The sequence below is a fragment of the Ochlerotatus camptorhynchus genome, unplaced genomic scaffold (assembly GCF_037179485.1).
Source record: "Ochlerotatus camptorhynchus isolate MF236.1 unplaced genomic scaffold, CSIRO-AGI_Acam_v1.1 ptg000293l, whole genome shotgun sequence".
NCBI classification, from domain to species: Eukaryota; Metazoa; Arthropoda; class Insecta; order Diptera; family Culicidae; genus Ochlerotatus; species Ochlerotatus camptorhynchus.
Window position 1 is genome coordinate 103,722 of NW_027040782.1, and position 70,919 is coordinate 174,640.

The 70,919-nt window shown below is 43.7% G+C and overlaps 6 protein-coding genes across 6 annotated transcripts; 3 read left to right on the top strand and 3 right to left on the bottom strand.

Moving 5' to 3' along the window:
• Nucleotides 1–452: 452 nt before the first annotated feature.
• LOC135706865 (uncharacterized) lies at nucleotides 453–2,610 on the top strand. Its single transcript, XM_065228537.1, has 3 exons — nucleotides 453–2,081; nucleotides 2,181–2,460; nucleotides 2,513–2,610. Exons 1-3 carry the CDS (start codon nucleotides 453–455, stop codon nucleotides 2,608–2,610), a joined length of 2,007 nt encoding a protein of 668 aa, XP_065084609.1.
• A 1,912-nt stretch (nucleotides 2,611–4,522) lies between these two features.
• LOC135706881 (5-hydroxyisourate hydrolase) lies at nucleotides 4,523–5,050 on the top strand. Its single transcript, XM_065228560.1, has 2 exons — nucleotides 4,523–4,853; nucleotides 4,920–5,050. The coding sequence occupies exons 1-2, from the start codon at nucleotides 4,593–4,595 to the stop codon at nucleotides 5,007–5,009; spliced, it is 351 nt and encodes a 116-aa protein (XP_065084632.1). The 5' UTR covers nucleotides 4,523–4,592; the 3' UTR covers nucleotides 5,010–5,050.
• An 8-nt stretch (nucleotides 5,051–5,058) lies between these two features.
• On the bottom strand, nucleotides 5,059–6,250 carry LOC135706880 (prostaglandin reductase 1-like). Its single transcript, XM_065228559.1, has 2 exons — nucleotides 6,035–6,250; nucleotides 5,059–5,960 (listed from the first exon to the last, which is right to left on the bottom strand). Exons 1-2 carry the CDS (start codon nucleotides 6,138–6,140, stop codon nucleotides 5,074–5,076), a joined length of 993 nt encoding a protein of 330 aa, XP_065084631.1. The 5' UTR covers nucleotides 6,141–6,250; the 3' UTR covers nucleotides 5,059–5,073.
• A 19,120-nt stretch (nucleotides 6,251–25,370) lies between these two features.
• LOC135706876 (uncharacterized) lies at nucleotides 25,371–51,224 on the top strand. Its single transcript, XM_065228555.1, has 5 exons — nucleotides 25,371–26,536; nucleotides 48,733–48,991; nucleotides 49,053–49,157; nucleotides 49,216–49,665; nucleotides 49,726–51,224. Exons 2-5 carry the CDS (start codon nucleotides 48,871–48,873, stop codon nucleotides 50,010–50,012), a joined length of 963 nt encoding a protein of 320 aa, XP_065084627.1. The 5' UTR covers nucleotides 25,371–26,536; nucleotides 48,733–48,870; the 3' UTR covers nucleotides 50,013–51,224.
• A 9,492-nt stretch (nucleotides 51,225–60,716) lies between these two features.
• On the bottom strand, nucleotides 60,717–63,910 carry LOC135706869 (acetyl-CoA carboxylase-like). Its single transcript, XM_065228543.1, has 4 exons — nucleotides 63,627–63,910; nucleotides 63,393–63,555; nucleotides 61,211–63,330; nucleotides 60,717–61,148 (listed from the first exon to the last, which is right to left on the bottom strand). The coding sequence occupies exons 1-4, from the start codon at nucleotides 63,847–63,849 to the stop codon at nucleotides 60,835–60,837; spliced, it is 2,820 nt and encodes a 939-aa protein (XP_065084615.1). The 5' UTR covers nucleotides 63,850–63,910; the 3' UTR covers nucleotides 60,717–60,834.
• A 2,878-nt stretch (nucleotides 63,911–66,788) lies between these two features.
• LOC135706883 (glutathione S-transferase theta-1-like) lies at nucleotides 66,789–67,879 on the bottom strand. The gene is made up of 3 exons (XM_065228563.1): nucleotides 67,675–67,879; nucleotides 67,096–67,521; nucleotides 66,789–67,040 (listed from the first exon to the last, which is right to left on the bottom strand). Exons 1-3 carry the CDS (start codon nucleotides 67,796–67,798, stop codon nucleotides 66,907–66,909), a joined length of 684 nt encoding a protein of 227 aa, XP_065084635.1. The 5' UTR covers nucleotides 67,799–67,879; the 3' UTR covers nucleotides 66,789–66,906.
• Nucleotides 67,880–70,919: the final 3,040 nt, after the last annotated feature.

Genomic DNA, 70,919 nt, shown 5'->3' on the forward strand with positions numbered 1-70,919 from the left:
GCGATAACCATCGACACGGAAAACCACGCGGAGCGAATTCTTGGCCTTCTTTGGTTACCTGAACAGGATCTTCTTGCTTTCGCCACTGATGTGCAGCTTGATAACATTACTCCAACGAAGCGGAACATTTTGCGATGTGTCATGAGTCTTTTTGATTCTCAAGGTATCACGTTACGATCCAGGGACGAATGATTATCCAAGACACGTGGCGCAGCCAAACCAAATGGGACGAAGAGGTGACTGAAACAATTCAAACACGCTGACGTAGGTGGATCACGCTTTTCAAAAGGGTAGGCCAAATCCGACTTCCCAGAGCCTACTTTCCAGGATTCCCTGCCGATGATGTAGGTTCGGTGGAGCTACACGTTTTCACGGATGCGAGTGAGGAGGCATACGCAACCACCGCTTTCTTCAGAGCTGTCATACATGACAAGGTGTACTGCACATTAGTGATGGCTAAAGCGAAAGTGGCACCACTGAAGGCGGTATCGGTACCTCGTCTGGAGCTTATGGGTGCGCTATTGGGAGCAAGGTTGGCAAAGGCAGTTGGAGAGTATCACACGTTTCCTATCCGACGTCGTATCTTCTGGACAGATTCAGAGGCAACGTTGGCTTGGATCCAGTCACCACATCACCGGTACCGACAATTCGTGGCCTTCAGAGTGGGAGAGATCCTGGACAAGACGGAAGCAGCAGAGTGGAGATGGATTCCTACGCAACAAAACGTGGCTGACGAAGCTACTAAGTGGGGAAGAGATCCTAGCACCAACGTCCAGTCCCGTTGGTTCAAAGGCCCAGATTTCTTGTATCTACCGGAGTCAGAATGGCCGAAGAGGATGTCTACAAAACAACTTGAGACCGACATAGAGTTGCGGCCCTGCCTGGTACATCATGAGCGAGTCGTCGAGGACGTCATCAGCTGGACGAACTTCTCCAAATGGGAACGCTTGCTAAGAGCGATCGCGTATGCTCACCGTTTCGTATCAAACTGCCGCCGAAAATCCAAGAAGCAGCTGCCAATCACCGGTTGTTTGTCGAAGGAAGAACTACAGAAAGCGGAGAACAGTCTCTGGATTGTAGCACAGGCGACATCGTATCCGGACGAAATAGCGGTGTTGAAGCTGAGACAGGGGAACCAAAAAAAGCATATCGAGAAAACAAGCCCGATTTACAAACTGTCTCCTTTCTTGGACCATCTGGGCGTAATGCGGGTTGATAGTCGCATCGGAGCGGTCCCTTATGTCACGCATGACTTCAAGTTCCCTATTATCCTTCCACGCAACCATCGGTTGACCACGCTGCTTGTCGATTGGTATCACCGCAAGTATCTACACGCCAACCAGGAGACAGTTCACAACGAAGTTCGCCAGCGTTTTCATGTTTCCAGCCTGCGTGCAGTAGTTCGTCGAGTAGCGAAAGAATGTCAAGCGTGCAAAATCACCAAGGCGGCGCCAACTACACCAAGGATGGCTCCTCTACCAGCTGCTCGGCTTGCGGCCACAGTTCGTCCATTCTCCTATGTTGGGTTGGATTATTTCGGTCCCATACAAGTCAGAGTCGGCCGCAGCTGCGCCAAACGGTGGGTTGCTTTATTTACGTGTATGACGGTGAGAGCAGTCCACCTGGAAGTCGTCCACTCGTTATCTACGGAGTCATGTAAGATGGCACGCCGGGGATCACCTGTCGAAATTCACTCCGATAATGGAACCAACTTTCTGGGAGCCAGCCGTGAACTACGAGAGGAGATTGAAGCCATAGGGAAACAACTACAAGAGACGTTCACGAGCTCGGCTACCAAGTGGATTTTCAATCCACCATCCGCTCCCCATTTTGGTGGTGCTTGGGAACGTCTTGTAAGATCGGTCAAGATTGCAATGGGATCTTTATGTAGTGATAGGAATCCGGACGATGAAACGCTGCTAACCGTGGTCACGGAAGCAGAAGCAATTGTGAACTCCAGACCACTCACATTCATCCCGCTGGAGAACTCCAACCAGGAAGCACTAACACCGAACCCCTTCATCTTGCTGAGTTCGAACGGTGTATTGCAACCTCCAAGAGCACTGGATGAACCTACGAAGGTAACCCGTACGAACTGCACCATGACTAGACAACTCGTGGACCAGTTCTGAAGGCGATGGGTCATAGAATACCTTCCATCGATCGCCAAACGAACCAAGTGGTTCAGTGAAGCGGAAGCGGTAAACGTGAACGATCTGGTGATAATAGTAAACGAGAACCAGCGCAACGGATGGACCAGGGGACGTGTCCTATCGGTTATAAAGGGAAGCGATGGACGTATACGCCAAGCGTTGGTACAAACTACGGGTGGAGTGTTCCGGCGTCCAGTCTCAAAGCTGGCAGTGCTGAAGGTGCAATCTGATGGTAACGTTGATTTGGTAGCGAAAACGGAAGTGCGTTACGAGTCGGGGGATGTTGCCAATTCTAGCAGCACTGAAAGTAAGGCCTCCTGCGATGCCCCCAATCGGAGTCCGCCTGTGTCCACGATCAGTAAACGTCAGCGTGATCATAAACGTCAAGCGACAGCAATATGAACAAAAGGTACAGGAAAAAGGGAACAATCCAGCCATACCGAAGAAGGAAGATTGAAATGTGGTTATTTCGTTATACTTCTAGTATAGATTTTTAAGTTTATTCCGAACTGATTATTTCACCCATGGAGGGACCAATGGAGGGACCAATCTAGACACTAGACCTAGATAAATCTGGTCATTCGTATACGTAAGTTTAAAATTGTTAAAGATTTACTTAATTTACCTAACTTATTTGTAATTTAGGGTTAGAATAATCTTGAGTCTTTGACTCTTCTTGGATATCACTGAGGTTGAGTGCACTTTCGGATAGGTTACACTGCTGTAATCTGATTGTAAGTTCGTAAATTGTTATAATTAGCTATAATTAAATTTGATTTAAATAACTACTAGATCGACACTAAACCGCGCACATACAGAGCAGAATTTGTTGGATTTGTGCCAATATAAGGTAGACCAAATTGTAAGTGGGATGAATTCTATTTTACTTTCTCTAATTAATGAAATATATTATCTAGCTTCAAGAATCACGGCACAACGGAATCCAGTGCGTTTCTTTGAGGAGGTCCGAACCCAAAAAATCCAACAATGGGCATAGTTCATTTTAGTAAACAAACTAACACTTCCTCATTGTGTGTCACATTTGTATTAAGCGCCTAGGGTGGTGCCCATCTGGGCAAAAAATCTAAGTGTGTAACTATCGGACTTTCGAAATTACAGATCTCAAAATTCTATGTCTGAATTATCGTCATTGTTCTGAAATTCTTCTCGGGAAGAAACTCTTGAAGTTAAACAATCCAAAGAATTACATTTAATTCAGACTTTCTCTAGAACAATTTTAGCACCGACAAAAAGACATAATGCTGGGAACATTATTGATTGTAAAACATCGTCCATAAAACAATGGGCCTTATTATGGGTCTCACTACACGGTGATAAGCAAGTGATACTCAGAATAAGAGCCGTGACCGTACAAATCAAATGGGAATCACTTAACCGTGACGACAAATGACAAGCTTTCACCGTGAAGTAACATCCATATTAAGCCCCAATATCGCCATCTGTTGACCACACTGTGGAGGGCACTGCGCTCAAAAGATGATAGTTTTGTAGACTAGGCGCGCCTCCAGTGGCTACACTACCAACTACCAACAGCATATGAAGAGTTATGTCTGTTTGTGGGTGATTTTAGGATTCTCTCTACCAGGGAATTTACCCATCACACTGTACAATTTTCCCCATAGAGTTCTACGCCGATTTATGGGCGGACAGAGTATTCACCAATCCGGATTACCTAATCTCCGAATTCGACGGAATAAAGGACCTAACATGACCTATTACAAACTGTATCGTTATTTATTGATAGAACGTTTTACAATGAGCACCACACACACCACACTTGCAAACATATGATCAATACTCAAAAGTATTGATAATCATATTGATGCAAATATTGACGCAAAATAAAAAAAAAAGTATGATTTCCCCTTCTGTTCTGTTTTGTTCTGTTGACTACCGCAGCAGATGGGGCCTGTTTCTCAGCATCTTTCGTCAAGGTGGTTGGGATTTGAATCGGAATATTCTAACGGATACAACAATGTTAGTGAGGAGCGAACCTGCATTTATGACTCCCCGATAATATTGTTGAAAATATTGACTTGAAAGTATTGATGGAAATATTGACGAAACTTCTGTCGTGTGGGGTGCACTTAAGTACTAAAGTGCTTTAGTTGGGTTGGGTGTACACATACTCTAGTCAACTCGATTTGAATGCTTCTGTGTGTTAGTAATCTTCTGCCCAGTATGCCTCACAGCTTGAGAGCGTAAAAATAGAGAGAATTCAACTACCAAACGATCCTGCTGAAGATCATTCCAGCATCCAGCTCTTGCAAGTGCACCAACACTCTCAAATAAACTTATCATTAATTCTACACTACGGTTGTCGCTTAGCACCAGCAAATCGTCACTTTCTTATCTCCGCCGTGGTCAAACACTTTTTTTCGGAACCTGAAGGCATTTCAACGATAGATTTCGTTCGAAATGGGTCTCTCGACGCACATTCTGGACACCAGCCGGGGCAAACCGGCAGTAAATGTGAAAATCACTCTGTACCGTGGAACTGCGGGTGTACCGGAAAGCTGGGAAAAGACCACCGAAGGCTTGACCGACAGCGATGGACGATTCAAGGGATTCTTCGTGGACAATCCGGCCGCCTTCACCAATGGGCTGTACAAGCTGCGCTTTCAGGTTGGACAGTACTACGAACAACTGAACACCGACACGTTGTATCCGTTTGTTGAGGTGAGATAATTTTTAAGGATAATTGCTTATTGGAATCGCTACTAATCGTTTTTTTTTTTATTGTAGATCGTTTTCGACATCAAAGATGCCAGCCAGCACTATCACATTCCCCTACTGTTGAACCCATTCGGATATTCTACTTACAGAGGTTCGTAATTTATTTGTTTGACATTTATTTGGCAATAAGAATACTTTCATCCTCGACATTGGTCTTTCATTTTTAAACTTTGACAACCGCCTTACCGGTATTCTCCCCAGTCAGCATTCCAATGAACGCCTTTGGCATATTTTCGAATCCTTCGGTCACCGTTTCCCGATACTTAAGCTTTCCCTCCTTGATCCACTTCAGATTCTGCTGGATGGCTTCCAACATTCGGTCGTTCCAGCGGAACACCATGAACCCCTCCTGGCGCAGCTGTTTCCATACGTAGTCCCGTTGCGGATCCTGAACCTGTGCCGCATCGCAGTTGTAGTCCGAGATGGTTCCACAAACGGAAATCCTTCCAAACAGATTCATCTGTCCACGAACAATTTCCGCAGTTTTTCCACCCACATTATCGAAGTAGCAATCAATCCCCTTCGGAGCGGCCTTCTTCAGTTCGGCTTCCAAATCGGCCGTTTTGTAGTTAATTGCATGGTCGAACCCAATGCTTTTGATCCACTCGCACTTGGCGGCCGTTCCGGCGATTCCAATCACCTTACATCCTTTGATTTTCGCGATCTGACCCACCAAGGATCCAACGGCACCGGCCGCTCCGCTGACCACCACTGTTTCCCCTTCCTTTGGTTTGCAAATTTCCAAAAATCCAAAATACGCCGTCTGACCTGGCATACCGAGCGCTCCTATCCCCAGAGATAAAGGCTCGCCAGCAAAGTCAGGCAGTGGGTATGGCTTCCACTCAGGGGCAACCTCATCCGGATTGCAGATGCTGTGGGTACGCCAACCGAACGCTCCAACGACGTACGATCCCGTCGGGAATTTACCGTTCTTACTGTCCAGCACTTTGGCTACCTGTCCACCAATCATAACCGTACCCTCCGGATGTTCGGTCATGAACGGCCGCATATATGGGTCCACACTGAGGAAAATGGCTTCGGCGAGGAATTCTTAAAATTATAAAAAAAATATATATATAACAACATACCGCTGACGATCGTCTATTGAACGTTATTGCATTTACCATTATCTTTCAACTCGCCGAGTGTTTCCTCTTCGAGTCGAAAATTCTCCGCCGTTGGCAAACCGGAGAAGGCTTTGGCGTAGATCCATTTCTTAGCAACGACCATTTTTACCGAACACTTGGCACTTGACTTGGTTACTGATGTACTTGTTTGATGTTCTCTGAAGTTTTTAACTTTAAATGGACATAAAATGCGTGAACATTATCCACTAATATATTCTAATTTACTTTTTACCAGATCACTACCAAACTCAGGGAGCCGTTTGAATGAAGACAATAAAGCTGGGTTTAGATAGGGCAAGTCAAATGATCAACTCAGTTGAATGCAATTGTCTTGAAAAGTTGAGCCTGGTTCAACTTTTTTCAATTCAAGTGAGTTGATCAAGTCAGTTGAATGGCATGGTTTACACGTTCAATTCGCGTTCAATTCAGTTGAATTCAACTGACTTGATCAATTGGCTTGCCCTATCTAAACCCAGCTTAAAAGGGGAAATACAAATAAAAACCAACCGGCTGTTAGCTGTATGTGTGGTTGTGTACACTCTGGCGAAATTTGGATTTATATTTGCTGAGATAACTATTGCAATCATCAAAAAAAAAGGCTCAAAACGTTTATCAAATTTGAATTTCACAAGCAACCTGTGAATAAGGTTTATGAAGAGTTTCCACAAATCATCGATAGTTTCTTGGCTAGTTTACATTGGCGTAGCCAGAGGGGGGCATGGTTTCACTCTGCGACACTTCTTGCCTAATGTTCTGCGTGGGATCGGCGAGGTTTCGGAGAACGAAAGCAAGAATTTGTTACTTGAGTGAGGAAAAAATGCTGCTGACGTGTTCACCTATTCCTTCGTAATGTTCCTAAGAAGCCCGAGGTCTTTAAAGTGCTGATTACCTTATTTGATCCGCTAGGACTTGTTTCGTTTTTCCTCGTTCATGGCGCTGACTCAGGATATTTGGGCCAGAGGTCCCAACGATCTGTACGATCACTATATCTGGTCAGCGCTCCAGGAAAACATTGATGGCTTGGAGATTCACACGTTCTGCGTCGCCAGCAAAGCAGCGTTCTCATGTGCCGCTTAAGCTGGGTTTAGATAGGGCAAGTCAAATGATCAACTCAGTTGAATTCAATTGGCTTGCAAAGTTGAGCCTGGTTCAACTTTTTTCAATTCAAGTGAGTTGATCAAGTCAGTTGAATGGCATGGTTTACACGTTCAATTCGCGTTCAAGTCAGTTGAATTCAACTGACTTGATCAATTGACTTGCCCTGTTTAAACCCAGCTTTACTGTCACGCAGAAATAGACGGTGTTATGATCGCAGGGATTGGCCGAAGCCCGAGTGAAATGAAACAGCGTCTTACTCCTGCTAATTCACAACAAAGAATGACGTTTATTCTTTTTCTCTTGACAGTGGTAGGGTTGGCAGTATGATAGACTGGTAATAGGTAGTACATAAAAGGTATGGCGATTATCATAACACTTCTTCCCCCCTGGGAGAAAAACCTGCCTGCTAACATACACAACACAAGGGTTAGTAGATTAGTCACAACACATTACAGGTCCAGTCTACGTGGAGGTCGTCGCTCACGAATAGATCTACGAACAGTATCGCAAGCAGTTTTTACCATTGTTCTAGACTTTACACTCCGCTTGATACTTGAATCTGTACCTGCTCCCGTATCCCTAACCGTAGTGCTGTCAGGCGTTCTTTGTCCTGTAGATACAGTGGCGCGAATGTCCTGGTCAGAATCATCAGAAATGTCTAGTGTCGGATCTGTAGCGTCGAGTTCTACTTTCGGTTGAACCACGTTTTGACCTGCTGGCGAAGGTATTATCACTTCACGATGTCTTGGAGTATCAGCTGGAATCTGAAGCTCTGGTCACAGACAAACAGACGTAACTCTTCATTGTGTATCTTCGTTCATGCATTTAACGGTTGATTTGAATATTATCAGTTCCGCGAACTACTCGCCGCAGCGCTGGCATCGGATCACTTTGACGTTTCTATATATTCTATAGAAATTTTATGCAATATTGTTTACGAGTTAGCGAGCAAGCTTGTTTTCCGCGAGAAGCCAGATAGATGTCGTTACTGAGGTTATATGTTTTGAGATACTATGTTTTCAAGAAAAAGTTTTTCAAAGAGTTACGTCTGTTTGTCTGTGCTCTGGTTGAGTCTGCTGAATCACGGGTCCTGGATTCAGTTGGTCGATATGACGTTTCCACATCCTACCATCATCCAGTTCGATCATATCAGTGCTAACATTTGAAAACGGCGCAAAAGCCATTTGTAAACAAATGGTTTGTGGGCCCTTTACTCGCTACCCGAAGAACGCCCACGCAAACCAACAGCATCGTCAGGAAGGGGAAAATTTTCCCTACCCGATGTTGCTGTTGTGTCGCGTGAGTGTACTTCAAGTAGTGAGTAAAGGGCCCACAAACCATTTGTTTACAAATGGCTTTTGGGCCGTTTTCAAATGTTAGCACTGATATAGTGAAGTTTTCCAATCTTTTCCACAACCACTCCAAACCTCCATTTCTCCGAACTCGATAGAAAATCCCGAGCCGCTACTCTATCATTCACCATGAACGAACGCACCGCTTTCTCCTCTCCTCGCGAAGAACTCTGCCGGTTTACTTTTGGAATCATAAGATCAATCCTCGACTTGATCTGTCGTCCAAACACCAACATAGATGGACTTTTTCCTGTAGAAGGATGCACAGTTCTCCGATATGCCATAAGTATCTTTTGTAGCTCGACCTGGATCTCGGAACGTAGACACTTCAATGCCTTGATTTTGTCTTTAAACGTCTGGACATAACGATCCGCCTGGTCATTAGTGGCGGGATGGTATGGTGCTCCCATCTTATGTACGATTCCGTTCTTCTTTAGAAACTTTTGGAAGTTGTCCGATGTGAACTGCGTGCCTCGATCGGTCACCAAGACCGACGGCAATCCGAAGGTAGCAAAAAACTCCCTCATTCTCTCGATGGTCGTCTCCGTAGTTAGATCCGGAATAATCTTCACTTCTGGCCACTTACTGTGTGCGTCAACTATGATCAAGAAGTTCAACCCCATGAATGGTCCAGCGAAGTCTGCATGGATTCTTTGAAAAGGTTCAGAAGGTCGTTCCCAGCAGTGCCACCTTGTTAAGATTTGCGCTAACGCGAGCACAATCCGTACAGTCCCGGGCTAGGTACTCAATATCACTGTCGATATTCTCCCACCAGCAGTACGACCTCGCAAGTGATTTCATACGGGAAATTCCGAAATGACCAGAATGCAACTCTTTCAACACACGGCTACGCAACGGAGATGGTACATACACCCGTATTCCTCGCATCAAGCATGCACCTTGCATACTGAACTCGTTCTGGTCGATACCGAATCTGAAACGACCATCAACGGGTCTTCCTGAATCAGCTCCTTGACATTCCGGTCCTTGATGGTGTACTCTCCGAGCTCCTTCACGTCTACTGGCAGCGTTTAAATCTGATTGATCTGCACAATGTCTACTTCCTCCACTTGGTTTCGAGTACTGCGATCGGTAACCGGTAAACGTGACATCCCGTCAGCATTTTGTTTGGCGAAAAGATCTGAACAACAGGCTTGTTGTCAGTTACCAAGATAAACTTTCGTCCAAAGAGGTATTGGTAGAACTTTCTCACACCGAAAATAATCGCGTAGGCCTCCTTGTCTACCTGGGTGTAGTTTTGTTGGGTAGTATTCAATGTCTGTGAAGCGTACTGGATCGATCGCTCGCTGCCATCTGGAAATATGTGACTTAACACTGCTCCAACGCCGTATGGCGATGCGTCTGTTGCTAATACCAGCGGTAAATTCACTTCGTAATGCACCAGCACGCGATCCGATTGCATTTCGGCTTTAACCCATAGGAACGCTTGTTCGCAAGAATCGGTCCATTCAAATGGTACCTTGTCCTTAAGTAGATTATTTATTGGGTAAAGCTTCGTACTCAGGTTCTTCATGAACCTACCGTAGTAATTCACAAGCCCTATGAACGCACGAACCTGTTCACGGTTCTGCGGACGTGGCATCTTCTGTAAGGCATCCACCTTTTGCTGCATCTTATGTATGCCATGGCGATCAATGGTGTAACCACAATATTCGATACTGTCGGCAAAGAACTCACATTTCGCTACATTCACACGCATGTTGTGTTCGTGGAATCTCTTCAAGACCTCTCGCAAACGACACAGGTGAACTTCGTCGTTCGGCCCAGTAATCTTGACGTCTTCCAAGCAAACCGATACGCCTGGTATTCCACGTAGGATTTGCGAAATTTCCCTCTGGAAGATGGCAGGTGCAGAGGCAACACCGTACATCAACTTTGTCGGTTGATACAGGCCCATGTGGGTGTTAAATGTCAGCATCGGCTGATCCTCCAATCGTACCATCATTTGTAGGTAAGCTTGGGCTAGATCCAGCTTAGTAAATTTTTCTCCACCAGCCATGTTCGAAAACATCTCGTTAATTGTAGGCAACGGATATTCATCGACCAGCAAACACTTATTGACCGTGAGTTTATAGTCTCCACACAAGCGAACTTTGTTGGCAGACTTCATGACCGGTACGACAGGTGTTGCCCAAGGGGTAAGACAGCTTTACTCTGAGTTGCATTTTTGCAGCGAGTAACTCGTGAGTAACTCAATGTACCTCAAAATTTAATCGACGTGCATCGTTCCCTCTTGGTTTACTCCGTTTATCCCTTCACATATTAGGCGTCAGTCTTGCTTGTAAACAATATATAATTGTTCAGACCGGCTATTGAAAAGATGTGAATTCCAGAATTTGTTTAGAAAACGGCTCCACCGAGAAGAACGAAAAATTGTTGCGGGAAATCACCGGCATATAACTGAAGAACGAAACATGCTCCGAATATAATAAATAATAGTTAAAAGAAAAACAAATAAAACAACATAACAATTCTATCCTTCTGAATGAAATATCTTATTTAAAGTAGTTATGTTAATCTTCAACAAACACTTCCGTCGACGGCTGCAGAAGAATCCAGGTGGTGTATCGCAGAAAGCGAACCACTTTACGATCATTCTGTGGGAGATGACGACAACCAGTAAACGCAGCATGCCATGATAATTTTGAATTTGTTCCATGTTACCATAGTAACCTCTATATAAGCTCGGTAATAAAGAACATTCACTCTCATTCGCTGCCAGACTGTTGAGCAGTTCAGTCGATTTGAATTCTCTCTAGTTTCGTTCGTTCGTTCGCAAGTCGAATTAGCTCCGCGTTGTATAGTGACGCTCTCGCTGACCCAGCCATGGGTAAGAAATCGCGCGGTAACGCGAGTGCCGGCTTACCGGGAAAACAGACTCTCCCAGGAGACGGCGCGACCACCGAGCCAGCTCAGAAGAAGCAGAAGAAAACCCCATTGCCCGTCCCGACAGGCGTTGCGGACCCGCAGCCGGGGCCTCCCGGAACTAAACGACCCAGACCTGAAGACATCAGCGCCACCGCATCGGCAGCAAAAAAGCTGCTGAGCAACAATCCGTTCTCCGCCCTGCAGAACGGAGCCCAGCCGCAGTCGGACCCTGAGACGGTGCCGAAAAAAGTTAAGTTGCCACCCTTCTATGTGAAGGGCTTCCCTCCCGGGCTATGGGAGCAGCTGGATTTCTACATTAAGCAGGGCCTTCGCTGCACCATTCAACGGTGCACGGAAGGCTACAAACTGATGGTCTCGGCCGAAAATCACTACAACGCAGTCCAGGCCCTCTTGGACAGGATGAAGCTGGAGTACTTCTCCCACGACGTCGAGGCCACCAAGCCGCTGAAAGTGGTGCTGCGCGGGCTCCACGACATGGACACCACCACCTTAATGGACGAGATTAAGGCGAACGGCCTCAAGCCGGTCGAAATCCACAAGATGACCCGCAGCAAGGCCATCAAGTATCGTGACCAGCTCTACTTGGTCCATCTGCAGAAGAACTCCACAACCGTGAAGGATCTCCATACGACACGCACACTGTTCCACATCGTAGTGAAGTGGGAGCGGTATAAGCCAACCCACCGTGGCGTCACTCAGTGCTCGAACTGCCTATTGTTCGGGCACGGCACCAGGAACTGCCGCATGGCCAGCCGCTGCATCAAATGCGGCAAAAACCACAAGATCGACGACTGCGACAGCATCGAGGAAGCCGCTCCCACATGCGCCAACTGCGGTGCTGCCCACAAGGCCACGAGTAAGGCCTGTCCGAAGCGGGCCGAATACGCCGAGATCCGGAAGAAGGCCTCGTCCAACAACCAGCCCGGTCGCAAGAAGGTCCCGGAAAACAACGCGCAGAACTTTCCTCCGTTATCACCGGTCCAACCACGGCCAATTCCAGTGTTGGCGCCGCTCCCGCTCAACCAACAGTTGGCTGCTGCCCAGTAGGCTGCCGCTGCAGTACCCAGTCAAGCCTCCGGCCCATCGACGAATCCCCCTGCTCCGGGATTGGCCGGTACAACCGGTGAAGCTACAGACGATTCTCCGCTGTCAACGGATGAGATCGTCACACTGTTGGCCCAGGCCATCATCATCAAGCGCACCTGCGCAACAAGAACACAACAGCTCCAAGCTATCATCTCCTTCGTCGCTAATTATGGACCGTGAACCCATAAAGATCGCCAACTGGAACGCTCGCTCCGTAGGGGCGAAAAACATTGAGCTTGCAGACTTCCTCCGCAAGCACGACATCGACGTGGGCCTTCTCACCGAGACCCACCTCAAGACCGGTGACAGCTTCTGGCTGCCCGACCACAGCATTGTCCGGCTTGATCGCACCAGCTCCAGGGGGGGCGGTGTCGCGGTCATCATCAAGAAAGGCATCAAGTACTGCACCCTACCCCACTACCGCACTTCCATCATCGAGGCCGTCGGCGTTGAGGTGGAAACATCGACCGGAAACGTCCGGTTCATCGTTGTCTACTGCCCCCGGCAATGTACCGTTAGCAATGGTACAGCACAGCAGTTCAAGAACGACCTTGCCATCATAACCCGCACCAATGCCCGCTTCATAATCGGAGGGGACCTGAACGCCCGGCACGAGGCCTGGCGGAACTACCAGCAGAACCAAAACGGCCGCCTGCTATTCGACCATTCCCAGCATGGTCTCTATTCCGTCTGGTTTCCGGACGAACCAACCTTCACATCACCGGCGGGCAACCCATCGACGCTGGACCTGTTCTTGGCAAACACCAGATTAGCCAAGCCGGTTGCCGTCAACGACCTGAGTTCGGACCACCAACCGGTGCTGACCGAGCTGGGCTACAACGTGGCCTCTGCACCGTGCCAGCGGAAGGACTACCATCGAGTCAACTGGGTCCAGTTTCGACGCGTGGTCGACCGCCACATCGACGACAACCCACCACTCGACACAGTGGAGGACATCGACCGGGCTCTGGAGGGTCTCCATCAAGCCATATCCGTGGCTGACGAAGAGTGCGTTCGACGAGTTCCTGTGAGGGGTAAGTTTCAAGCAATTGATTCCCACACCAAACTCTTGATTCGGCTCAGAAATGTTCGTAGACGCCAGTTTCAGCGGACTGGGGATCTGCAGCGTAAATACGAAATGGTCGATCTGAATCGGCAGATCGCTTCCAGAATGGTCTCAATCCGGAACGAGAGTTTCGGGCGGCTCGTTCAGAACCTGGACGACCGTTCCAGACCATTCTGGAAGGTTGCCAAGGTGCTGAAGTCTCACCCCAAGCCCATTCCACCACTTAGAGTCAATGACGAACGGCTTATCACCAACGAAGAGAAGGCCAATGCAATTGGGGAGCACATTGCCCAATCGCATTTGCTTGGCTCTACAATCCCAAGTCCACTCGAGAACCAGGTTGTGCAGTGCGTCCAGACGTTAGATACCTCCCCTTGTGCCGTCCCTCCAGAAGAACGGATTACAGAGGAACAAATTTGCTCAGCGCTGAAATATAGTAAAAACATGAAGGCTCCCGGGTTTGACGGAATATTCAACCTAGCGTTGAAAAATCTCAGCCCGAGGGTCCACTCGCTGCTGGCTGCCATCCTCAACAGATGCTTGGAGCTGCACTACTTTCCAAGCATCTGGAAGGTGGCAAAAATCATCCCGATCCGCAAACCTGGGAAAGACCCTTCACTACCGTCAAGCTACAGACCGATTAGCCTGCTCTCAGCGCTGAGCAAGCTGTTCGAAAAATTGATCCTCAGCCGACTAAACAAGTTTGTGGAGGAACATGACATTCTTCTTCCGGAACAGTTCGGGTTCCGCAAGGGGCATTCCACCAATCATCAGCTAGTGCGGGTGATGAATAACATCCGAAGTAATAAAGCTGTATCCAAGTCCACAGCCATGGCCTTGTTAGACGTCGAAAAGGCGTTTGACAATGTCTGGCACGACGGACTTATATACAAGCTTTGTAACTCCAACTTTCCACCATACCTTGTGAAAATCACCCGTAACTATCTCCAGCAAAGGTCGTTCAGGGTGTCGTTGAATAGTTCCCTTTCGGGACAATTTCCGATCCCAGCAGGTGTTCCGCAAGGGAGTCTGCTGGGACCACTGCTTTACAGCATCTACACGTCGGACATCCCTCCTCTAGGAGACGGTTGCGTGTTCTTTCTGTTCGCAGATGACACCGCAATAGCCGTTAAGGGTAGGATGCCTCGTGAAATAACGAACAAGCTCCAACGATGCCTTGACACCTTTACTGATTATGCCACCACGTGGAAAATCAAAATCAACGCCTCGAAAACCCAAGCGATCATGTTCCTTCACAGACAATCGCCAAAACTTAAACCGTCTCCCTCCTGTACCGTAATAATGGATGGTACAAGGGTCGAGTGGTCTGCTGATGTTACTTATCTCGGGATGTTGTTCGATGAGAAGCTCCTGTTCCGCTCGCACATAGAGAAAACCCTAGTTAAGTGCTCCGCCTTGGTTAGGTGTTTGTATCCGCTCATTTGCCGCAGATCCCGCCTCTCAAGGCAAAACAAACTGGCTGTTTACAAACAGATCATAGCCCCCGCGATCTTATATGCCGCCCCGGTGTGGGAATCGTGCGCTCAGACCCACAGGAACAAAATCCAGGTTGCACAGAATAGAGTGTTGAGGATGATCCTAGATCGTCCATTCGACACAAGAATAGCAGACCTCCATCAAGAGGCAGAAATTCCCAAAGTAGATTCCAAAATTGATGATATGACAACTAAATTTATTCAAAAATGCAATCTTTCTGAACATGCTTTAATAAGCAATTTGTACATAGTAGGTTAAGTGTATATAGTAGAGTAGGTTAGTTTTAAGCTGTAAATAGTAGTATTAAGTAGTTTCTCTTCAAATTCTAAAAACAAAACAAACCAATCCCACCAAGGTGGTCGACCGTGTACTAAGTCTAGGACTAATCCTGTAAAACAAATTTTAAATTTTGCCCATACCTAAAGATGAAGAAAGCAATTAAATCACTTAGTAAAAATTTATATGGTAATCGTCCAAGTTAAACTAAAATAAAGATCATTTAAACAACAAAAAAAAAACAACATTCACTCTCTTATAGTTTTGTACATCGTAGGATACACAAGTGTTTTATTCCCACGATCTATGGCCATTCCAATAGGTTATGGGCCTTTCGGAAGTTTAATTAGAGAAAAATAAGTGGTTTTTTCGTTTCGGTTACTGTCGCGAGTGAAGTACCGGGAAAAAACAGAAATTAATTTTGTTCGAGTACGCGCTGCAATTGGATTTGCCGGTCACCGACGAAATGGACAAGTTCGGCATCGAGAGGCTCGGTAGCGAGAACTACGAGAGTTGGAGTTTCCAGCTGAAAAGTCTGCTGATGCGCGAAGAGCTGTGGAAATTCGTTACCACCGACGCGCCAGCACCTCGTACCGAGGCATGGGCAAACGGGGACGCCAAGACGCAAGGAACGATTTCACTGTTCGTCGGAATCACGCAGCAGTCGCTGATCCGTAAGTGTACCGCAGCCAAGCAGATTTGGGAGACACTCAGGGACCATCACCAGAAAACCTCCCTGACATCGAAAGTTTCGATTTTGAAACGGATCTGCAACCTCACCTACTCGGATAGTGAAGACATGGAGCGCCATTTGCACGAGATGGAGGATTTGTTCCAACGATTGACCAATGCGGGGCTGGAATTGGGAGCCACACTGACGGTTGTGCTCATTGTTCGAAGCCTGCCAGCGTCATTCGAAACGCTGACGACCGCGTTGGAGAGTCGTCCCGAAGAAGAATTGACAATGGACATCGTGAAGCGAAAGTTGCTGGATGAAGCCCTAAAACGAAGCGAGAGATCCGGTCGAGGTGAGTCGATATTGCGTGTCGACGCTAGTTCCAAGATAATCGTGTGTCACCAGTGCCAGAAACCAGGGCACATGAAAAAAGATTGCCGTTCGACCAGCAAGAAAAATGAAACGAAGCAGAAGGATGTTGCTAGGCAACCGAAACCCAAAGCGCGTGTTTCCATGGAGAACGACGCGGTGTCACCATTCGCGTTTGCAGCAAATTCAAGGCCTACTGTGAATCGTTCGACGAAGAATTGGATCATCGACTCGGGTGCATCGAGTCACATGTGTAGTGACGAAGCTTTTTTCAAAGAACTAAAGTCAATCTTGGGAATGTCCGTCACGCTCGCCGATGGTCGCGTGGCCGACGTCGCTGGAAAAGGATCCGGCAATCTTTTCTGCAAAGACAATGAAGGTAAGAAACAAGAAATAATCTTATCAGATGTGTTGCTCGTTGCAGAATTCGATACAAATCTCGTTTCTGTGGGACAGTTGACCGACAAGGGTGCGTTGGTAAAATTCGACGCAAGAAAATGCGTCATCGAGCACAACAACCGAATAGCAGCTGTTGCTGCCAAGTGTGGTGGCCTGTACCAACTAAATGTGTGCTATCACGACCTGAAAACCGCCGCGATAAAACACACGAAAAACTGCTTTCATGACTGGCACCGCAAGTTTGGGCACCGTGACATTGAAGCAATACAACCGGCGTTTGCATACGCGATTGTGGCATCAGCGTAACGTGCGAATGCTGCTTGGAAGGGAAAATGGCAAGGTTACCGTTTCCGAAACAATCTGGTCCGCAGTCAACGAAGGTGCTTGACTTGATTCACAACGACATCTGTGGCCCGATGAACACCGTAACACCAGGAGGAGCTCGTTATTTCATGGTGATGATAGACGATTACAGTCGATTCACTGTGATTTTCATCTTGAAGCACAAGTTCGAAGCCGCCGAAAAGATCCAAGCTTACGTAGAAATGGTACATACACGTTTCGGCAGGTATCCAACCGCAATCAGGTCCGACCAAGGAGGGGAGTATACATCCAAACACCTCGGACGATTCTATTTTTCGAAAGGAATTTCACCCCAGTTCACGACCGCCTACACGCCACAGCAAAACGGCGTTGCAGAGCGGAAAAATAGAAGCTTGGTGGAAATGGGACGCTGTATGCTACTGGACGGAGACATGGGATACCGTTTCTGGGCTGAGGCGGTCACCACCGCTACTTACCTGCAAAACCTGCTGCCAACCAGATCAACCGACAAGACACCGCACGAGGCGTGGTATGGCAAGAAACCGAATCTCAACCATCTGAGAGTATTCGGCAGCCAAGCTTACGTACACATTCCGTCGCAGAAAAGACCCAAACTGGAGCCGAAAGCTGTGAAGATGACGTTGGTGGGATACTCTGATCACCACAAGGCATATCGTTTCATCGATACCACGAATGACAAGGTGGTGTATAGCAGAGACGCACGTTTTCTGGAGGGAGAAAAAGCACACAAGCACTCGAACAAGCCAATCGATGTTATCGAGATCGAGTCACCGCTTCAGCATGATATCCAACCGGAACTCGAGCAAGACGATGACGAACAGGATGACGTTTCCGATACGAACTCGGAATACGAATCCGGTGAAGAATCATTGGGTGAAACTTCATATGAGCCAGTTACTCCGGCACGCAGATCGGAACGCACCACGAAAGGAGTACCACCTCTACGGTACCGGGAAACGAGTAGTCTGGTGAAAAATCTTCCACCTGACCCTAGAACGTTCGAAGAAGCTATCAACAGTCCCGAAAGCGCACTGTGGAAGGCAGCTATTGAGGAGGAGCTGCAATCGCTCCGTGCAAACCGCACATGGGAGCTGACGGACCTCCCTCGAGACCGAAAACTAATCGGTTCTAAATGGATTTTCAAGCGCAAGCAGGACGAAAAAGGTGACGTTGTGCGCTAAAAATCTTCGTCGACGCTGATTGGGCCGGTGACTCGAGTGACCGGAAATCAACGTCTGGTGTCTTGTTCCGTTTCGCTGGTGGATCTGTAAGCTGGAGTTCCAAAAAGCAAACTTGCGTCACGCTCAGCAGCACCGAAGCAGAGTACGTTGCGCTAGCCGAGTGTTGTCAAGAGTTTCGTTGGGTCCGGAGAATTCTTAACGACTTCGACGTGAAGCTGTCATCGTCAGTGTTGTGTGGTGTGGTTGTGTTCGAGGATAACCAAGGGGTGATCAAACAATCAAATTCATCAACCATTGGCCGCCGTTCGAAACACATCGAGACGAAATTCCATTTCGTTCGAGAGCTGCAACAGAATGGAGAGATCGATATTCGTTACTATTCGACTGATGCGATGGTTGCGGATATGATGACGAAGCCGTTGCAATCCGTTAAACTCAAGGGTTTCCGTGAAGCTGCTGGTGTACTTCCGTCGAAGAGGAGTGTGGGAGATGACGACAACCAGTAAACGCAGCATGCCATGATAATTTTGAATTTGTTCCATGTTACCATAGTAACCTCTATATAAGCTCGGTAATAAAGAACATTCACTTCCGAGCCCGGCCCGAGTGCGGCAAAAGTGAAGCTACCTCCATTGGTGGTTAAAAATGCCCATCTTAATGAGCTCATCGCAGATCTAGCGACGCTGGGCGTTAAAGCCGAATACAAGTTGGGCAGAGTCGGCACCAAGGTGGTGCTCCGTACCAAAGCGGAGTATGACTTGGTCGTCGCCCACCTGAGGACTTCCAAGGTGGAATTCTTCACCCACGACATTCCCGGTGAGAAGCCATTCAAGGTCGTCATTAGGGGCCTACCAAACTTTGACCCGAAGTTTATCGAAGTTGAAATCAGAGACCGGTACAAGAGGAACACAGGTTTGGAATCCTGCTTAAGGTGCAAGGCAGCTTGAATCCCTTCAATTGTACCTATTGATTCGTCGAAGACTGTGGGAAACTCTTCGATCAACCCTTTAACCGCTACAGGTGGCGATGTACGCAAAGTAATTTTGTCCACGGAACTAACAGAACCACCCAGAATGTCGTTCCAGTCCAACTGTAGCTCTCGCATCCATTCGCGTCCCATCAATGGATGTCGCTTAGTATCGACCACGAACAAACGCAACTTGTTTGTCTGGCCTTTGTACGCAAATTTTGGCTCCACAACACCGAGAACCCCAATTTTGTTACCGCAGTAACTCCGCAGTTCAATGTCTGTCGGTTGTAATTTCAAGTCGGTCAAGTATTTTGCCTTGTCAGCACTACTGATCAGAAATACCGGAGATCCACTGTCCACCTCAAACTGAACCAATGATCCACCTACCCTAACCTTAAGGAAAATCTTTGACAAATCTTTGGAATCGTTATCAATCTTACATACATCAACAACATACACCTGATCTTCATCAGAATGCTCCGATTCCGAAACGTCACTATCCGCCAATAGATTTGCCGAATATTTCTTTGACATGTTCTTGCTCTTATTAAATTTCTGCTTATTTGCAGCATTGGAACTGAGACACACCCGCTTTAGATGACCCACCTTCTTACAATGGCCGCAAACTTTAGTTTTATGTTCACACTTATCTGCCAAGTGTGTCTCACTTCCGCAACGAAAACACTTGTTAATATGGTTAGTTACCTTTCTAGCAGCGGATCCTGCTGAAGCCGTCTCGGCTGAGACTACTTGTGGTCCGTCAGGTTAACATCGTGCATCCGTCGATTCAGCACTTCTGCCCCTTCACCGGATGCTTCCATGGTGAGCGCGATCTGCTTCGCCTTGTCGAATGTCAACTCCTTCTCCTCGATCAGCCTCGTACGAATACGCTGGTTCCTCAAGCCGAACACCAGCTGATTGCGCAATCCTTTTTGCAAATATTCACCAAATCCACAATGCTTTGCCTCTCACTGCAGCGTGTGTCTTCCAAAGATGGACGTCAATGTCTTGACGGTCTTGTCGAAATCGACTTCCTTCGACTTCTTCGAAAGTATGTAGCTCAGGTATTTCTTGTGAGCCACAGTATTGAGGTTGCGCAGTAGGAGTCGGGCCTTAGCTGGTCCATCCAGACTTCAAGTATCTTCAGCGAAGGAATTTAGGAATTTGGCTAACATTGGGGGCAGTTGGTGAGATCTTTTCATTACACTATATTATATAAACCATTAATTATATCACATATTATTGTTACATTCACCCTTACATAACTCGGAGCGTTTGGTACGGTATGTCCACACATCCTTCCACCCATGTAGATTGATCTCATATAATAATCTTTGCGGCACATGCAACGCAGCAGGCCTGGCCGTTTTGATGTTTGTGTCTTATCAAAGATATAATGCAAACATCAATGTTGACAAGAAAAATTATTAGGCGTTATCTAACCTAATCATTTTCCAGGATGCTTTCTCGTACTGGCTGCGTTTGTATTGGATTAGATTAGATTAGAACCAGGCTTCGAAGTTAACTCCACCGTCCGCAGCGTAGCAAAATTCTGTGATTCTGCTTGACAACGACTCGATCAGGAACTCACTTTGGTTCTGGCGGTGTGGTTCAACCGGATGCTGTTGGCTTGGCTGCAGATCACCGTCCCCACTTCCGTCGTTTTGAACTGCTTGAGGTGCTTGTTCCACTGCGTTCTGGAAAACTGTAAGTGCTTCGAGAAAACGGCCTTGGTTCTCCAGGACCCGTAAAAGATTGGCTTCGAATTCCGGAGACATCTCTTCTTGCGTAGCTTCTTAAAAATTCTCGTCGCCAATATTTCTCGATTACTTTTTCGAAGGGACGTATCAGCTTTTGTAAACAATGCATTTGATCGTCAGTTTAGAAAATTTCCCCTATCTCATGGCGGTGTTGGGCGAGCTACCAGTTACGACAGGTCGACGATTAGGCTACAAAATGGTGAGTTGATAACCTGGAAGGAGCGGAATACCTAGCCCTGGTCCTCACAAGTTCCTACTTCACGCCTCCTCGAGTCATATGATAACAAAAGACTACCAGCTGAAACATGGACACAGCTGGGTGGCGTAGCCTGGGCAATGTTGCCAGTCCGGTGTGAAGTGAAGAGGTGCGACGCGAACACTGGCGTGGTAACCATGGTGATAGAGGAAATGCTTCACCAAACCTGAGCGTCTATTCACCATGGAGGTGCGGCTCAAAACGGCGTCTGTTCTCCATGTTAGGAGCGGCTGATCACCGTCCTAGTGCCAGCGTGGGACTCTAAACAGAGCTGTGTACGATGGTCCCCCGGCGAGATAGGGGGTTGGGGCAGGCCCAACAAGCCACCCTGAAAAAAAAACAAAGTTGCAAATACCGAAGAAAGAAATACGGATCGGAACAATCGGCACAGACCTACGCAACGAAATAAGGACTACGATTGGAAACTCGGAACATGGAACTGAAAATCGCTCGGCTTCCCGGGTTGCGATAGGTTAATCTATGACGAACTTCAACCACGCAACTTCGAAGTCGTAGCACTGCAGGAACTTTGCTGGACGGGACAAAAGGTATGGAAAAGCGGACATCGACCGGCTGCTTTCTACCAGAGCTGTGGCACCACCAACGAGCTGGAAACCGGCTTTGTAGTGCTGGGTAAGATGCACCAACGCGTGATTGGTTGGCATCCGATCAACGCGAGGATGTGCAAGTTGAGGATTAAGGGCCGTTTCTTCAACTACAGTATCATCAACGTGCACTGCCCACACGAAGGGAGACCCGACGACGAGAAAGAAGCGTTCTATGCGCAGCTGGAGCAGGTGTACGACGGCTGTTCGAAACGGGACGTCAAAATCGTCATCGGCGACATGAATGCTCAGGTAGGACGGGAGGCAATGTATAGACCGGGTATTGGGCCAAACAGCCTGCATGTCGTATCGAATGACAACGGCCAACGATGCGTGAACTTTGCAGCCTCTCGGGGTATGGTAGTTCGAAGTACCTTTTTTCCCCGCAAGGATATCTACAAAGCCACCTGGAGATCACCTGACCAACACACAGAAAACCAAATCGATGCATCGACGAAATCGACGGGAAATTCTTCTCCGACATTATCAACGTCCGCACGTACCGCAGTGCGAACATAGATTCGGACCACTACCTAGTTGCAGTATGCATGCGCTCAAAACTCTCGACGGTGCATAACACACGTCGAAGTCGAACGCTGCGACCCAACATTGAGCAACTACGGCTGGGGGGACATCCGCTCCGCCATAGGTAGTACTGCTGCAGCGGCACTAGGTACTGCAATCCCGGACCGAAGAAATGACTGGTTTGACGGCGAATGCAAACTGTTAGTAGAGGAGAAGAATGCAGCACGGGCGAGAATGCTGCAACACCGCACGAGATTGAATGTGGAGCGATACAGACAAGCGCGGAACAGACAAAACTCGGTTTTCCGAAGGAAGAAGCGTCAGCAGGAAGACCGAGATCGCGAGGCGATGGAAAATCTGTACCGCGTAAACGACACACGGAAGTTCTACGAGAAGCTAAATAGTTCGCGCAAAGGCTACGTGCCGCAAGCCGATATGTGCAAGGACTTGGACGGTAACCTTCTCACGAACGAGTGTGAGGTGATTGAGAGGTGGAATCAGTACTATGACGAGCACCTCAACGGTGAAGCAGCAGAAAACGAAAGTGGCACGGCAACAGACCTTGGAGCACGCGCAGAAGACGACAGGCTACCGGCCCCTGATCTTCAAGAAGTTGAGGAGGAGATCGGTCGGCTGAAGAACAACAAAGCAACTGGTGTAGATCAACTACCAAGTGAACTATTAAAATACGGTGGTGAAGCACTGGCTAGAGCGCTGCACTGGATAATTGCCAAGATTTGGGATGAGGAGATATTACCGGAGGAGTGGATGGAAGGTGTCGTATGCCCAATCTACAAAAAGGGCGACAAGTTGGATTGCTGCAACTACCGCGCGATCACACTGCTGAGCGCCGCCAACAAGGTACTCTACCAAATTCTATGCCGCCGTCTGTCACCATATGCAAGAGAGTTCGTGGGGCAATACCAGGTGGGATTCATGGGTGCCCGCGCTACCACGGACCAAATTTTCGCGATCCGGCAGGTTCTGCAGAAATGCCGCGAATACAACGTGCCCACACATCATTTGTTCATCGATTTCAAATCCGCATACGACACAATCGATCGAGATCAGCTATGGCAGATTATGCACGAGTACGGATTTCCGGATAAACTGACGCGATTGGTCAAAGCGACGATGGATCGAGTGATGTGCGTTGTTCGAGTATCGGGGACACTCTCGAGTCCCTTTGAATCTCGAAAGGGGTTACGGCAGGGTGATGGACTTTCGTGTCTGCTGTTCAACATCGCGTTAGAAGGTGTGATCAGAAGAGCTGGGATAGACACGAGTGGCACGATATTCAGGAAGTCCATCCAGCTCCTTGGTTTCACCGATGACATTGACTTATGGCACGGAACTTTGAGATGATGGCGGAAACGTACATCAGACTGAAGGCTGAAGCTAGACGGATTGGACTTGCCATCAACGCATCAAAGACAAAATACATGAAAGCAAGAGGTTCTAGGGAAGACAATGTTAGCCTCCCACCCCGAGTTCAGATTGACGGTGACGAAATCGAGGTGGTCGATGAGTTCGTGTATTTGGGCTCACTGGTGACCGCCGAAAATGATACCAGCAGAGACATTCAAAGACGCATAAAATAATAATAAACGAATAAAATTCGCCGCCGCACGAAGTTGACTGTCTACAAGACGCTGATTAGACCGGTGGTCCTTTATGGCCACGAGACCTGGACTATGCTCGTGGAGGACCAACGCGCCCTTGGTGTTTTCGAACGGAAGGTGTTGCGTACCATCTACGGTGGAGTGCAGATGGATGACGGAACGTGGAGGAGGCGAATGAACCACGAATTGCACCAGCTGCTGGGAGAACCATCCATCGTCCACATTGCAAAAATTGGGCGACTACGGTGGGCTGGGCACGTCGTGAGAATGCCGCACGACGACCCAGTGAAAATGGTTCTAGAAAGCGACCCAACAGGAACAAGAAGAAGAGGCGCGCAGCGGGCAAGGTGGATCGACCAAGTAGAAGGTGACCTGCGGACCCTTCGCATACTACGAGGCTGGCGAACTGTGGCCATGGATCAAGTAGAGTGGAGACGACTTCTTTGGACAGCAGAGGGCAACAAGGCCTTAGCCTGATTTGTAAGGTAAGCAGGTCGACGATTAAATGCATTGTATACGTCCCTTCGAAAAAGTAATCGATATATACAGAGCCAACATTTCAAAGGGGCGTAATTGCTTTTGTAAACATTGGCTTTAGACGTCGATTTCTCGCAAATGAAAACCCACCCCTTCAATTTACAAATGCTAGCTGATACAGGAAACATTCCTCTGCGTGCTGGTGTCATTCATTTTCATGAGTGAGATTTCATTCGCGAGAAATCGACGACTAAAGCCATTGTTTACAAATGCAATTACACCCCTTTGAAATGTTGGCACTGATTTGTTGCGTATGCAATTAAATCACGAATTAAATAAATATTCAACCGGTTGTTTTGGTGGTTAGTATAGGAATGATTTATAAACTCTGACAGTGAAAAATTACAACTTTGTCATGACTTGCTAACGTAGAAATTAACGAGGACTAAAATTTAAAATTTGATCATCTTGTGAAATATTTCCAAATCTATTAAAATTATGATACGTACCTAATTACAGCTTAACCAGTGAACGCTCAACCAAATACCATGGCAACGGAAACACGAACCAAAGTGCAACCTGATGAACAAAAATGCACAACACCACAATCCGAATGAACTCACACACTTCGACTATGACGGACCACTACATACAAGGCATCCAATACAACAAGAGTACGTTGTGCTTGGAGAAAACCATACACGACGACGACCGCGAATAGCGGTAGTGCTAGTAGTGATAGTATTTTAACTACTTATCCGAAACCGGTCGCGACCACCGTTCGGTTCCACGGAAGCGCTGATGTTATGAATGATTCAGTTGCCTTTTTCCATTCGGTGTAGGAGCCACGGCAGTCAGTCAGTACACCACCAGGTAGTAGGCACTCTCGTTTCCGCGATTCTCCCGGAGTTTCCTCAGATCATCATAGTAGGCACATTGAGGCAGAATAGAGCGCGGAGCCGTTTTCGGTTCCAATTCAGTTCCAGATTCGCTCTCCCGTGACGTCGTCGTTCGTCACCGTCGCATACTTCGTCGCGCGCGCGTTTGAATATTGCTCTCATACGCCTCAGTTGCCTCGCGCGCGTCGTCGTCGTCGATCCCATGTGGAGTAGCTTAACTGTGGTATACCTCAGTAAATATAAAAAAAACCGTGTCGTGTGTTTTGTAATTTGCATATTTTGCTCAATCGAGGAGGAATCCGTTCCCGTTGCCTCCCCTCCGATACCCCGCGTATGTGTGCTTGATGTGTGACGAAAGGGGCAGCTTGCTATAGTTACGAGTTGAGGTAAACAAGTTAGGTTCCTTTATTTTAGACGCGAAGAACGAAGAAATGGATGGAGCACCTTCCAGACAACTAGGTTCTTTCATTTGATGAGAAAAAAAAATCTGCAGTGTATTTATTTTTTGGCGAGCGAATCTCAAACAGAGCGACCACCAATTAGTGTCTCCCATCATTTCGTTTGACAAGATTGTACCGAAATGTAAATTTTATGAGTGAATGACCAGTAAAACGACCCCGCAAAGAGTAGCGGGAAATTGTGCTAAAGAAGTGCGACGAAAACAACGACGAAAATGAGCAGCATTGTAACAGCAGTAGCCTGTATGGCACCACGGTGGCTGATGTGATGATACTTGTGCGTGCGTGACCGCAACCAACAAGAAATATCGCGAAAGCAAAGTTGGTTATGATGATAATGGAATGTGTTGTGTTTACGAAAAAAAAACGCGAAATTTCTCGCTACTAGCGCAACGGTTCTAATTTTGGGTTTTCAAAATTCGATTAGTGTGTATCAGGAGTCACGCAAGGTGGGTCTTCGTGAAGGGCAAGTCAATAACTGAATACCGCATTCTAGTTTAGAGCGGCGTGCGAATGCAATCAGCAGAGTTTTTGCATCCAATCAACCAACATCAACACGAATCGAGTCTGTTGCAGTCACATGAATGACAGGAAATAGATCTCTCCACGGTTCGCGAACGAGCATCGTCAGTTTGTGGGAAGAAGCGCAAATTCCGCACCCACATATATAAAGTAAGTATCTATAATTATTTGCCATCCAATTTAGTTAGAGATGCACAATACCTCACACACCCTCCCACCGAAGCGAGGAAAATAACTAGGTTACTAGATCGAAAGGAAGAAGATTGCAGAAACGTTCGGCAACAGCATGCCACGTGAACTGACGACGATAATTAATCGTTCTATTCGAAACTATCGTCTCTGGCTTGTACCTTTTACACAAAGGCGCCCATCCAGCGAGCTCCCTAAATTAACCAACTCCCTCACTCCCGTAGTTCCCGCAGTCCCTAGTGGCCCTATTTTCGGTCCGGTTTCTTTGTGAACTTGGGCTCGAGACCCACCTTGCCCTGCCCTGCCTTGCCTGTCATCGTCGTTTTCGTGACGGCTGTGATGTGTGCCCGTCCATCAGCACACAGTAGACACGCTTTTGCTTTTGCTTTTGTAACCTATGCTTTAAGGTAAATGATGGGCAAACTTTCGCTGGTCGAAGCAGTCGTGAACTAGTATTTTAGTGAGAGTAGTTCTCTGTTTTCCTGCCCGCGCCCGGTTTGCTGCAATTATTGCAACTGTGGCGGAAGGTCAGATCGGTTTTGTAGAGGGCTGTAATTTTCTGTAAACTTCGTTGGTTGCAGCCGGTATTTGTGTCGCCATTTATAACGGAAATTGCTTTATTTATTTCAGCTTAAGTTGGTTCGTCCAATAGTTGCTTTTGTGCTCGTCCGGGAGGATTGAGAATTTCTTTCAGAGACTTGATAGAGTTCTTACAGTTGATGCACCGATTGATTTAGGTTTCCTTTTCAAGAAATGCACGTACAGACTAACGTATGAAAAAATCGCTCGTAATTGACATAAAGTCCACACAGATCCGATCCGAATGTATCAGGTTGAAAGCGTGGTTCGTCTTTTTCATTAATTACAATTCACGGTTGTCAGGTTCATCTTCTCCAATTAAACGACTGCTTCTCGATTTCTGTGGCCGGAATTCCTATGCCACGCGTGCTGAAAATCCGCCAAGTGACTTACGTGTTTCGTGACCGGTTCGCAGGTTGTCTAAAATTATGGTTGCCCTTGGTTGTTCATTTGATATTTTTTCGAAGTTTAACCAGGGTGTCCATTCCAATCCAATTTTTCAATTATCGGTTTTTTCTCGGTTATTTAAAAAAAAACAACCCAAAAATCACCGCTGCCTTAAACTAAATAGGCTATCAAAAATAACAGTTTATAGATAATAATATATTTTTTTCAGTGGAATCGCTCCAAAGTTGCTATTTTGTAAAAAAATATATGAGATGAGATTTGCATTGATATGTTGATGATCTAGATCACTACATCTCATGGAATCATTAATTCGTATAAAATCAAAGAAAAGAGTCTCCTGCAAAAAATGAGCCCTAATGTGGTTTTAGTATGTCGAAAAAAGCATATATCAATACAAGAGACCTGAGCAGGGAAACGCAGTATTAAAAGTTCATAAAATCTTCCTGGAGTGTATATCTCGAACAACATTTTGTGCGATACAAAGATGTTTTACCAATATATGTATCATTCTCCAAATTATATTGGAGATATTTTACAGGCTAAGCATTTTGAGCACTTTGAGCGTTTTGAGTTCATAACATCAATTTAAAATTATCAATTTTGTAAAAAAAAACATTGTTGGATTAACCAAATCTTCCCGATATCTGTTCTTGAAGTTCTGCAGACTCAACAAAGTATACGATGATTCGATTTAATAATAGAATGGGCAATATAATATCATTGGTTTTCTAAAATGCCTGGAGTTCAGATCTTTTTTTATATTATAGTCACTTTAACATTCTTGGATCATTCGTGACTTATCCCGGTTAGATTTTAACTCAGGATAATGATGATTTCCCCTAGGTTTGAGCTGGACGCTAATTAAGTACTTCGACCTTGGCGTGAGAGGTATGGATTAAGATCTTTATGTTTTACTGACTAACCAAGATATTCTGCGATGTCCTGGCTAATCTTGTGTACTTGGTTAGGACAAAATGCAGACATTGTTTTTAATTTATCTCTGAACCGATCATTTCATGATTTTATAATTTTGTTGATTGTGTTCTGTGTCGAACATTTGCATGCCAAGCATGATCGGAAGTTTTAGATCAGGCATTCTTTTGTTGGCATGAATCTACTTCTCTATCTTCAAGTAGCTTCTGCGATGTCCTGGCTAATCTTGTGTACTTGGTTAGGACAAAATGCAGACATTGTTTTTAATTTATCTCTGAACCGATCATTTCATGATTTTATAATTTTGTTGATTGTGTTCTGTGTCGAACATTTGCATGCCAAGCATGATCGGAAGTTTTAGATCAGGCATTCTTTTGTTGGCATGAATCTACTTCTCTATCTTCAAGTAGCTTCGTGATAAGATATGTCTTCCTCAGGCTTTAGAACTACTTCACTCTGAAAATTGTAGCAACCAATTTTTCATTCAAACATTTTTCTTTCAATGAAACCAATATAAATTATAAATATAAATTCCCGGTTTTCCCCGGTTCTTTCCCGGTTTTCCCGGTTGGATGGACACCCTGTTTAACAAATTTTGTATGATTGTTCTTCAAGCATAGGAATATAAGCCATCCCTTGAAGCTTCTGTAAGATTGTAGGAAGAATTGTGTTCTGGTAAAAATAATATAATTTTATTCGTGTTTCGTTACGGTTTCCATCCTGCCCCACTTTCCCCTAGGTTCTAGAGGGGGCTCAAGAGACAGAGGCAGTTAATCAGACCCCATTAGTAACCTTAATTTAAACAATGCTGCAACTCACACACAACAAACTACAGAACTCTATTCATCATCCTCTATAGTCGATCTCCAACTATGTTCCAGACAGGTTCCAACTCTATCCGGCCGCTGATAGACTTTTGCTTTTCACACCACGCAAGGCTAGGTTTCTGGTCTCCCGCATAAACAATAACCATAAGAAGTGCCTAACCACCAATTCGGGATATCATCCCAAATTTATGTGGTATGGTTGTAACATCTATGATATCGTTAGTGTATGGTACCCGTTTATTAGGGCTGCCTTTGAGGAATATATAAAACCCTAAAACACATGACTTTTATTATACTATGAACACAAAACACCCGCCACTTCCCGCGTCACCCTCAATCCGATTTATCCTTGGGATTTCAAACCAAAAAAATCAAGGTGTCAGAAATTCCGGGTTGCCGGGATGGGTACAAACAATCGCAGCTTGTTCTATGCACGGTTAGAAAAAAGTACCCAAAATTAAGTTCTTTTCACTCATCTCGGCACTATAGTACAGGAACTCAAAAGTAGGTAAAGCGGGTCAAAGTAATTTTCATTTACTTGTGTGCAGTTCGTATGGAATTTTCCACTGGCTTTTTAACCAAAAGTAAGTTAGTTATACCCAACTGTAGGTAAATATGATTATACGTTGGGTTCACACACTTTATAACCCCTGTTGGGTGGTTCTGCTCCTCCGTTTTTGACAACATTAGAGCAACCGTAACGGTCGTTGTCATTTGCGCGACTATTTTAACAGCGCACAGCGCTCTCATTTTAGTTTAGTCACTCTTCTCCACACCGGTCGCTGCTATCGCGGTTATCAATTTACTCGCCTTTGTCCGTACCGGTAGTGAGCATTTTGACATTTCTACGAATAGCAACTTTTCTCCAGCGCTGCTATCGCGCTGCTAAATTTGGTAGCGCGCTTCTCACCGAGAAGCCGACTGCTATTTTAGTTACTCGTATGGCAACCCCCGATACGGTAGCTGCGCTATGATGAGGGCTGCTAAAATGAGTTTAGCAGCGTACCGTTACGGTTGCTCTTAGAAGGATAAAAGGAGACAAACTAGTCAAAAGTAGGTAAAAGTGAACTGGCCGTTGGGTACTTTTTTCTTACCGTGTGGTGCTCTATTGGCACACTGATAAAAAAGATGACCGAAGATTGGTGTGTGGAGTGACCTACCCCTTGAGGATTATTTTGGGCCGGAGAAAAAAATAAACGCAGAGAAAAATGTTCAAAGCATCGGACTTCAACAAATTTTGACAATTTTAAAATAAGCCAATTTGAAGATCTCGAATATAGAAACTTCCGTAACACAGGGTGGCCAGTGAATTTTCATTTGGAAATTCCTGGTTTTTTCCCGGTTTCCCCGGTTCAAACCTTAAAAATTTCCCGGTTGTTAATTTCAACAAAAAACGAAATTGAACGTATTTTAAAAAACTTGCTGAAAGGAATTTACTGAAAGGATAAAAAAGTGATTTACAAAGAAACTTTGAAAAGAAAAGAAAATTTGTGATATTAAGCAAACTTTTGTGAAAACATAATTAAACTATGAGATTTTGAAAAAAAATCAAGATAACAGATTTGAAAAAAAAATAAATAATACTAATGACTCGTGGAGTCATAATTGTCACGCTCTGAGACTTGGAAGCATTTTAAGGGTTATAACAAATTACAGAACAATCTATAGAATCTTGCGGACAAACCCTGGAATTTGTAGTAAAATTTAAAAGAATTCAAAATGTTGATTTAAAACAAATATTGAGAAGGACACAGTTTTTGAAGGAGAAGTTCTGAGCAGAATTTCAGAATTATTTTGACATGAAGTCCTTAGAAATTATAAGATGAATTTGGAGGGATTTCTGTGGAGAAGAATGCCAGTTCTAAATTAAATTGAAGGTAATTTTAGAAGATTTCAAAAGGAATTGTGGAAAACAAAACTTTAAGGAAAATTCCTACGTGATTCTGAGGAGATTTGTGTGGGGATCGGGAGGAAAATGACAGATGAATTTTAAGAAGAATTCCAAGAGAATTATGATCAGATTGAAAAAAAACAGAGTTCTAAGAGTTTTCTGGCAATAATTTGCTGAAAATTAGAAACAAATTCTTTAAAATACTCCAAACGGTTTCTAAATAAAATTTCGAAAAATTTCTGCTGTTTTGAATAGAGTTCAAAGAAATTTTTGAAAAGATTTCCAAAGGAATCAAAGTTTCCGAATAGGTTTAAGGGATTTCTAAGAAGGATTCCAATCAAATTCTTAGAAGGGGTTTCAAGGAAATTCCAAAAAGAATTCAACGGTAATTATTACGCGGAGTGTTTTCTGGTTAATTTCCGAAGAGTTCCATGATAATTGAGAGCAGAATTTCAAGTAAATTCTAGAATTCATATCTTATCATAGAATTTTGAACAAGGAAAAAATACAACCCCGGAAAAGAATAATTCAGTTTCGGTTTTTACAAATATTTGTTTCCAAAGTCCAGCATCTTCAATATTTTCTTTCAAGGAACATGCACTTTACATCTGAAATTGAAACGACGAAAATCAATTTGCAATATTGCTGAGTGATTAAATTCTAAAACAAGAAGACGGGAAACTGAAGAAAATTGTGCAGCAAATAGAGCAAGACATTCATTTGGTAAAGGATCACTCTATTTTAATGGTTTATTCTGAAAATGTGATGTGAAATTTGTTCCTATGGTATGGTTTATTTATTTTTCCCGGTTCTCTCGTCGAACTTTCCGGGTTTTTGCCGGTTACTTTTCAAATTTCCGGATATTTCCCGGTATTCCCAGTTTGCTGGCCACCCCAAAGATAAATTTTCATAACTCAGGAACCTAGATACATTTTCTAAAACCGTAGTTGATAGAAAAGTGTGTTCAGTCAAGTTAAAGTCTTAGCAGAGAATGATTTTTATTAATTGATTATCATACAACGCTTACTACTTATGTTAACATCAGCTATCTCGATCGAACTGTATTGCGTTTTAAAACGACTGTTTTCTCCTTCATATTTCGTTGTCAAAACCACCAAACCCCACAATCAAACACGACCCGCTTTGACTACCGTCAGTCTTCAACCACGGCCCTCAGGATCATGTTAAGGACACACCTAACAACACAACAAAAACTAATCGGTCAAGTGCCAAGCTTGCATGTTCGATCGAGACATTTATTTTCTTAACGAATCATGCTTCAACATGAAAAAAAAAATTATAATGGATTATTCGTAGACACCTAACCGTAAAAACCCCGAGGAACATGCTTCATGCGATCGAGGTCATCCTTCTGACAAATGGGAATGATGGGGTGACTCCTTACAAATGCAGGCACGTCCGGAGAACCTTGAGACCAGGGCGCAATCGCCTCTGCAAACAAACACGTCAATCAACGATCCCTCGCGAATCAAAGCTAATCTTCAAAAACTAACAACACAAACAGGTAGAGGCATGATTCCTACCCTCGAGAAACCGGGACGAACGCGTCTGCCGCAAAAACAACAACGCCCAAATCCCAAAGCGTCTGCCCGCAAAAGCAACAACACCCAAATTCCACCCCCTCGAAAATGCAATCGAGAAATCAGTGTCAACATTTCAAAGAGGCGTAATTGCATTTGTAAACAATGGCTTTAGCCGTCGAATTCTAGTGAAAAAAAAAATTACTCATGAAGATTAATGACACCAGCAGGTAGAGGAATGTTGCCTTTGCTAGCTAGCATTGTTAATTTGGAGGATGGGTTTTATTTGCGAGAAATCGATAGCTAAAGCCATTGTTTACAAAAGCAATTACGCTCCTTTGAAATATTGGCACTGAAATGTATAAGAACAATTTTGTGATACGGAATTTTCACTGAAAATCAACCGCGAATTCACGAATTTCACCACACCCAACTGCGAAACATGTCCAGAAGCACTTTTGGTACACTTTCGATATCAATTTCGTTCGAAAAAACTTAATGTCTTTTTTTGCAAAAATAGTTGCAAGCGAACCAACATCAACACCGATCGTGCCGAGCTCTTTCACGCACCTTGCAGCGCGTAAATAAGCTGAAATTAAAAATTATCACTCGCGATGCCACTAATTTCTGGTCTGGGGGAAAAAATAAAACAACGCAGATAGCGACATCTCTTCTGATGCTTGCAAACATGATGATTCACGTTTTCTTTCTCGGAAAACGACAAAACCGCCAATCACACACGTATAACCGTCCGGGAGACAGAGTGTCAGCGTTTATCCGGCAAATGCAGCCAAAAAACTATGAAAGCGAACGCACGCACAAAAAAGAGAACAAACTTAAAACACAACCGTATCCAAAGGGGTTCGAAACTGCACCGGGAAAATATTTTTGATGATTCCTGGACGAAGTAAGATCTATACAGCTTTCCATGCTCAGTAATGGTGGCCTATTTGTATCAATAAATGTATCCTTCACTGTGCTATCTGGATGTTCGGATTTTAACCGAGCATGGAAAGCTGGATACCTAAAAAGTTCAAAATATGAAAGCTTCATGTGATGGTGGAATTTTCTATATCCTCATCAAATAACTCCCAGAGAGTACCTTCTCTTTCTTGGTAAAATTATTTAACGGAAGCATCTGGAAGCATTTGGCATACTTTCCTGGTAAATGTGCAAAAATTGTTCCAATTTTGAAGTAGGATAAAAATCCAGGTGAAGCTTCTAGCTACCTTCAGAGACGATGTTAAACGCGGTTCCAATCGAGCAATTTAAATAAACACGAGCGCTTCACAAAGAAAAGCGTGGGAAGTATTGATATTGTATGAAAAGTAAAATTGGTCAGGGAATATTATTGTTATTCACCCGCTGTATTCTCGTTATGTTATCACAAAATATTTGCTCCGGTGCAACGAAATACATCTACACAGGCTCTGTAACAAAGATCAAGGCGTTTCCAGTGTAATTTTTCAAGATAGTAAAATTAGTGAAAGACTTTAAAAGAGAGATTTCACTCATACAATGATAGGAGGCAACAATCGCAGATTGAATAATTTTGTGCAACGCTCTGTAGAATATACCCTCCAATGTGGTATATTTGGTTTCACTCAGAGTTGTCAAAAATTGAGTCTTCAAATACTTCCATTAAATAGCGATACTACCGATACGATTAAAAAAGTATCCATTTTACCGTGATGCTGAAGCAGCCGACAGTCGCTCAAATTAAAAGTAACTTGAAGTAAACACAAAATTGCGGGTTGCCAAATCTTGCAGAAAAAGAAATTAGTTGGCCGTGAAACCAGATTTACTTTTATTCTCTCCGCGCGTCTCTTATACAACATCGTATCTGGCTACCTTCACTTTGCTATTGCTGGACTGGCAACATTGCACAGGCTACGTTACCCAGCTATGTCCATGTTTCAACTGGTAGTCTATTGTGATCATATGACTCGGGGAGGGGTGAGGTAGGAACTTGTGAGGACGAAAACTAGGCATTCCGCTTCTTCCAGGTTGTCAACTCACCATTTTGTAGCCCAATTGGGCTTACAAATACTATTATAATACTATTCGCCTTAAAGACTTCTCTGACGTTTATGAATTGTACAAGTATTCGTGCAGAACTTTGGGTGAATTTAAAGGTTTTCTTGCACTAATACTTATAATTTACCCAAAGTACTGCACTAATACTTGTGCATTTCACAAACGTCAGAGAAGTCTATAAATTTGACAGAGTTTGGTGAGGGATTCGTGGATTTTCATATGTTTCGAGGGGTGTTTCAATTAGCTTGGGACCGAAGTTCTGATACTTTCTGACCCACAAAATTGAGCATATTTCTTCTGAACCCCCTGGTATAGTATATGATAGTAGTGCCAACAATCAATACGAAACTAACGATTTTAAATTGGCTCACTACTTGACTAGCCTATTGGTCCCAAGCAAACGATTAACGAACCCCATTCTAGTCGAAATTCTAGTACTACACAGTGTTTGTTTTGATTCGCTATGAAGTTTGGTGAATCGATTAGCTTGGGACCGAAGAGAGTACCAGAGCTGAGCCAAAAAGTTGAGCTCGTTTCTTCTGGACCTTCTAGTCTTAGACTTACCTCTATGGTAGTGCCCTGGTTCAACTCGCAAGATATTAGTAAATCTGGTTTATTGCTTGGTAGTTGCTTCCGTCCAGCCGAGGGATAGCCATTTTTTTCCATCGTGGTCATTTCCAGCTTCTACGCAGAGAAAAAAAAATCACTTTATTGACCAGTTGCTGTGGTAACTCGCTGACCTCTCTTGGGAAGAATGCAAAAAAGTACAAAGCTGTCCGTCATTTTAAGTAACGACAACATATTATTCAAACTAGAGAGGAGCGGATTCAAAACAAACTGTCTTGGCAACCTATGCCTAGGTGATGTCTAGCAACACTGCCAATGCAATCAAGATAGGCGCTGCTCGATTGGCTCTGGCTTTGACAGTTCGTTTGGCTCAAAACCAGCCAGTCCACTCCTCTCTTATACTAGACCCCCTCTAATTCAAACCAAGATTCAAACACTCACTTGAGATAACACATTTTTAGACTTAATTCTAGGCTGCACGTGGGTAAACGCATCGCTTCGTGGCATTTATTATTAAATATTATTATATAGCATATTGCAACGTTTTTGCCGGTCTTTTCTTTACATGAGTCATTTTTGCCTTCACACCACTCAAATTTCCACGCTCCGCCAGAGATTTTATGTTTTGTCCAGTCTGCTTCCTCTCTATCGTTTTGTAACTGGCTGATAGCTCTGGAAGCTCTGAAGCTATGCTGCTGCATCTATCCGTTGTTTTTGTTGTTGTTATATTAACAACAAGCAGCCCGAGACACAGCTAGATCTGATATCGTCGAACCCGCTGCTCCGCGTTATACCTACTCCTGCGCTGTGTGGTTGCTTCGACTTCGCCGCGGTGTGAAGCAAACTTAGCCTGCTGCAGTGCAGCATCATCAACCATGGATTTCAGTTTCTATACTTTTATCTGAAAGGTATTTAATACCGTAATTCCTCTTCTCTCACTCATCTCTTGTTCGCCTCCATCGTTAATGGGAAAATTGTAGACAGAACAACTATGGCGGCTGCGGTGGCGTGGGGCGGCCGTTACCGTCAGGTTGGGTTGTTTTTTCCTCCCATGTGTACACAACTCTCTCCCTGTTTGTATACACGCATTTACCGGTAGCGACAGCACGCCGATCGAAGAGAACATGACGATGGCTATAGTTCAACCAAATGTGGTCTCTGTCATCGAAGAATTTTTTGGTCACGTCCTACACGACGAACGAGACCAACCGACCGGCCGTTTCAGTTGATCGAAGTTCGAACTTGACACGTCGGTCAATTACTGGCCAAACGACAGAAAAACGGTAATTGAAAGCATTACTCAATCAACACTTGTACCGATTCGTTGTTAGAAAGAGCAGCTAGTCATGATCAAGTCACCTCTATAGGACAATCCTCGTAGAGGGGTTTTGGAGCAACCTGCTACTCCCGTTGCTAGTAACAACGGGGCGGGTATTGTCGCAGTGAGCCAAAGTTCAAAGCAATTCTATTCAGGTACCCCCACCTGCCCGCGCTCCTCTGGGGAACGGGTACCATGGATACCGCGTGCAACGAACGAGCGCACCGGGAAGCAATAAAACAATCAAAATGTCATTGTCAACTAATCAAATCGTTCACGGGTAGTGGAGCACCGTGGAGCAGGGCTCGTGTGTTTTTGCTCTGGTGGATCCTCTCCCGTTGTTACCGTTCGTCATGTTCTTTGTGCGATCGTTCATGGGGCACCAGTAGTAGTAGTACATAGAGTGCATTCTGTTGTTGTTCTTTTTTTTCTATAACTGTGTACCGCATGGTTATTGTGTCACGCGCATTTATCTTGTAACGATCGCTCTGCACGCGTTGTAAAAGGTAGGAAGCTATTTGAAAATATAATATTTAATAAGTAAATGCATCACACACTGGGATCGTTTACACGCACGCAACACTTCGAGTTTTTCTCGGACTTGCGTGTAGGCTCCTTGGATTGCGAAGATTGATAAGTAAATATACTGCGATTCAATGTCGTTATGAAATATCAATAATTACATATCAGCGGAAAGTTACTCAATCCTTGTTCTTAATTTTGTTTGGAGTCTCAATTTTGTCAAAATTCTTGTTCCTAGAAAACTGTCTTGTTCGTTTGCAGGTTACAGGAAGGTCAATATAATTAAACTAGGCAAATCCTGTTCAACTGCATCCTTGTTCGTTTGTCTATTTTTGACGGAAGTATTATTTCACCGAAGACAATTGTGATACATTTTTATTAAGCGTATCCTACATTTTCAACTTTCCATCACATTTTTCACGTCAATTATCACCGCTGACCCTTTCCAAGTCTTCCACGCTCCGCCAGCTCTAGGTACATATTTTATTTTTCCTCGCAATTAGATTGACAAACTTTCATTTTTAGCACCATTTGTCGTCATCGCAAATGCAATTCACCATACCTATAGGCTAGTCGTCCGGATGGGTGTCCGCTTTTGCCTTGCCGTGCCTGCTTTTACTTATCGTGCAGGGGCAATCTTTCTGGGTCGCATTACATTCGTGTTTGTTCTTAATTTGTTGCGCAAATAGAACTTGCTGCCGTAAAAAAAACCAAACTTTTGTGGTTCTGTTCGGGGCACATTAAAAATGACGAAACACAGACAACGACGGAAAAAGGGTGTGGGCCCTTGCATTCCAGACTCGGAAAGTAATAACAATTCCGAAACACGTTACTAGTTTATATGCTCTTTGACTTTGTACATCTGTTTCTACTAAATCTACAAAGATCTAGAACACGCGCTTTATTGAGTTTATTAAAACAATGTGCAGTGGAATTGTGCAGACCTAGCACAGGTCAACTCCCCCCAAAAAAGGGCGTCGAGAGAGTTTTGGATTAAACGGCCTACTAGTTATCGCCGATGGGCGTGTCAAATGCCGAGGAGGGAGGGAGAAAAGTGAAACTTGCGTCGCCGTCGTAACATTCGGAGGAATTCATCTTCACCTCCACTCGTGTCACGTACTCAAACCGCAGCAGAGCAATGGTCCACTTACATAGTTGCAGCAGGTAGTGCTGTGAGCAGTTAAAACCTACGACGGTGACAATGAGGTAAGACCTGCTGACGGGGACATGCGATCTGTGTATGCAATATGCATGACTTTTTATTAGTTTTGAGCGATTGCACTTCGGCATGCGTTTCGTGGTAGCTCAAACGAGCCAGACGCGGAACGATCACGCTGTGGTGTGTATCGGATGATGAATATTCATGTGCTCAAATATTTGTTTGGATGGGGCACACATTTTACACCGTCGCGTCGTCATCGCACCGCAGCATGCGTGTGCATTTGTTGACAACAACGGTTACTAGTTTGGTGAATAGACGAGTAAATACGTAGGTGGAAGATGCACAAAAGCTAAACTTCATAACTTGAAAAACTATTTTTCGATCTAGTGTCATAGGCGAATCTTACCACCTCGATGAACTGAAAAGGGGGATGCCTTCCGGGAAAGCATAGCTAATTGACATTCTTTCTTGGTGTCTAATAGTGTCACTTAAAACGAAGAACTCACTTTTTTTAAACATTTCCATTGAATGGAATAACTGTTGAAGATGTGGTTACCTCGGGATCCTGACCTCATAACAGATTGTAGTCTTAGAAAAAATGTTAACTTGATTTTATAGTCCCTTAACACTTTGAAGTGTCATTCGTGAATTATCCAGGGATGAGATTTGAACTCGTAACCTTCAGTATGACAGGCATGGATGCTAACTACTACACTACACACTCAGCAGCGTTTCCCTTGATCGGTAATTTATTGCCGAAAAAAGTCAGTAAACGACAAATATTACAGATTTTCCGGTAAACAAAATGAATTTTACCGAACTCCTGTAGATCATTTCAAGCTGTCAAATCACGGTGCAAGAAATTTTTTATGTAGTAAGCGTTGTTGTTTTTCAGACACTACCAACGAATCTACGATTCCCTGCTGGACTGATGTAGCTTTTACTAGCGAGTTCAAAGTCAATGTACGTACTTCCGCAAATCTGAATGTTCATATTGGAGCATAATTTTAAATACATTTGACTTTCAAATATTATTATTTTTTTTTTATTTTACGGATCAGTTTGGTAAAAAATACTGAATCGATGGTAAGAAATCACCGAACCGTTCAGTGCTAATGAGCACGGCATACTGTGAGTGACACTTGTTCATCGCGTATTTTGGCATGTAAATACTTCTTGCGTCACATTTGTGTTGCGATTATCACGAAGAAAACCACTGATTCCTTCAGCGAACTTCCGAAGAAGTTGCTATAAAGCTGAAATTTTAATTATTTCTTAGATTTATAAACATATCTTATTGATAAAAACTTAAATTGTCCTTATTGCTAGCTCTAGTGTAATAAAAATGAATTCTATGTTCATACACGCTATAGCTGGCCCGATTTTACCCTGGCGGGGCGGCCTAGAACAAGGGTGCCCAAGTAACTAAAAGTTCCGTATTCAACGATTAAAATCACTTCCAAGTTCCATAAAGTTCTAATAAAGTTCCGACCGACCATAAAGGTCGAATAAAGTACCGACAAGTTCCATAAAGTTCAAATAAAGTTCTGACAGAACTTACAAGTTGCATAAAGTTCGAATAAAGTTCTGACAGAACTTTCAAGTTCCATTAAGTTAAAATAAAGTTCCAACAGAATTTTCAAGCCACATGAAGCAATCCGCACAAATCTTTATTAGTAACACAATTTCATGTACGTAAATATGAAATGATCAGTGGCCTGAATAAATCATAATTCTTATATTTATGCATTGCATCAATATTCTATCCAAACATAAAAAAATAAGAGTAATTTCCTGGATTCAAACCCGTGTATTCGGCATGCGATATCCGATTGCTAACCACTGCGCCACAAGTGTGTTGGAATACCATGCAGGCAAAAACCAATTTAAAATTCATCAAGGTGTTGTGTTTCGTATTCAAGTCAGTCAGCTGGCACTGAAAACTCCAACAGTAGGCGGGACAACAGCTCATTTTAATACCCCTTTCACATTACAGCGTATATCACGTTATATACGCTGTCTTGCAATGAGCACTCATACATCTAGTTTTCACTGGAAATCCTATGTATGAGTGCTCATTGCAAGACAGCCTATATTATGTGATATAGGCTGTAATGTGAACGGGGTATAATATATCTCAGATGACGCAGTGGTTCATGCATGTTCAAGGACTGGGTTTAATTCTTCAAACAGCTCCAATTTTACTACTAATGCTGATAAATCAATACACATTCATACCTGCCTTTAGAAAAAAAAAACTTTCATAAAAGTGCGAACTAAATATAGAGTTGGTGTAGAGAACAAAAACCTTTTTTAATTTATTTTCTAAAAGTTTCATTCAAGTTCCGCCAGAAGCTGGTTAGAATGCTCTTCAATTATGATACCGGAACTTTCAAGTTCTTATAACGACTTAAAAATGAGGCTGCTTAGAATTCTATAGACCACCTTCAACCAAGCAGCTTAACACCCCGTTCGCATTACAGCCTATATCACGTAATATAGGCTGTCTTGCAATGAACACTCATACAAAAGATTTCCAGTGAAAACTAGATGTATGAGTGTTCATAGCAAGACAGCGTATATCACGTGATATACGCTGTAATGTGAACAAGGTATAAGCCACAAATAGCCATTTATCAGAACTTTTGGCTACTTGGGTACTTCCCCCAAACTTGTTCGGATTTGGGTGAAAGCACATAACATACACTGAAAATAAAATTTCGTTTATACAACGAAATCGCTCGTTTGTTTTACGAATTTATTCGTTGTTTTCTGCAACGAAATGGATTTGTACATTGTATGAAGCTAGTTTCGTTAGAACTGCCACATTCGCTATCGCTACACCCAACCAGCGGGCCACAAGTGTTGGTTGTGGAGACCGAAAAATGTGGAGTGTGTTAGTGAGGATGCGTAAAAATAACTTCATTATTGTAAGGGATAAACATGACAAAAATATAAAAAATAGACTTTAGACCGAACTCGAATCATGAACCTTGCGATAGCCAGATCTGTGACTTATCCATCACTCTATCTGTGCTACGAGAAAAGGAAAGGCTAAAGGCAAATAACAAGTACTCATGGAGCGGTAATTCCATTTCGTTTGCTTTTTCTACTGCTTGCATGTATTTATTTTTCCTCTGATATAAAACCACCGTGACCAGTATTTTGATTTATAATGGTAGCTTGCATGTATTGGTCAAACCGACAATATTAAAAAAAGTATCCCATCTCCAATACACAATCAGAACTTTAGGAGACAATAAGCGCAGTTGTTGGTTTGATTGTACGAAGATGAATTTGTACATTATACGAATAATGCGTAATATTGACATTGCGCCAGATGACAGGGAAAACGAATGTTTCGTACCATTTATGAAAGATGTGTTGTATGTACGATATTCATTTTTACGAAACGGTTTTCAGAGAAATAACGAAAATACATTTTCAGTGTATGTGGAACTTCATGCAAAAAGCTGACTCAAATCTGACCCCTTTTTTGTTTTGCCTCATAGTTGGCATAGTTGGACATCGATCTGTCAAAATAAAATTTTCGTGATATCGACACTGAGCATTCATAAAGACCAATGTCGAAAACATAAATAATGGTTTTTTTCGTAAATGTCTCGTAGGTCAAAGTCAATCCATGTAAGCCACTAATTTTATCGGAGGACTCTTTCTCTACACAATCATGGTGTTGGTTTTCTTGAAGGAGTTTTCATTTTCGAGAAATTCACACAAAATAATTGTTTACGTTTGCAGGATTGGCCCTTACGAAAGTAAGCATTGGCGTTGACGGCGACTCTGCAACTCTTTACTCCTGGTAAAATCCCATAAGCATCTGACAATCTGTGCGTGAAATCTAGCGGACTTTGTCTTATCTCTTCATTCCTCCAGCAAGCCGCCGTTTATTCATAGAGGTAACTCTAAGACTAGAAGGTCCCGAAGAAACGTGCTCAACTTTTTGGCTCAGCCCTGGTACTATCTTCGGTCCCAAGCTAATCGATTCACCCCTCGAAACATAGGAAAATCCACGAACCCCTCATTTTATCTGTCAAACTTTCATAGCGAATCAAAACAAACATTGTGTAGTACTAGAATTTTGACTAGAATGGTGTACGTTAATCGTTTGCTTGGGACCAATTATATTAATTGTTGGTTTATTCACGCAAAGATTGACAGAATCATATGGGATTTTCATAGGAGTGAAAGGGTAAGGATATGTTCACCAAGTTTCATGCACAGACTGATGTGTGCTTATGGGATTTTACCATAGGAGTGAAGAGTTACAGAGTGACCCAAGAGGCGAATTGGGTTGTTTAACTTCGAAAAATATACCGATTTTTATACATCATCTGATAGAGCTTTGTTTTCCGAGCACAACGATATTTTTATCGATCCTGTAGACATTCATCTCGATTTTTAAATCAATATTTGAATTTTTGATCGTTGACACTAAATCTATTCGTTGACAGCTCGCTCCCATACAGAGTCCCACCAAGGGGCGCTAAGATGGTGATTTTTGCTTATGTAATCGTACTTATTTAAAATAGTTCCAGTGTACCAAAATTGATGAAATTTTGGATTTCGGTTCCATTTTTAATGCAGATATCGAATATGCATTTACCTCAATACCCCTAAACAACCCAATTGTCAATAGTCACGGTAATGCGTAATAAGATGGTGTTCGTCCGCTGTTTAAATGCTTGACGGAGTTTGACGTGTGGGCATTCTTTTTTCGACTTGCTCGACAGGGGGCTTTCGGAAGGATTTTTAGCTAGTATTTTCAAGTCGGTCAGAAGCCAATCAATAGCGTTGTTATTCAGTAATATCATAGAGGTAATATTGCCTATTTACAGATTCATTATTTCTTCGTCTTATTGGTTTGCATTGGATTTATGACGGAAATTATGTCAATTGTATTTTAATTCATTTAGGTAATAAGAAACTTACTTTTAGGAGTTCAAATTTAGTTAACAAGTAAGTTTTGTGAATAATCACAAATAATTTAAGTAAATTTAATTCTAACTTTACGAAGATCACTTCTGTCTCATACCTGTCAGTTCTCGTATCTGTCATACAGTCAGCGGCTCGGCATTTACTAGTGAGGTAGGCTCATCGCTGACTTGCTGCACAGTGGGCTTAACAGGTGTAAAACTATCATTTTCTCCGTGGTATGTTGAAATACTGTAAACTGTGCTTTTAGTGAGTCAACTTATGATTACATCACGAAATATCGAGTTGGGTTCGATTCCCGGTCCGGTCTAGGAATTTTTCGGGTTGGAAAATGTCTCGACTTCTCTGGGCATAGAAGTATGATTGGACTTGCCACACAATTATACTAATGCAAAAATGGTACAGGCATCGAAAGCTCTCAATTAATAACTGTGGAAGTGCATCTAGAACACAAAGTTGAGAGCACGCAATAAGCTAATATGCGATATGCAATAAGCTTGAAATGCGAAGAAGAAGAAGTACATTAACGATTATTTTCGTTAGTAAATAGTCCCAACCTGAACCTTAGCCATAGTGGTCGAAAAAGAGTTTGTTATGGTTGTATGGAGTAGTTATTTTTGCTGGGATTTTTGAAGAAATTTTCATTTGACGGCAATTGAGAAACATAGGGAAATCTTGGATATTGCAGGTATCGATAAGCACTCGATTTCATTAATCGTTCTGCTTACAAAATTCTTGCGAATGGAACGATGCAAAGTCAGCTCAAAACTCTGAATATTTTTCAAATGGTACTTCTGATTCTTGTTCCAAATTTTGCTGCTTCTCTCTAGACTTCAAAATGTAAACACTTAATTCCAAATTTACGCAGTCATGTTTTTCCTCCTACGAAACCTAATGAAATCAAAGTTTGATGCAATTGGTTCCAATTTGTTAAAGTTAGCTATATAATTATAAATAAAGCACATAAATGGGTAAGGAAATAGTAAAACATGAGTTCAGAAGTGTTAGGAACACATAGAATTATAAACCACGGTAGAATCATTCAAAAGAATTGAAAAGCCCCTTGATCCCCTTTCTCATTTTACAGCTGGTGTAATCAATTTGACAGATCGATGTCCTTCGATACCACTTGACATCACTAAAATGGGGTCGATTTTTGATGATCGAGTTCCACATATGTTATGTGGTGAAAGGGATCAATTTTAGACGTCAATTATCTACTTAGCTTTGTCCTCCCCCTCGCTGTTTGTGACTATGACATGACCAAACACTCCCGGGTAACTAACTCAGTAGTATGAGACCCCTGAACTGTGTCGCAGGGCCGGCATGTTACTGGGTATTCGGAGGGGCTCCGCGGACAAAGTATGCAAACACAGGAACATTCACATTTTCTAAAACATTCATTTCCATTTTCTGTGTCCTGTGGGTGTGGGTTTTCACATATATGTGGCGTGTATGCGAGGGTTTAAAATTTGCACTGTACTCACTGCTGCAGCCTAGATGAAAAACCTCCACCTCTCCTTGGTGGGGCTTGGTCCCAATCGACACATACCTTAGCCATCGAACCGGAGTCAAGCAGGGTCACCTGCTCACAACCAGCCAATATTTCCCACGAATCACCTATCCGCAAACCTGCCAAAACTTCCATTCTCCCGTTGGATCACCCCTGCCTTGGATGGGGGGATTTTTTCCGCCTGTAATGTTTCATTCGGTCTGCTGCTCGAGCCCACCGGTGGTTCTTCCCGATGTGCCATCTCCAGATGGCGCTACGAGGAACGATATCTCCAGCTTCACGGAAGTTCTCTACGAAGCTGCAACAGTATCTATCCCAAGGACGGGTAGCGTACCTGGGCGAAAAGCACTACGTTGGTGGAACGAGGATACCAAATGTGCGGTGAAAGCGCGACGCAAAGCTTTACGCCGGCTTAAGCGTATCGCCTTAGACGACCCTGGTAGGGAGGAAGCGCTGAAGTTTTACCAACAATCAATACGAAAATAACGATTTTAAATTGGCTCACCACTTTAGTAGCCTATTGGTCCGAAGCAAACGATTAACGTACCCTATTCTAGTTGAAATTCTATTACTACACTATGTTTGTTTTGATTCGCTATGAAAGTTTGACAGATAACATCAGGGGTGTGTGGATTCATGCAGAACATGCAGGGGTGAGTGAAATAGCTTGGGACTGCTTGGGACCGTTGTTCTGGTACTGAGTGAGCCAAAAATAATAATGATTTTCTTCGGGACCCAGTGGTCTTAGAGTTACCTCTATGGTTTTACCGAGAACGCAATCTCTCGTGCAGACAGGTGATCCGTGACGCAAAGCGATCTAGCTGGATGGATTTCCTGGATTCAATCGACGAATCCCAATCGTCGAGTGAATTGTGGAATCGCGTCAACACTCTGAGTGGCAAGCGGCGGACATCGCCGACGAATTAGGAAAATATTTTGCCGGCAATGCCGGCCTGTTTGCTGTCAGTGGCAACGACAACGATTTCATCCAGCGCGTCAAACCTTCCACAAGCAGTATTCGTGACCTGCGAATTCCACCCGATGTTCCTGCTCTCCAGATCAACGAAGCTCTTACCTTCCGGTAGCTTCAGTTTGGATACCCGGTGTTTTTAAAAAACCTCTCCCTCGACGAAAAAAACGAGGCTACTCGCCCTCTTCAACGATCTATGGCTCACTGACTCGTACCCGGACCTCTGGAAACAAAGCTTGGTAGTGCCCATTCCGAAGAACAACACGGCGAGTGATTGCGCTCACTTGCTGCGCGGCAAAAGTGATGGAGAGAATGGTAAATCGTCGTCTTAGGCAGTTCCTGGAGACAAACGGCCTCCTTGACGAACGGCAGCTTGCGTTCCGGCAAGGACACGGCTCCTCCACCTACTTTGTAGCCCTCGGGAAAGTACTTAAGGAAGCCCAGGACAACGCTTACCATGCGGAGTTAGTCTCCCTTGATATTTCAAAGGCGTTCAATAGGACATGGACACCTGGTGTCATCAGGCAGCTCATAGGCTGGGACCTGGAAGGTCACATCACACATTTTGTACGGAATTTCCTCCTTGATCGTACCTTCCAGGTGACTGTCGGGAACACTCGCTCGGATCCGTTCTCCGAGGAAACTGAAGTGCCCCAGGGATCCGTCATAGCGGTAACGCTATTGCTGATGGCAATGAGCGGGGTATTCAGCCGAGTGCCCAAGAACGTGCACGTAATCGTTTATGCCGACGACATACTCATCGTCGTAACGGGACGAACGACTAAGCGGACCAGGAACATAGCTCAGGCAGCAGTCTCTGCCGTGAGCAGGTGGGCGCTTTCGGTTGGTTTCCAGCTCTCCGCGCTGAAGAGTGTACGGTGCCATATCTGTCACTCGGGCCATCTGATTCGAGGACCACCATCCAAGATCATCCGATTCCGGTCAAGAAAACAGTGTGTGTTCTGGGGGAAGTACCATAGAGGTAACTCTAAGACTAGAAGGTCCCGAAATAACGTGCTCAAATTTTTGGCTCAGCTCTGGTACTCTCTTCGGTCCCAAGCTAATCGATTCACCCCTCGAAGCATAGGAAAAACGAATAACCCCTCATTTCATCTGTCAAACTTTCATAGCGAATCAAAACAAACATTGCGTAGTACTAGAATTTCGACTAGAATGGGATACGTTAATCGTTTGCTTGGGACCAATAGGCTAGTCAAGTAGTGAGCCAATTTAAAATCGTTAGTTTCGTATTGATTGTTGGTAGTACTGGATCGCACCCTAAGCTTCAACCAGCACTTCAGGATGGTGAAAGAAAACTGTCATAGCCGCATCAACATAGTCAGGACAATCTCCCGCCCGCATCACTCCAGCAACCGTGAGATACGCCTTCGTGTCGCTCGGGCTGTTATCGACGGTCGACTTTTCTACTGCCTCGAAATAACCTGCTTAGCCACCGAGAAGCTCAACCACATCCTCGCTCCGGTATACAATACCTACGAACGCATCGTATCCAGCCTTCTCCCTTCCACGCCTGCAGACGCCGCAGCCATTGCTACGAAAGCCGCTGCCCTCGCTGCTAAGACATTCGGAAACGAAAGGGTCTTTCTCCTCAACGAGGGGAATAGAGCCCTCTGCACTGCAGCCAATCGTGACGTTCCCCCGGTGGCCAGGGTCCACTGGCATGGAGAGAAGAGTTGGCGATCAAACGTCGTCAAAATAGATAAGCGGATTAATAGTGGATTCCAAGCCGGAGATCACTCTGAAGCTTTGAGACGTTCTGTTGCAGAGCTTCACGGTGACGGGCTGGAGTTGGACTCGGAGTGGCAGGACCGAACACTGCAACGAGTCAAAGTCTACCGGAGGAGTGTTCCGTCTTTTCCGCTGAAGCCGCAGCTATTCTAGACGCAGCCATAACTTCGGCAGATCAACCGATCCTCGTGTAAACTGACTCACACAGCGTCATCCAAGCGCTGGAAGCCGAAGCCCCGAGCCACCCCTGGATACAAGCCATTACAGGGTACGCTCCGTCTTTATGTGGATCCCCGGACACTGCGGTGTTCCCAGAAACGAAGCTGCGGACAGACTGGCGGGATCTGGTGCATCCCATCCCCGCTACACCAGGAACGTACCCCTCCTAGACGTCAGGCGTTGGATTGCGAATACTATTATGGAAGCCAGGCAGCAGGAATGGTTCCAGTCGCGGACCATTCTCCTGAGGAAGATCAAGGAAACCGTACACCCCTGGCTGGTGAACAGCCAAAAGTACAAGGACCAGCCGATCAGATAATTTTCCTCCCAAATACTGGATGAACATTGTTATGAGAAGGGATAGAGCCTTCAGTTGGAATGCGCAATGCTCTCTGCAGAATGATAGTCATCTTAAATTGAAATGCCACAAAACATGGCCGGTCACAACTTCTGTGTTCATCTCAAAAGAACCTTGTAATTCTATAATTTGCTCTCAAAGTGGTAATTTTATCAAAGCTACGAAGATTCTGACCAATGAATCGCGAATTTGTTTATCAAATTTGGTAGACATAGAGAAATTCGATCGGAAGAAAATAGGAATTTCGAAACCTAGATTAGTCAACCCATTCAGTACATTCTCATCAAGTTGAAACTCGTCAATTATTGATCCACCCACATGCTTAAACCTAAGAGGAAGAGGAGACAACTGGCTTCTTTTTGTCTGTCATGTGGTCTTCTTCTCTCGCGGAAACGACCGTGCAAAAACTGTTTCATTATGGGCAGTCGACTGTTAAAATACAAGAAAATATATTCCATGCTGTTACCGACCAATCAGGCGCTGGTTTGCTATTGACAGAAAATTGCTTCATAAAAGTCCCCCTATTGTCTCCTCTGCCTCTTAGGCTTAAACGACCTTTAATAACCGCAACCTTTATTTTTTCTCTTTTTCTTACTTCACGTGCGTCCAGTAAATAGCAAATATCACCAAAACGAAGACGAACGAGCCGCACGCACGAGTCACCGTTGGCCCTTCACACCCAAACACACGTAACGGAACCCCCGCCCTGCCAACCACACCACACCACCCGGAATAATGCTGAGGTGCTATGGCAGCAATCGCGCCCAGTATCTACGCTGCCATCGTGACCTGTCTGGGATTTACGTGCTTCGCTCTGAGTGCCACCGCCGTCGGGCTGCCCGTGTGGGGCCGCTTCCGAAATTTAGCTGGTACGTTTTCGGTTGTCATCATTGGTTGTCATCAAATTCACTGATCAACTCTTACTTTTAGGTTACGAAGACCAGGGCTACTTTGGACCGTGGAAAATATGCCGGCAGCTGTCGTATAGCTATCGCGAAAAATGCGGTCCCGAGGTATCCTACTTCAGACCATCCCGTAAGTGTTCCTGTTCGATGATGACTGGGAAACCGTTTCATTCATACCGTTCTTGCAGATGCCATCTACGTTGCCGGTTTGCTGGCGACGTTCGCCTGCATCGCGTTCGGGCTCTATTGCATCCTGTGCATACTGCAGATCGCGATGATTTCGTCCCGCGAGAAGGTCGTCATGCGATACACTACTCTAGTCGTTCTGAAGCTACTGCTGGCGCTGGTGGGTGCAGTACTGGCACTGATTGCGGTCATCATGTTCGGTGTGACGGCCGACAATAGCCGCGGTCAGTTCTCGGTGACCCGCGGAGCTTCGTTCTACGTACAACTGACCGTGGTTGTGCTCGCAATTTGTCTTGCCATGTTGGCCGTGTATGATCTGATTCTGGCACGTAAGCCCAGTGGAGATCCAACGATGCTACCGACGGTATCCGGCCGCAGTGGGCGGTCCCCACCGACGACAGTGGTCAATCCGGGCTACCGGGATACGCCGCGGGGGAGAGGCAGTCGGGTTGGTAAGTTTACTGGGGTTTGTGTTGGGTGAGAAAGTTTAGTTTAATGGGAGTCCTTTCAAGGTATTTCAGTAACGGATTCATCGGGTCGACCGTACACCGGTAGCAGTGCCACCGTCAGCGGAAGTGTCCAATCGATGAACACCACCGTGACGTCGGTGTCGGGTTCGACGGTCAGCACGGCGCGAACCCCGCTGCGATCGAGTCTGAAGAAACCCCGACCGCCGGGCAGTGCCGACGGGCTGGGAATCCAAAATCCCGGCTATTCCGGGTCGAACCAATCTCCGCGACTTTCGCGCAACGGCAGTGTCAAGAAGGTCCGCATCCAAACGCACGACACCGAAGTGTAGCATAAGTAAGGGGCGCGAGTCTGACGCGCTGGTAGCATTTTTCTCGATCTAAGCTAATCTCGGGTAATTATCCAGATGTAGGATAGAATACGGTTTCCTTTTGTGTTTCAATCGTAGCAACCTAGTACTAGATGAATGGATTTCATTGATGAGTGGCGATTTATTGACGTGGCACTCATCAATAGCAACTTCAAGGTCAGTCCGTCCTTTGTATTGTGGATATGATCGTAGCTTCATTTTATATTCATATTCATATACAAATACAAACATCCTCGAGTGCAAGTTTGTCGTAGATCATAACTATTAGCTGCACCAATTCACTAGCTCGTAAACAAAACACACTTCATCAGAAGCTCTTTACGGCTGTCTCCAGTCTGCTGGTTGAAAGCAGCATACCAGCTCCAAAAAATTTAACAAATGTACAAACTCACATCACAACTAACTACAAAGAGAACATATTATATTATTTATAAATAGTTAGACTAAAACGCAAGTCGAGGCTTGCTTTGATCGATTTTCGTTATTTTAATACGTTTCTGTTTGACCATTGAAAATTTTACGGCCTACTTTGAGAAGCGAACATTAAATGCGGAAATTCTACTGTAGTAGGGCGCCATCTGCTCATGATACTTTTCCGCTGTTTTGCTACATAGATACTTTCAGTTGTCACTTTTATGGGCCTCCGTCCAAAATTGGCTATTTAAGAAACGGTTCCAAAGGAACAGACTTGTTCAGAGGTTTACTACGTTTTATTTCTGTTAGCTGTTAGTAATTTTTTGTTTTGTTTTTACACATTAATTTAAGTGATTTTATTGGTCATGTTAAGTAATTTTATTCGATTCGGATTAGATGTCATTCTTATTCAACATTTCGGGTAGAAGCCATCCAGGAAGCACTGGCGCAACACAAATATTGCAATCCGTCCGCAGTTCTTGGAACGGAATTTTATATACCTACTACTTCTATATAAAAAAAAACGCATACCTATTTAACTATTCATATTCAGCAGACAAGTATTTATTACCGTAGTGAATTTTAGCTTCGAAGTAATCAGATTTTCACCCTTCGCGCAGTGAAGTAACATTTTCCGTCCAAAAAAAAAACTAATCAACTTCTAAAACTGCGCCTACTAAAAACGGGAAAATATTGACAGCCGCCGGTAACGTTTGTTTTTACTGTGAACTGTGATTAATTGCTAATAAATCGGCATTTAAGCGAACGGGGAGTTTGCCTTTTGAGGCTAAAATGTACCGAAATTTCTTTAGTTTTGTTCAGGGCAAGCCAGCGAATTGGCAAATCAAAGTTGGCACTCGTGGAGAATAGAAGAACTATGAGTGTGATGATGGTTTCAAAATTTTACACCGTGAGGTATACGAGTTCAATCTTAAAATGCTTTTATTTTGCAAATGGAGCATTTAATTTGAATCTGGTTGATGCTACGTTAGTAGAAAACTTAAGGACTACTCAATAGACATATGAAATAGAAAAAAATAATTTCTTTTCAGATTTTTAGGTGTTTACATAGATATCAGCTTTTCTACCACTGTAGCAACCAGAATTAAATAAAATGCTCCATTTGCAAAATAAAACCAATTTAAGATTGCATTCGTATACCTCCCCGTGGAAAATTTTGAAACCATCATCACTTTCATAGTTCTTCTATTATCCACGAGTGCCAACGTTGATTTACCAATAACGTACTTGTGAAGATAAGTTTTCCGAATAGCAGGGTCTGAAACAGCAACTTTGACGAAGACAGCAAGCTGCTTTCAAATAGTGGAAACTAACGATTTTAAATTGGCTCACTTCTTGACTAGCCTATTGGTCCCAAGCAAATCGATTAACGTACCCCATTTTAGTCGAAATTCTAGTACTATGAAAGTTTGACAGATAAAATGAGGGGTTCGTGGATTTTCCTGTGTTTCGAGGGGTGCATCGATTAGCTTGGGACCGAAGATAGTACCAGAGCTGCGCCAAAAAGTTGAGCACGTTTCTTCGGGACCTTCTGGTCTTAGAGTTACCTCTATGCTTCTATCTAGTCGAGCGGTCAACTTATAGCAAGCAATTAGAAGTCAAACTGGTCAAACTAGTGCCACCTGGGGAAGAAATTTTCAAGGGAGCAGCCAATCTGAACAACTTTGTTGAAGACTTTAATCTGCTATCTAGTCGAGCTCTCACGTTGACGTAATCTACCTATTAGAAGTCAAATGGTACATTAGCGCCGCCTAGTGGAAATGTTGAATGATGATGATGGTCCCACCACTGACAATGGTTTGAGCTGGAATATTTATCTTTAAGATAATTAAGGCTCTGAACCATTTGGTGGATTATTTTAACTTTTGGTTAAAATTTGATAGATGGAAAGTTATCGATTAACCCGAAGGGGACGACTCTATCTACGATGCAGGAAATATTGTGTTTTGCTGTGACTAGCTGCGCGTACGCTGAGTAGATAGAAAGAAGATTTATCACGATTTTGAAGATTTCCTGCAAAAAGATGATGCACGATGCAAGTAGATGCGAGAAATGAAAGAAGAATTTTCGAAGATTTATTCGCTAGAGTGAGATTTTTTGAGCATCTAGAATTGAGATTTAGATGTGTCGCCCCCTCCACGCAGAAAAAAATATTTTAAACGTAATAATATTTGACGTAAAATTAATAAGAATTTCATTTTGTTTTGGCTGCAAAAAGAAATCATTATTATTTCAACAATCTAGTATCTTTGTTTCTAAAAACCCATGGATTGTTATATGATTTATAAATCAAAAAGAAATTCTTTTCGAATTTACAAGAGCTTTCATGGTTTTGACGTGAGCTGCCAAATTTGGCAGCTGGGTCAAAAAAAAAAATATGTTTATTTTTAAAAGAGATTTCTTGTTGATTCAATAATATTTATTTCATTAAGCCTGAAAATATACGCAGTAGTAATAAAAATATGTTTATTGATTAAATGTTTTGTATTCTTTTAGTATCAATCAGAATTACAATTGAAAAAAAAAAACTTTTCTGTGGCATAAAATCACTCCGGTTCATGAGTTGATGGGTCAATAGGTAGGGTCCAGGTGTGGGAGCTGCCTTCCTGGCGTCGAGAGCATTGATACTCAGTACGGAAAACAAGATCGCCAGAAAAAAAAATCAAGTAAAAAATAAAGAAAAACTGTTTATATTTCGCAACTGCAGCATACTTACTTACCTCAAGTCTCAAATTGTCGCTTTTGCAGCTGACGATCGAAAACACCGATAACTAACACGTCTCGAATTGCGCGGTCCTTAAAATCTCCAAAATCACATTCCTCTGCTAGTTGCTTAACTGCAAGGACTAAATCTATTGCTTTCTCATACTGTCCTTGACGGCGAGTCAAAAATTTATAGCTGAGTATGACATCTGAGTCTTTTTTATCAAAACGTTTAACTAATTCTTCCGTCATTTGTTTGTACCGAGGGGGGCGACACATCTAAATCTCAATTCTAGATGCTCAAAAAATCTCACACTAGCAAATCAATCTTCGAAAAATCATCTTTCATTTCTCGCATCTACTTGCATCGCGCTTCATCTTTTTGCAGAAAATCTTCAAAATCTACATAAATCTTCCTTCTATCTACACAGCGTGCGTGCAGCTGACCACAGCAAAACACAATCTTCTCTGTATCGTAGATAGAGTCGTCCCCCTCGGTTTGTACGTTAAATCTTTAAAGCCTTTCCCCGGAAAAAGAAGCTTCAATTGAGTTGAGTAAAAACTTCTCGACCACAAACCGTCAAAAACGAGGTTTTGTAATGAAGACCATAATACTGTTATGTATGTAAAAAAATATACTTCAATTGCTCCAGGTACTGAGCAAAAGGCTAGTCATGTGGTGAGCCAATTTAAAATCGTTAGTTTCGAATTGATTGTTGCTTCTATCTAGTGGATGTATCAATTTAAAGTAAGCATTTAGAAGTTAAATGGCACACTAGTGAGGGATTCCTCAACTGAACTGTTCGCAATCTAAAGGTCTACTTAGGCTCTGAACCATTTGGTGAATTATTTTAACTTTTGGTTAAAATTTGACAGATGAAAAGTTATCGATTGACCCTGCTATCCGAGCATGGTTATTTCTGACAGACAAGAAGTTAAATTTTGACAACCGTGGCTCGAAAATCGGTCGATCGACAGCACGGGGATTTTCGAACATTCAAACTAACTTTCGAAATGTCACTTTTAACCACAAGTTAAATTTAACTCGGCAAATGGTTCACAGCCTTAGTAATGAAACAACATGATTTGGGTCTATTTCGGATTTGAAAACGGATTTCACTGAAGTCCATACTATTCCTTTTATTTAAAAAAGAACTACAAAGGACAGCCCTATGGGGTTGTACGCAATGGTGACGTAGGACTACGTGGTTTTATATAATAAATCTTATTTGTTAATTGCTGCAGGAGCTTGTGTTTTGTGCAGGAATATGAATTTGAGCGGGGTTCTATATTTTTATACTCTTTAGTATGACGCGCTTGACATAGATGGCCCACAGCGACTCACGAAGAGCTACTGATTCCGATCAATAGCGGTGCGGCTTCTTCCTTCTTCTATGGGCGCTCATGTGGGCTGCAGCTCGCTGATTGCAGGCAGCCTTTCGTTGTGCACACCACCACTCATCACGCGGTGATTGAATAAACACCGTTTGGTGAGACCGAATGGAATTCAACTTTGAAATCTGTGTTAGGGAAATCGCTTTTCGCAGGCAATCGGTGATAATTTTAATTATCAAAGCAACAGTTGCACATTCGTGCAATTTTCAATAGTGACATTTTGAAAAATGCTAAAGTATTAAATTTAACAGATGCGTAGCGATATATCTGATCGATTGGTCATAAAATGATTCAATTGGTTCAGGGTCAGCTGAGTTGTTAATGTTCAAAATCTTTCATAATTTTGTTACATGTTCCATTTTCGGTTTTCACAAAGTGTACCCCCATATAGAAATCACAGACGTAGTCCTGCGTCAAAAAAAAAAAAACGAAACGAATTATTCTCGGGTTCTAGCTACGGTATTCTGATTGAGTAATCAATTTGGTTGCCTACTGGTGCGAAATGCCTGTAAGCCTTCGTGGTAGCGAATTCGCTGCACTGTACTACCACAAACGAAGTGACAGACGGAGCGGCTCGAAATTTGATTTGACGCACTTACATTTGAAATTTTCGAGTGTACCTCACGGCAACACTATCTACTCATACGTACTAGTTTAAAGCTATTGATTGTACCGCCTGTTATCTCTTTTTCTCTAACGAAAATTGAAAGGGAGAGCCTGTTGTCAGACAGCATGACATTATGTTGCTTTCGTTGTTATCTGGGCCAACATTATCAGTGGTGAATACTTCGGGTTAACATTTGCTTATAAGTAAACGATGTTGAGCAGTTAATGACTCGCGCTTGTTGGCGGCAATTGTTGCTACAGATTTCATCAGTCCGTGCTTCTAACCAAAGCCACAGTCATCCGCGACCGAGAAGGCATCGACGATTATTTCAAAAGAAAAATAGTTAGCTTGCTATTAATTTTTGAAATTTAAATTTCTTTTGTTTTATTTGGTTTTTCTTCTACTAATTATTTATTTTATTCGACACACTGTTCTTTCCGTCGCGTAGTTCTATTTTAATGCTACTGTAATGTAATCCATCAGGGCTATCGAGCAGCTAAATGTTCCAACATGTCGCTCCAGTTGATGATACTGAAGTCATCCAGAGGACGGCGCGTGGTGGCGTGACTCTTTAGCAACTCCGTATAATCGCATTTGGAAACGCCTTTTCCGGATCCCGTAAAATAGGCCTATCCAAGCGACAATTCTTGGCATCGATGCGAATTATGTATTTTAGGTAAACCACACAGCTTCTTCTTCATCGCTTCCCTTCTGGCATAAAGGGAGGATCTCATGGATCAGCATTGGGTCATAAGCAGGTCTTTGTGGGGAATGGTATTTGATGCCTAATGGGGAAATTTATTCGATCGCTTCGAAAGTTATTCATGGCGCCTGGGAAACCTTGAGTCAATAAAGCGCTTGGTACGGTATTTTATTTAAAAAGATATTGAAACAAGTAAATAAGTATGTGTGATATGAATGTTTATACCCGCTATTCTCAAAAACAAAAGCGCTCTGGTGGAATCCATTTTTTCTTTATTCGATAGGCCAAAGTGCAGCTCCATTGAATATAAATGCGTTCAGAAGCAGTGTTAGATTTTAAAAATATCTCAACAATTTGCTAATCTTTTGCCAATCTACCGCTACGAATGAAAAGTCAAATAAATTTAAAAGTGATCTTCGATACAAACATTCTATTATTTGTTAAAACACGTTCGTAAAAGAGAGGTTAAGAGTGGGTTGCGCTTAGTATAACGGAAATGTGATATTTAACACTTGAATAAATTATATTTTAATATTTGCTGGGAAATCCATTCCAAAAAATGTAAAAATATGATCATCTACATAGAAATGTCCAGACTTCCCGCATATGTCGAACATTTTCAAAATGGCTGAAAGTTATATCCCGACCAACCATTTGTGAAACTTCTTCAAAGTTCTTTATACAGAAATAAAGATTTATGTCAGCAATTCTTTACTTTAAATTTTCTATGATTTCGATGTACACATTTAAAAATCTTTATTGATCGATACTTACATTTAAGATTATTTCTTCATCGGTCATATGATAGTAATCTATAAAGGTGCCATACTAAATTTCTTTTAATTTCGATATGTCACATGGACTTTAGTATTCTTTACAAATATTCATCAATAAATATTTAAATACTGATATCATCGTAACTTTGAACTTTGACAAAGAACAACAAAGATTGCCATCGATACACATTTATAATCTCCTTGTTATCGATTTGCAACGCTGGTTAAAGAGAGTTCGAGACACACCAGGTGGCAATGTTTATATTATTTATCGACATATTCGGCATTTCATCGGAAGAAGCAATCTGCCGGTAAATGAACGAGAAGACCGATGGCCGCGATGCAGCAAATGTTTACCATTGTCGTTCTTCAAGTTTACGTCTATATATTTAATAACCCGTGATAGCATGCGTGGTGGGATTCTCGGCAGTTGGAACCCAATGAGGAAAATTTACACCTTTTTTACCTCTATTACACCTACATGGCTGACTGGTTGATGGTTATGACAAATAAATATTGAATTCATGTATGAAAAGATTTACAGAAATTTCAATACACCACATACTACAGTGTGTTTGCCTGTCGTTGATAAGCTCATCAACAGCAGCCGTGGACCCGAGGATTAGCAACCAACAATGAAATCAGTACACCCCAGATGGCATGGGATTGAAACTAGAAATCATGCAGATAAAAAATCACAAATAAAGTCAGCAGTTGTGTATCGATATTTTGATTTTACCACAGAAATCGATATTTTGATCTGTCAACACAATCGATATTTTAACATTGGTAACGATTGGTAGCAATATTTTGAGAAAGATCTTTATAAACGATTCACGATTATACTTTTAGCATCTTTACAATTATTCATGAAATGGTGACGATCGCTATCGATTTTTCTTATGAATAGCTTTGAAGATCGATGTATAGAAAATTAAAGAAAATTAACGAAATGGTTGGTCGGGATGTTTAACTCTCCGAGCCCCACACCTATATCACAGACAAACAGACATAACTCTCGTAAGTTGTTCATCGAACAAGCATTTTACGGTCAATTTAAAAGTATCGTAGTTGGTAGTACCGCCACCAGTGGCGCGCATAGTCAATTCTCTTGCGTTTGACGTTTACACACTACCGCCATCTGTTCAGCGTACTACCCACCACAGTGTATTCAACAGATGGCGGTAATGTTTTAGCGACGATGTTTTACAGTGATAAATATTCAATATGTTACGTCTGTTTGTCTGTGCCTATATCATACTTTTCACTATTTGTGTAATATCTTCGGTAAATTTTATTGTATTTTTTTATGTTGTTATCTTGTTGGAAAGGGTATATTTATGTTACGTTTTGATAGTTTGATTGAGCATAGCACAATTTTTTTGGTTTTTCAGTTTTTGTCGAGTCGGTAGACGACATGTCGACATGTTTCAGCAAGTTGAAGTTGATCGGTTTCTCAATGTGATTGGTGAGGCGGAAGGAAACAAGTCAGCTCTTTCACTATCACGACGTTCTTATGTATAATCTAGTGTGACGTAACGTTGGACCATGCGTAACAACACCGTGAGAACGAAAGAGTCGACTACATTCCTTCTGCCGCACCTATAGTAACGCACACGGTTCCCGCGCTGACTGTTCCTTACTTTCTCACTCTAATCAAAATTTCCTTCGATGAGTGAGAAAACAGCACCCCGTCAACGCGAGCAAGAACTCGAGTTGCCAGATCATTGCACACAAAAGCAACTTGAATTAATTCAAAACGAAAATACTAGCGAACCTGGCGGTGAGGGGCGGAAGGTGGACTAAAATTCTATTACAGATAACCACATTATTTTAATTAATTTCTTCGGAGTAAGTCGTCTGTCACTTCGTTTGTGGTACTACACTGTACACAAATACCATCCTCTGTTCGAATGAAACCTCATAACATTCATACCGAAACATTTAAATCGCTTTTCCGAATGATAGCTGCAAGCGGATGACGGTTGTTTTGTAATCCGATGAATTTCCACAGAATACAGAATGAACAATGTTATGAAAAGAGATAGAGCCTTCAGTTGAAATGCGTAATGATCCCTGCAGAATGATTGTCATCCTTAACTGAAATGGATATGGTACTGGTTCAGCCCTATAACGGAAATCATTCAAAATGATGATGTAAATAATTCTATCGAACGTCATTTGCTGATCTGAGCTGACAAACGAGGTGGAAGCATAGCCATTGCTATCAGTGCTAGTACGAGCATGGGTAAAGCATGGAAACCGAAGGTTGTCTATTTTGTGGTGGAGGAAGTTTCCTCTACCAACGGCGAATTTTTGAATCCATGGAATGGCTGGTTATGGCTATTCAGAATGGAAATATAAACAATCGAATTAAATATCTTATTAAAAGTATGTTTTACATGTCATACTATTCGTAAATTGTTGTCCTCTGAGCGCTGTATGTTTGACAGCCAATTTACAAATAAATATCATTCTTGTCATATGGATGCTAAAGGGCTCGAGCAATGCAATAATCATTCGAAATATTGCGGATGTTTTCGTACAGTGTACGGGCGGCATCATACTTTTTACTCAAATCGTGATCGGACATACTTGGGTTGCTTCTGATGGACCTCACGGCTTTTCAATGGAGCTGACGGTTAGCAGTTCCACTCGGGCGTTTACTTTAGTCGTCAAGGTTTCCATTTAAGTTTTGAACACGCGCCATACGGTGTTATATACGGGAAAATTCAACACTAGCCACGCTGACCACGATGGATTTTCCAGGTGACTGTTCACGATTTTTTTTCTACGCTCCTCTTGAATGGTGACTGTCTCCAAAACAAGAGCGTTTTATGAACTAAAAAAATCAGCCCAGTGGCAGGCGCGTAGGCAACATGTTATACAGTGACAGCGGGCCCAGCACAGCAAAATAAATGATTTGAGCCCGGAACATGCTGCCGCCTACTCTCAAACCACAAACGAAGTGACAGACGGAGCGGCTCGAAATTTGATTTGACGCACTTACATTTGAAATTTTCGAGTGTACCTCACGGCAACACTATCTACTCATACGTACTAGTTTAAAGCTATTGATTGTACCGCCTGTTATCTCTTTTTCTCTAACGAAAATTGAAAGGGAGAGCCTGTTGTCAGACAGCATGACATTATGTTGCTTTCGTTGTTATCTGGGCCAACATTATCAGTGGTGAATACTTCGGGTTAACATTTGCTTATAAGTAAACGATGTTGAGCAGTCAATGACTCGCGCTTGTTGGCGGCAATTGTTGCTACAGATTTCATCAGTCCGTGCTTCTAACCAAAGCCACAGTCATCCGCGACCGAGAAGACATCGACGATTATTTCAAAAGAAAAATAGTTAGCTTGCTATTAATTTTTGAAATTTAAATTTCTTTTGTTTTGTTTGGTTTTTCTTCTACTAATTATTTATTTTATTCGACACACTGTTCTTTCCGTCGCGTAGTTCTATTTTAATGCTAAATACTGTAATCACCTGTAATGTAATCCATCAGGGCTATCGAGCAGCTAAATGTGTTCCAACATGTCGCTCCAGTTGATGATACTGAAGTCATCCAGAGGACGGCGCGTGGTGGCGTGACTCTTTAGCAACTCCGTATAATCGCATTTGGAAACGCCTTTTCCGGATCCCGTAAAATAGGCCTATCCAAGCGACAATTCTTGGCATCGATGCGAATTATGTATTTTAGGTAAATCACACAGCTTCTTCTTCATCGCTTCCCTTCTGGCATAAAGGGAGGATCTCATGGATCAGCATTGGGTCATAAGCAGGTCTTTGTGGGGAATGGTATTTGATGCCTTATGGGGAAATTTATTCGATCGCTTCGAAAGTTATTCATGGCACCTGGGAAACCTTGAGTCAATAAAGCGCTTGGTACGGTACTTTATTTAAAAAGATATTGAAACAAGTAAATAAGTATGTGTGATATGAATGTTTATACCCGCTATTCTCAAAAACAAAAGCGCTCTGGTGGAATCCATTTTTTTCTTTATTCGATAGGCCAAAGTGCAGCGCCATTGAATATCAATGCGTTCAGAAGCAGTGTTAGATTTTAAAAATATCTCAACAATTTGCTAATCTTTTGCAAATCCACCGCTACGAATGAAAAGTCAAATAAATTTAAAAGAAAATTTATACTGCTTTTAGACTGGAACGCGGACGAATTTGTTGGTAGGACATACATTCAACGTCACCGGATCTAACCGCTGAATGGCCTTGACCAGGTCTTTTTCCTTAAATTTGACTTCGACAATACCCTCAGGCTCTAGCACTCCCGCACGAGATTCCGGATCGGCATAGGTTTCCATGTACCGTGGATTGATGGTCGGATCCAACACAGCCCAGGCTCCTCCACGAAGTTCCGCATTCGGTGGTAGATAGACGATGACCGGTTGTTTGTACTCCCTCAGCCCGTCAACTATGTAGGCACCGAATTTAACGATTTGTTCGTACATATCTAGAAACGCAGAATGCATCAGTTAGATGCTATCATTTAAAGTTACCTAAATTACACTTTACCTTTCTGTCCACCGGAGAACCCTCTCCAGTTGGCCAGGATAATCAGTGGCAGTTCCTCTCGTCCAAAGTCTTTGATTACTTGTGCCGTTTTGTAGGATGAGTCCGGGAACCATACCTGACCGGCTTGTTGGAATGTTTTGGCTTCCGAGTCAAGGTTTGCCGGATCAGCCGGAATGGTCAGCTCGACTGTTCGAGTTTCTACCGCAATCACACCCACCGGGATGCCACCAAGTTTGGCACGACCCACAACAACCGTTTGAGCCCATGGTTCCATCACTTCCGACCAGCTTCCCCGATCAAAGAAACCGCTTTCCCATTCAGAGGGATTGGACGGATTGACACGTCCTGCTAGCATCCACCGCGGATCATAGGGCGCCTTAGTTGGCATGAAATCGATTGGTCGGTTAATTGAGTCACTGGTCGTTACGATTGGCAGCGTTCCTCCACGCACATCCGGAATGTAAGAGAGCCAATACAATATCGTGTAGACACCGTCCAAATCTATTGCCTCGGTCTTGTGCGTGACACCGTTGTTGTGCATGATTTGAATACCACCCAACTGGTTATTAGAAGCGTACACTTTTCTACCCAATAGTTTGTTCAGCGCGGCGAAGCCAGTCAGAATAATGTGAGAATTTTCAATTTGTATCACACGTTGACCAAGACGTACCAAATAGGAACCGATACCGATCGTTCTACAGGTCACCATCGAAATCGTTACCACATCTTCATACGCTCGCGAAGTTTCACCGGCAATCATACCAGCATAACGCAGATTCTCCACACCGAGCCCATCGGTTTTGCCAATAATATCAGTGATTTTATATCGCGGCTCTCCTTCGTCCTCAATCAAAATGGCACGAACCGAATTCGTATTTGCAATCTTGCTGTAGTCTTCAGTCGTCAAGTACAGATACTTGAATCCCTTCTCCGGCTCGTCGGGATCTTCCCAGGCCACTTTGAACAAGGATTTCACTTCCTCGGCCAATCCGATACGGGCACCACTGTTAACCGAAATGTAAATCCTAGGGCACTTGCGCTTCCGAGACAGTTCCGACGCCTTACAGAATAGCATATCCTCCTGAGGTCCAAAGGATCCGATGAAATAGGTTAGGTCGTTAGCGATGACTACAATCTCTCGCCCGTCAGGGAACTCTGGAGTAGCCAGTACAATCCTCCATGCCACCATCCCAACGTTGTTCTCTCCCGGTAACCGTTGAATCTCCTCCAACGTATCACCCTTCAGCACCAACTCGTTGCACACGAGTAGAATTTTCTCGGGAATCCTAATATCTTCCGTTGGTCGCGCTTTGGAAAATTCCTTCCACAATCGTTCCGTCATTTGGCGGAACATATCCGGAATATCGTACACATAGGTAGTACCATTGGATTGAGCCTGGAAGCGTTTCTGTTGTAGGTAATCTTTGGTCATGTAGGCCGAAGAAATCGGCAATCCATGCAGGGGTCCTTGCCTGTTACCGTATGCTTGGAATTTGATCACGTGCGTCTCCGGATCGGTCACTTCGGTGTACATTGCTATATCTAAAAAGTAACCGGAATCGTTTGCTATGCACAAACGAACGGAGGTAGTTGGCGATTGTGTCGTCTGCCGGATAACCATCTTCAGCTCAGCTTGCAGTACCCGCAGTTTCCACAACCGAGGCCCATACCGCATCACCATCTTGGTCACGGACTCCTCGATCTTGGCCGGATCCATTATAACCGTTGGAACAAAGTTTAGGAAAATGTGATTACAATCCGTACGTTTGGCGTGGGGATGCGAGAAGGCCACTTCCAGCTCATCCATCGCTTCCAATAGCACGCGTTCACCTTCGTTCTGAAGGTACTCGAATGAAGCCTCTTTGGTTATCAAATCCGAGTGACGAATAATGGAACGTATGAAGAAACGGAAATCTGTCACTTCCTGACCCTTGGCTACCTTGGCACGACCAAGATATAGGTGCATCTTTTGATTGGCAGTTGGCAGAGCCTCCAGGTCGTACGTTCGCATACGGTTCAGCTCCAGCTGGAAGGCACATGCCGGCTCCAGGTGACGATAGATACGATCCTCCTCAAAGTTGTCTCGTGCTCGGTAGGTGAAGAATTTTGGGAATTGACGTCTGTAAAAAAAATATTTGGTTTAGTATCTCATTAACCTCTTCTAAACACTTAATAAACTTACTTCTTGAGTGCGGCAAATGTAATCCGCCTAACTCTGCGGGTGAGCAGCTCTTCACGATGTTGAGCGCAGAACGATCCAAATACCTGCTCCATCTGTAAATCATCCATATCGCCCATGTCACGAACAGCAATGCTTAGGATGTGCATGGCTTCCGCTGGGTGTGCTACCATATAAAAATAAAGCCCCGGTTAAAAACCCTTGGTCCAATTCGGGTAAAACCATCCGTAAACATACCGGCAATTCCATCACTTTCCACAACCCGTGCCACCGGGTCGGAAATCGAAACATTGATTGACGTACTCATACGACGGTCCGAATCTCCGGCTTCCACCGCTTCCAGTACCTTAGGATTGACAAACGCAGGCGATGAGAAGTCCTCTAGCAGGTCCAAAATTTCATCCGAGTATTGAGTGAAATGGTCAAACGAATCGAACGCGGCCATGCAACCAGTGCGCATGAATGAGTCGGAAATGTTGTCTGTTTCCGTTCCATCAGGGAGAACCGCAATAGACAGTGACGACAGCGATTCCGATCTGGTTTCTACACGAAAGAAACCAACGTCGAAATGACGGCTGTCCACGTCTTCATCTAGTTCTTCCTCGTTCGTTTCTTCGAAGCGAAGAAATCAGTCTGGAGGAACTGGTCAAGAAGATTCCACTGAAACGAGGAACTTCCGTCGAAAAATTACTTCGAGTCAAACCGGTCGTAAGGCTCGAGAAGCTCAGCTCGGAAAAGATCAAATCGTTGACTTCTTCGGAGAATGAAGACGAAGCATCCTCCGCCGGATCGTCGACCGTGTTCGATTTCAACTATCGTGTGAAGTTAAACAAAAAGCAGGGCCGAAAATCGATGGTAGAATTGCAGCCGATCAAACAGGTCATCCGCTCCGACACGAACACGCTAACGGATGCCTCGGTGGAGATCGTGCGTCCCAAGACGCCTGCCCAGAAATCTTTTAGAAAGCAGTTCAAACTGAAGCTTTTTGGGTCGAAAACCGTCCCACGAAAACGTTCCACCAGCGAATCTGATCCGGAGTACGTTACAGCGAAGAAAAGTTGATTTAATTTTAATGACGAACTTGCAGAATTTTCCAGCACTCGTGCACTAAGCAGGTCTTTCCCACGGCGCAATAGATTACTGCCAACGATGCCACCTCAAGCGGAAATGCGATTCGAGACCGGGTTGACGTTGATGCTCAAAAGCGAGAAAATGTTCCGGATTTCTCTACCCATGCGAATGTCAGCTGGTATCACACTGCTTACAGGTACTGAGGGAGAACCTTCCAAAACTTCTAGTGTTTGGACTGGTGGTATGGCACAAAGAATGCATAATGCACCACGAACCGACGGAGAATCGTATGTGCTGTGATCAATGTGATTGGTGAGGCAGAAGGAAACAAGCCAGCACTTGCATTATCACGACGTTCTTATGCATAATCTAGTGTGACGAAACGTTGGATCATGCGTAAGAACACCGTGAGAACGACAGAGTCGACTACATTCCTTCTGCCGCACCTATAGTAACGCACACGGCTCCCGCGCTGACTGTTCCTTACTTTCTCACTCTAATCAAAATTTCCTTCGATGAGTGAGAAAACAGCACCCCGTCAACACGAGCAAGGACACGAGTTGCCAGATCATTGCACACAAAACCAACTTGAATTAATTCAAAACAAAAATACTAGCGAACCTGGCGGTGAGGGGCGGAAGGTGGACTAAAATTCTATTACAGAGAACCACATTATTTTAATTCATTTCTTCGGAGAAAGTCGTATGTAACTTCGTTTGTGCTCAAACGCTGCTGTTTGTATAGGCCTTAACACTGGCCTGGAAAAAATACACTGTAATAGAGCTTTTTGACGTTTAATCGGCGCACACTACTGTACCATTTAAAGCGAACGAGTGCGAGCAAGAGGAAAACAGATTAGTGGGAAAACAAACCGTCCATTCATCCGTGTGTGCTAGATAAAGAAAGATGATTAAACGTCCAAAAGGTCTATTGTTGTTGACAGCAAATAGACGTCAAAAGCTTCCGAAAACGTCCACTCGGAGCGCTGCAATAAGCAAAAGAGTTTGTTCCATTGCTAAGTGAGCCATGGTTTAAACCTGGAAATTATCCGTTAAAGTTCTGGAAAAGCCTGGAAAACTGGTAAATAGACATTATGCCATTGACCATACAGACCATAATGTGGATCTGGATACCTGGAACCAGTTCCGGACACTTCTAAAACCTCATGTAATGGAACCGTCCGATGGCTCAACATTTATGATTTTTCATCCAGAAGTAAATAGACATCATGCCACAAATAAACAGGTGGATTTGAGCTCATCCGGATATCCAGAACTGCAGGGCAGGGCCCCAAAAAGGATACTTCCTGTACTGGTACCGTCCGACGGTTCAAAATTTGTTATTTTTCATGCAGAAGTAAATAGACATCATGCCATGGACCGAAAAGTGGATCTGACCACATCTGGATACCCGGAACCTTTTCGTCCATGGCATGATGTCTATTTACTTCTGCATGAAAAATCATAAATTTTGAATCGTCGAACGATTTCAGTTCATGAGGTTTAGGAAGTGTCCTGTTGTGCCCTATCAGAATCGGTGCCAGGTAGCCTAAATTGCCAAATTGGAGAAATCCCAGACAGGGTTCCATTCTAGGTACCTTTATCCTTCATATGAGGCCAATGAATCAAGAATCGGTTCAAAAATGGATTTTTGGGAGTGAGTTGCAGTTTGGGTCTTTTTTGACCTGCTAATGCACAATGCGTAACTTTTTCCTAATGCATTAGGAAGCTTAAAAACGGTCAGTGGGGGTCCAGGTATCAGATTCTACACACTGCAAGAAGAGTGATTAATCTTGAAAAAAAAAATAACGCTAAAAAAAAGTTGAAACTAGTGACTGGATTACGAGGAAAAGTGACTTTTTAGTGACTGGCTTGACTTTAGTGACCAATTCACTAAAAAATGACTCACAACCAGCCCTGGTGTTTGACTTTCACCTGTCTTGTGAGACCCAACGTGTGTTTTTCAAATATGCAACCATACCATCATTGGGGCCAAGAGTTTGTTGATGTTAAGCAAAGCACGACTTCTACACCGATGAATTCACTATCCACTCGTCTGTCTTCCTTACGCTCGTTAGTCGTCGCAAGAACTTCATTGGTTGATTTTGGCAATACAGTTTGATCAATTTTCATTAGTTTACTATTGCTAAACAATCATAATTTTAACACCAAACGAATTATTCGTAACATCTTAATCAAATGATGTAATAAGAATCGAAATCCGTCTATAAATGATTAACTTATAAACGTTGAAAACCAAACACTATTTCCACATTGACGTAGTCCTGCGTCAAAATCACCTTCAAGAGACATTCCGAGAGAACTTCGTGCAACGTGCAACATTAAAGCCATTTAATTCGATAATACTATCCTAGCGCAAACATAAATTACACATCATTTAGCTAAGCTTAACAAATCGTCTAGAGGTCGCTATATCTCTCTCTCCATCACGTCGTAGTAGGCGCAAATCTATGCAAAACCTCGTGCGCCTCGTCATAGTCCGGTTGGGTGTGCTCCTTCACCCGCTGCATCCACGCCGTCAGCTTTGGTCGACCCACACGTGCATCGTATCCGGCAAGTTCTGCAACGATTAATAATTTATTCGCATTCTTACTTCTATCAATTGCTTCTCTCACTTGGTTGTTCAATCTCGCAGGCCGCCACCAGATCGGCGATGGAAATCTCATCGCCTGCTATGTATTTTACGTCCGACTGCAGCACATTCGATTCGATGAAATCCAAGCAACCGATCATCTCCATTCGCAGTCGCCCCACAACCTTGGATTCAACGGCTTCGCCTCGCAACGGTCCTCGCCATACGTATCGTACGTATCCTGCGCAGTGCAACCGAGTATTGGAGTGCTGCCACTCCAGGTATTCGTCGACCCTAGCCCTCTGTCGGCTGTGCCGTGGGTACCAATGATCCGGGACGTCGAATTCCCGCGCCAAGTACCGCAGTATGGCAATGCTTTCGGCCAGTTTGAAATTCTTGCCATCCACAATGGCGGGGACCTTTCCGAAGCGGTTCACGTTTTGCAGATATTCAGGCGTGGCGTGTTCCCCTGGAAAAAAAGTTCATGTTTAAAAAACGCCCGCTCGTAATGGGTTCTTTGAAACACGTGAGTGTGTGCGTGCGGGACCACGTGCACTTCACACGCACAAAAATAGCATTGAGAGATACGCAGCGCGAGTAATAACAGTTAGAGGGCACTCACATTTCCGCAGCGCGATGGGACACTTTTCGTAGGGAATTTTGTTCTGTTCAAGGAAAATGTACAAAGCTCGGCAAGGTTGCGATATCAGATCGTAGTAGAAGCGGATGTTGCGAACGTTCGCCATCGTGGTTTGCTATTTGAAACAGCAGGATGGGAACACACGGTTTAGCTGGTGCACGCAGTTTCTCACTAAAGTACGCACTTTTTCTATCTGAAGGAACAAAGCAGCTGTCTCTGATGGATGTTGCCTGCTCTACTGTCGGGGTACTTCAGTCAACTGTTGCAAATACGCGGAACGCGATCAGCTGATAGCGTAGTAGGCGTGTATGCTGCTTAACCGCATACACACATGTATCACTATGGATACTGTTTGAGGGGTAGGACATTTGGAAATGATAAAATGCCAGTTTTTCTGTCGACTGAACCTGATTGAACTAGAGATGTGTCTGGCTGTCTACAGGATGGAAGATATCGTCACGATGTAGAGTTTCGTTTCAAACGTTTTGATTAAAGTTGGAGTAAAGGCTGATGAATTTTCACTTAAATTTGACCGATGATTTTTTTACAAATACATCTGCTATTCCAGCAGACTTATTTCCTTATCTGTCGGAATATACATTTTCATAGAAAGAAAATCGGCCAATCAGCAACTGACAGATTTTCGAACATAATAATTAATTTTCGAAGTGCGCCTAAGTGAAAATTCTTCAAATGGAACACAGTCTAAAAATCAATATCGTTTATCACTTACTAAATAAAGAAGAGGAGTTATACTACATAGCATCCGATGCCGTCTAAGGCTGTGTTTGATTTGGAAAATTTTCACTTAAATTTAACACTTGGAAAATTATTTATTATGATCGAACATCCCTCTGTTGATGATCGTCCGATTTCAGTGGATGTCGTTGATCCTTATGATCCTTATTTGCCAAAGCGATACGATGGGAATAGACGCATCATGAGTCATGTGGACGGCAGATTGGGTCAAGTCGAAAATACTCCAGGATGTGACAATCGAGAATTCTGGCGGATAAAGCGGGCATTGGCAATATGTCCGAAGCAGACGACAAGAAGAAGGCCAAGTCCAATATGAGGTGTTTCAAGTGCGAGAAGCTTGGTCATTACGCGTCGGAATATCCACAGAAGTCGACGAATTTCAAGACCGAGTAGGGTTCTCGGGACGTTCAAAAGAAGGCACTACTGGCATAGAGGTAACTCTAACTGGCGTGTAAGAAGCAGAACAGATCAGCAGAGGATTGGATACTGGATTCCGGAACTGGAGATCATATGTGTAGGGACGAGAGTGTTCTTGTTGGCATATAATTTCACGAGATAGTCGTTTCAGATCAAACAAGAGTCAACGGGAGAAGTCATTGGCATGGGTCGTGAGAATGAACCAGGTTGGTCAACCGAGTGCGTGTGGGCTATTAATCTGGAGCTACGGCATCGGCGATTGGGCCATTTAAATGTAAACAGTATGAAGCGGTTACCTGGCATGGTGATGGGAATGGACATCCCGAATGGAACGAGAATGGATATCTCGAAATGTCATCATGTGTTATCTGTGTCGAAGGAAACCATCAAAAGTCGCCAGTCAAGTCTAGTTCATTTGGATTTGTGTGGAGCGATGGAGAAATCTTCAATTGGTGGAAACAAATATTTCGTTACCTTCATCGACGATGCGAGTAGAATGACCTTTTTCTACTTTCTGAAGTCCAAGACGCATGCGTCTGGTGCGTTCAAGGACTGAAAAGAAGTTGAAGTGCCTGCGAACTGATAACGGCAAAGAGTATACCGGGAAGCATTTCGAGGAGTTTGTCACGGAGACAACAGTGCCTTACAATCCGGAGCAAAATGGACTGGCTGAACGCATGAATCGAACGATCCAAGAGCGAACTAGATGTCTGATGTTCGACGGCAAGCTGGACAAGTATTTTTGGGCAGAGGCAGCATCGCCAGCGGTCTACCAAATCAATCGTTCACCAACGAAGGGTTTTCTAATCCCCCCTTTTCTAGAAGTTTACGGGAAGGAAAACGGATTTATCGAACTTACGTGTCATCGGAGCGAGAGTTATGGCGTATATATCAAAGGTAAAGCGGAAGAAGTGGGACCCCAAGTCAGTATCATGCATTTTGATTGGTTATTCGGAGTGTTGCAAGTTTGAAGAGCAAGCAAGTTTTCGAGAGCCGAGACGTGGTGGTACTGGATGAGAGTCAGGTAGCGAGGCTGTCAATGGTGGAATGTCCAGACTCAACCGTTGGACCGCTGGTTTTCTTGGAAGCTAATCAACACGAGATTGACGACTTGGACGTAGATTTCAGCAGGGTGGACAGTAGACTGATGCAAAATTTGACTTTTTCGCTCCACAGTGCTTAAATGGTTTCAAATCGGGTCCTGATTAGCCTCCAAAAGTTACAACTCATTTGGTTAGAAACAGACTTCGCACAAACCATTTGAAGTTTACATGTAAATTACTATGGAAAATCTCAACTTTTTGTTCATTGCCTTCTAGTCTTTTTCCATATTGAGCTGCGAAACAGTTCGATAGCAATTCTTACAGAAAATTTTCTCAGCTACAATTTCGTTTCTATGTAAAACGAGACAGAAAAAAGTTATTAATTATTTAAGAGATTGGTAAACTTATGACATGATCAAGCAGCTGCTCTGTAGGCAACACTGTATTTTGCAGTGTGACATATAGTAGCCATGATTTTTGTGTCCTATTCAACGCCCCAGAAACACCAATGTTGCCTGCTGAGCAGTTGTTTGAGCATGATCATAAGACATCAGCGCATTCAACAATTGATAACTTTCGATCCTTGCATTTAATCAAAAAATGGTCTTCAGCAAAGTTGTAGCTGGGAAAATTTCCTACAAGTACAGTTGAAAGTTTTTGAAGCAAACCGATATGGTGAATTATTAGATAGACATCTCAGTTTCTCACCAAATGGGTTCAAATTTTGAGAGGTTAGTCAGGATCAGATTTGGAATCGTTTAAGTATTGTGGAGCGAAAATTTCAAATTTTGCATCACTCTAGTGGACAGGGAGAGAAGAGAATTTGCGAGAGGAAGCGCAGTTTTCCGGGAAAGTATGCTGATTTTAAAGTTACGTACAGTACTAACCTCAAGAATTTGCTATTTCACAGCACTGCGCTCCCGTCAGAATCGAAGGAAGTAGCTGTTGAAATGCAACATGATACTAGGCACAGTGACTGGGAGCGCCCAGCCCAAAGCACTGCTGCAC

Bases quoted from the DNA above. Each gene is read 5' to 3' on its own strand.
- LOC135706865 (XM_065228537.1), top strand. From the start codon at position 453: ATGGCTAAAGCGAAAGTGGCACCACTGAAGGCGGTATCGGTACCTCGT. The intron at 2,082-2,180 runs GTAACCCGTACG...AAACGAACCAAG, and splicing joins CACTGGATGAACCTACGAAG to TGGTTCAGTGAAGCGGAAGC. The intron at 2,461-2,512 runs GTAAGGCCTCCT...GTCCACGATCAG, and splicing joins CAATTCTAGCAGCACTGAAA to TAAACGTCAGCGTGATCATA.
- LOC135706881 (XM_065228560.1), top strand. From the start codon at position 4,593: ATGGGTCTCTCGACGCACATTCTGGACACCAGCCGGGGCAAACCGGCA. The intron at 4,854-4,919 runs GTGAGATAATTT...TTTTTATTGTAG, and splicing joins CGTTGTATCCGTTTGTTGAG to ATCGTTTTCGACATCAAAGA.
- LOC135706880 (XM_065228559.1), bottom strand. From the start codon at position 6,140: ATGGTCGTTGCTAAGAAATGGATCTACGCCAAAGCCTTCTCCGGTTTG. The intron at 5,961-6,034 runs GTAAATGCAATA...TATAATTTTAAG, and splicing joins CGGCGAGTTGAAAGATAATG to AATTCCTCGCCGAAGCCATT.
- LOC135706876 (XM_065228555.1), top strand. From the start codon at position 48,871: ATGGCAGCAATCGCGCCCAGTATCTACGCTGCCATCGTGACCTGTCTG. The intron at 49,158-49,215 runs GTAAGTGTTCCT...CCGTTCTTGCAG, and splicing joins ATCCTACTTCAGACCATCCC to ATGCCATCTACGTTGCCGGT. The intron at 49,666-49,725 runs GTAAGTTTACTG...AGTCCTTTCAAG, and splicing joins GGGGAGAGGCAGTCGGGTTG to GTATTTCAGTAACGGATTCA.
- LOC135706869 (XM_065228543.1), bottom strand. From the start codon at position 63,849: ATGCGCACTGGTTGCATGGCCGCGTTCGATTCGTTTGACCATTTCACT. The intron at 63,331-63,392 runs GTAAGTTTATTA...TTTTTTTTACAG, and splicing joins ACATTTGCCGCACTCAAGAA to ACGTCAATTCCCAAAATTCT. The intron at 61,149-61,210 runs GTAAAGTGTAAT...CTGCGTTTCTAG, and splicing joins GTTCTCCGGTGGACAGAAAG to ATATGTACGAACAAATCGTT.
- LOC135706883 (XM_065228563.1), bottom strand. From the start codon at position 67,798: ATGGCGAACGTTCGCAACATCCGCTTCTACTACGATCTGATATCGCAA. The intron at 67,522-67,674 runs GTGAGTGCCCTC...CTTTTTTTCCAG, and splicing joins TCCCATCGCGCTGCGGAAAT to GGGAACACGCCACGCCTGAA. The intron at 67,041-67,095 runs GTGAGAGAAGCA...TAATCGTTGCAG, and splicing joins CTGCGAGATTGAACAACCAA to AACTTGCCGGATACGATGCA.